The sequence below is a fragment of the Siphateles boraxobius genome, unplaced genomic scaffold (genome assembly GCF_051911475.1).
Source record: "Siphateles boraxobius isolate OS27281-9 unplaced genomic scaffold, OSU_SipBor_1 72, whole genome shotgun sequence".
Classification (NCBI taxonomy): Eukaryota; Metazoa; Chordata; class Actinopteri; order Cypriniformes; family Leuciscidae; genus Siphateles; species Siphateles boraxobius.
The window spans coordinates 2,245,318-2,317,406 of NW_027509200.1; the positions used below are offsets into that span (position 1 = coordinate 2,245,318).

General features: G+C 41.8%; 4 protein-coding genes across 5 annotated transcripts in view; 1 reads left to right on the forward strand and 3 right to left on the reverse strand.

The window, feature by feature from the left end:
- Window positions 1-16,567: 16,567 nt before the first annotated feature.
- LOC143724283 (uncharacterized) lies at window positions 16,568-31,538 on the reverse strand. 2 transcript variants are annotated; one of them, XM_077217258.1, is made up of 3 exons: window positions 31,458-31,538; window positions 30,604-30,729; window positions 16,568-17,650 (listed from the first exon to the last, which is right to left on the reverse strand). In XM_077217258.1, exons 1-3 carry the CDS (start codon window positions 31,513-31,515, stop codon window positions 16,659-16,661), a joined length of 1,176 nt encoding a protein of 391 aa, XP_077073373.1. In that variant the 5' UTR covers window positions 31,516-31,538; the 3' UTR covers window positions 16,568-16,658. The 2 variants fall into 2 exon arrangements, with proteins under 2 accessions (XP_077073373.1, XP_077073374.1); XM_077217259.1 differs by lacking the exon at window positions 31,458-31,538 and adding an exon at window positions 30,848-30,981.
- A 12,566-nt stretch (window positions 31,539-44,104) lies between these two features.
- LOC143724290 (E3 SUMO-protein ligase ZBED1-like) lies at window positions 44,105-45,457 on the forward strand. Its single transcript, XM_077217263.1, has 2 exons — window positions 44,105-44,803; window positions 44,968-45,457. The coding sequence occupies exons 1-2, from the start codon at window positions 44,197-44,199 to the stop codon at window positions 45,432-45,434; spliced, it is 1,074 nt and encodes a 357-aa protein (XP_077073378.1). The 5' UTR covers window positions 44,105-44,196; the 3' UTR covers window positions 45,435-45,457.
- A 6,996-nt stretch (window positions 45,458-52,453) lies between these two features.
- LOC143724327 (uncharacterized) lies at window positions 52,454-54,517 on the reverse strand. Its single transcript, XM_077217329.1, has 3 exons — window positions 54,127-54,517; window positions 53,162-54,002; window positions 52,454-52,458 (listed from the first exon to the last, which is right to left on the reverse strand). Exons 1-3 carry the CDS (start codon window positions 54,319-54,321, stop codon window positions 52,454-52,456), a joined length of 1,041 nt encoding a protein of 346 aa, XP_077073444.1. The 5' UTR covers window positions 54,322-54,517.
- A 14,045-nt stretch (window positions 54,518-68,562) lies between these two features.
- The window catches only part of igfbp1b (insulin-like growth factor binding protein 1b), an 11,376-nt gene continuing 7,849 nt past the window's right edge, over window positions 68,563-72,089 (reverse strand). Inside the window, exons 3-7 of the mRNA XM_077217261.1 lie at window positions 71,506-71,616; window positions 70,251-71,324; window positions 70,028-70,170; window positions 69,236-69,364; window positions 68,563-69,149 (exon numbers count right to left, since the gene is read on the reverse strand). Of these exons, the coding sequence (XP_077073376.1) occupies window positions 69,024-69,149; window positions 69,236-69,364; window positions 70,028-70,170; window positions 70,251-70,614 (762 nt within the window). The 5' untranslated portion in view covers window positions 70,615-71,324; window positions 71,506-71,616 and the 3' untranslated portion in view covers window positions 68,563-69,023. The remainder of the gene's footprint in view (window positions 69,150-69,235; window positions 69,365-70,027; window positions 70,171-70,250; window positions 71,325-71,505; window positions 71,617-72,089) is intronic.

The window sequence follows — 72,089 nt, forward strand, 5'->3', positions numbered from 1 at the left end:
ATATCTCTGGATACATGATATCGTCTACCAACCCAGCACGGGGGTTTATCGCACATATTTCACACGTATAGTGTGAGCAGTAAAGTCGCAGCACGATGATCAGACCGTATAGTGTGAGCACATACATCCTGAGCTTTGGCTTTATATCGCATGCGATCTACTCGTTCAGTGTGAGTAGATACCTTGCTGAAATCGCACAGACATCGCACAGTGTATGCCCGCCTTAACAGCCACCCTCACCAGCGATGGAAGACCATGGCTACGGCACGCAAAGTGTCACCCTGGTGAAGACGGAATGTCCATGGGGCAAACGAGATGACCAACACACCTGGAGGAAGATGCACCAACTAATGGTTTGAGTTTAGCAAAAGAATGTGTTTTTGTGATGATTTTGATGATTTTATTTGATTGAATCAAAATAGGGCTTAGATCAAATGATTTGATTGGTTAAGGATTCATTAGAAAATATTTCAGGTAAATTATAGGGATTATTATTGAAGAAACTTGATTAGGCTTTCCATTAAGGGTAAGAAAGGCCGATCATGGGAGAATATGTATGGTAATAAGCTAAAAGATGGTCCGTAATGGAAATATTAGAGTTAATTTTGAACAACTACATTGGTTAAAAGAATGGATAAAAAAATATAAAACCTTTTCTGGATAGATTTGATTAAATATGGTGTTAAATAGAGCTTACTAAGTAAAACCATTGGCTGAATCGAGTTAAAAGTTAAGAAAACATGGTTAGGAAAATGGAGGTGATGTATGGAAATGGGCGTGGACTGATGGTAAATGGATAAGATTGGTTAATCTTTGGGGGGTTGGGGGTACTGTACTACCAATTTCAGCGATAGGATTATCAATATTGTTATGTTTACCATGCATTATAATGTGTCTCCAGCTCAGTACAGAGACTGGTTAAAGCTGGGAGTCTGTTCAATTGGATGAACAAAATATGATGATGCAAGTAGTGGGAGCTACTGTGACATGTGTTAAATTGTATGGTTTCCTTTTCTTTTTCTTTCTTTCTATGAATGTTTTTGATATGAACAGAAGGTTAAAAAATGTGGTTATCCGCTATGTGATGACGTACAAGGAGAGGGGTCGAAATGAGGGATTTTATTCTACTTTTATTTCTTCGTATTTCTTAGCCTGTTGAAATGCCATGTGGGTTTCAAGATGTTAAATTGATGTGTTTCCTACTTAAACTATACACTATTTCTTGTTTATACTGAGGTGACTGAGGGTCCGACCTAGGTCGGGAGTGCAATAACAGTGCTTATTCATTCAGCCCGGCTGCAGATAAAGTCTTTACTTGCTTGCTAATACTTAAGGGACTATCCCCACAAAAACAGCCTAAGCTTTTTACTTTTCCAAATGTTATTTCACAAATGTTTAAGAGAGTGGTCAGTTATGTGAAAACCAGAGATGAAGAGTATAAGTGTGATGAAATGACTTAAAATTTGTTCTATTATTTTTATTATTATGATTACGTAATCTGAATGATAAAAAGGGGGGAATTGTTGTGGAAATTTTAATATTCATTGATCCCAAACAGGTATCATAAGAGAAAGAACCTATTCAATGTATAAAAGTATATGTGTGTACGTGCTTGTGCGTGACGTTTCAGGAACATATGGGACAGGACCTCTGACCTTAGGGACGGTCAGATTTGGCCAGTTTATTTCAGTACCAGTTTGTGTCTTTAAGTAGAAACTGAACAGCAGTAAGGACCTTATCTGAGTGGGTGAAAGGTACAGCGGGTGAGGAGGAACCTTGAAAACAGTATAAAGGCTGTCTCATATCTTCCTGTTGGGTGTCACTCTCTGGCACAGCGTAACTTCTGTGTACTAGACTGAACCTATTCTTGCAAGAATAAATACTTATCATTTTATTAATTTGACTCTGAGTGTCTCTTACGCAGTGATGATGTTTAACAGAATTTTTGCCACAACAGGGGGTTTGTCAGTCTCTCTAAAGTAACAAAAAGAGTGCGTGTGTTGTTTATATTGCTGTTTATAATATTCGAGAAGAAAGTCTGTCTAGCTTTGCTTAGTTCCTTATTGAAAGCATGGATGCTGTCTTTGTAGATGTTATAATGGACTACAAGTTTTGTCTTCCGCCACATGCGCTCTGCTTTTCTGCATTGTCTTTTCATATTTTGCACTGCTGTTGAGTTTCTGCAAGGTGCTTTTTGTCTGCCACTCTTCTTCCTGACTTTCACAGGAGCAATATCATCAATTACACTCTTAACTTTTGAGTTAAAAGAATCAAGGAGAAAATCAACAGAGTCAGCAGATATGCTTGGTGTTAAAGATATGGCCTTCATAAATAGTACACTAGTGTTCTCATTTAAGCATCTCTTCTTGACAGACACATATCTAGCTTCAATGGCAGGAGAGATCAATATATCAAAGAAAATACAAAAATGATCAGACAGTGCTACATCCTTAATAACAATTGATGAAATGTTTAGACCCTTACTGATAAGTAAATCTAGAGTGTGTCCAAGATTATGTGTGGGTCCATGTACATGCTGAGTCAGATCAAAAGTTTTTAAAACAGTTTTGATTTCTTTTGCCATATTGTTTTCTGCATTATCTATGTGAATGTTAAAATCCCCAGCAATGGCAAAGCAGTCAAACTCTGAGGAAATTGTTGATAACAGTTCTGTTAAGTTCTCAGCAAAAGCTGGAGAGTATTTTGGAGGCCTGTAAACAATGATAAGTAAAATGCGTGGAGCACCTTTTAACACAATACCCAGATATTCGAAAGACGGGTAATTCCCAAATGATATTTGCTTACATTGATAGACATCTTTATAAAGAGCAGCTAAACCTCCGCCTCTTCTGACAGCTCTGCAGACACTCATAAAAGTAAAGTTAGGAGGGGCTGTTTCACTGTTGCACTGCAACTTTCTTCTAGCCAAGTTTCATTTAGCAACATAAATCCAGGTTGTATGTGGTTATTAAGTCGTTGACTAAAAGTGATTTATTTTTAAGTGAACGGATGTTTAAAAGTGCTAACTTAACAGTCTTACTTTTTGTCCCCACAGCAATATTGGTATGTCGTGTAATAGGCACCAGATTAGATGGGTTTGCTGTACGGCTTTTGAAGGCCTTAGACTTTCTATCATGTAATCGAACAGCAATAGAAAAAGATACAGGCACACTGGGTTCCCGCTTGTTCTGTAAACATTTGAGAAAGTTATTGTTATCATAGCGGGGACCCGACACATATCACTGAGAGCTGGTATCAGTTGTTTTTGGTTCACCTCGAGCCCCTGGAGGAGGGTGTGGGCCCTGGCGCTGTGGCAGAGGCCGAAGGTCTTAGGTCTCGGACAGGTCGCAACCGCTGCCGTCTTATCAATTTGGGGACGCACCTGTCCGTGACCCAAGTGGAAGCCCAGATACCTTACTTCCACACGCCCAATCGCACACTTCTTCGGGTTGGCCGTGAGCCCAGCCCTTCTCAGCATCTTCAGGACAGCATGCAAATGCTGCATATGACGCTGCCAGTCGTTACTATAGATTATGATATCATCCAAGTAGGCAGCGGCATATGCAGCATGCGGCCGGAGAATCCTGTCCATCAGACGCTGAAAAGTTGCAGGAGCCCCGAACAAGCCGAAAGGAAGGGTGACAAATTGGTGTAATCCAAACAGCGTTGTGAAAGCTGTCTTTTCTTTGGACATGGGAGACAAGGGGATCTGCCAATATCCCTTTGTTAAGTCCAGTGTCGAAAAAAAAGGGAGCAGTACCCAGCCGATCAAGCAATTCGTCAACCCTCCGCATTGGATAAGCATCAAATTTAGACACCGCGTTCACCTTTCCATAGTCCACACAGAAACAGATCGAGCCGTCAGTTTTGGGAACTAAAACTATCGGGCTCGCCCAGTCACTGTTGGACTCTTCTATTACCCCCATATCCAGCATAGCTTCCAATTCGTCCTGAACTACTTTTTTCTTATGTTAAGGTAAACGATACGGGCGGCTGCGCACAACCACGCCCGGTTCTGTCTCAACGTGGTGCTGAATGAGGTTCGTTCAGCCAGGCAGGGGTGAGAACACATCAGCAAAATCAGATTGCAATTTCTTAATGTCAGTGAGCTGGGAGGGTGAGAGGTGCTCCCCACCAAGCGCCAGAGCAAGGGATTGTGGCCTTTGGTTCGCTTCCGGACCGAGATCCTTCTCTCCGCTCACCACCGTCGCCAGCATCACTGACTCTGTCTCAACCCACTTTTTGAGGAGGTTGAGGTGATAAATTTGATGTGCCCAGCCCCTATCTGTCCGAACTACCTCATAGTTGAGATCACCCACTCGCCGTGTGACCTCAAAGGGTCCTTGCCACTTTGCGAGCAATTTAGAGCTGGAGGTAGGGAGCAATACAAGCACTTTATCTCCCGGTGCAAATTGACGAAGTCTAGCCCCCCTGTTGTACAGCCGGCTCTGTCTGTCTTGAGCCTGTAACAAATTCTCCATTGATAGCCGCCCCAAAGTGTGGAGCTTTGTTCGCAGGTCCAAGACATACTGAATTTCGTTTTTACTAGCGGACGGTCCGTCCTCCCAAGTCTCTCTAAGGACGTCTAACACCCCGTGGGGCTGACGCCCATAGAGAAGCTCAAAGGGAGAAAACCCCGTGGAGGCTTGGGGGACCTCGCGTACGGCGAACAAGAGGGGTTTCTAGCCATTTATCCCAATTTTTGGCATCTTCGTGTACGAACTTTCGAATCATTGATTTCAACGTGCGATTAAACCGTTCAACAAGACCATCAGTTTGTGGGTGGTAGATGCTAGTGTGAATCGATTTAATGTCCAATAATTCGGAAAGTTCTCGAATAGTTTGTGACATAAACGCGGTGCCTTGGTGGGTGAGAATCTCTTTAGGGATTCCCACCCGGGAGATTAATGAAAACAGTGCGCTCGCAACGCTTTTGGCAGAAATATTGCGGAGCGGGACTGCTTCAGGGTACCGCGTTGCGTAATCCACCAGGACTAACGCAAAGCGGTGCCCACGTGCTGACCGTTCTAATGGCCCGATGATTTCCATACCGATTCGTTCGAAGGGGACCTGCATTAATGGGAGAGGGCACAATGGTGCTTTTGGATTGGCTGGTGGATTCACCAACTGACATTCACGACAAGACGCGCACCACTTGCGCACGTTCTCGTGAATGCCCGGCCAGAAAAACCGGGCCATGAGACGGTTTAGTGTCACCGTTTGTCCTAAATGCCCGGCCATTGGATTACAGTGAGCCGCCTGGAAAAGCATTTCCCGGCGGCTCTTAGGAACTAACAACTGAGTTGTATCTTCCTTTGACTGGGCATCTTGGGTCACCCGATACAACTTATTCTTTATAATAGTAAAATAGGGATAAGAGAGCGGTTGGTCTGGCTGGAGTAGCTGGCCGTCGATAGAGCGGACCTGATCAAAAGCGTGTTTCAGCGTTTCATCCTGGGACTGCTCCAGAGGAAAATCATCGCTCTCTGTGAGGATGGTTCTCTCCAGAGCGCTCCGTTCCTCTGCATCAGGACCCAGTGGTCCCGGCTCAGTTTCCCCCACCTGAACAACCGCTGTCCTTCCCTTATTTCCCTTTCCCCAAGAGGCATCCGTACACAAAGACACCAATAATTTACTAAAGGCAGGCCAATTAGTCCCCAGAATTACCGGATGCCGGAGGTGCGGGTTAACTGCCACCTCCACACTATGCTTTTCTCCCCTAATTTTGAATCTCCACAGGCATTATAGGATAACTCACCACCAACCCGTGCACACACTGTACCTTAACCATGCGGCTGTTATCCAATGCCCCATGTTGAATCAGGCTTTGATGAATGGAGGTTTGGTTGCAGCCTGAATCCACCAAAGCCTGATACGTTTTTATCAGGCTTTGGTGATAAAAGCCTGATAAAGGCTCAAAGGGGTGATACTCACTGGTATCTGGTACAGGCCAGCTTGATCGGGGGCAGCCTGTGGAGTGTCGGGGATCCGGATCAGCGTCCCCACCACCATCACCGGACACCGGTCAAAAAAATGTCCTGGATCCCCGAAGCGCCAACAGGCCGGCCCAGGCTTCCCCGCCGCCGCAGTGGCAGGAAGCGGGTCAAGTAATTGGCATGGAGAGAGCGGGCGGCAGGTGAGAGAAAGGAGTGTTTCATGGACGGAGCCGTCCCCGGGGTGGGGCCCTGGGCGCTGGAACGGGCTGCGTAGAGGGCCCCGTTCTCCGCCTTGGTGCCGGCCGGGGCATCACTCCCCCATGAGACCTGGGAAGGGGAATAGGTTTGGGGAGAGAAGGGGAAACAAAAGAAAAGGGAGAGAGAGAGACAGATGGCAGGGATTCGCCGACCCCTGGGCACGCCACCATGTGATCTTCCGCCAGTTGGATGGCCTGGTCCAGCGACGTCGGGCGGTGGCACTGGACCCACTGGGCAGTCCTCTTGGGCAGCTTCGCCACAAACTGCTCCAGTACCACCTTGTTGACAATGTCCTCGACGTCGCCTCCGTCGGCCATCAGCCATCTGCGGTAGGAGTCCCGGAGCTGTTGCGCCATGACGAAGGGTCGGCTGGACTCTTCCAGGCTCAGCGTCCTGAATCGCTGCCGATGTTGCTCTGGGGTCCGGCCGACCCGCTGAAGGATGGCGCGTCTCAGGTCTTCATAGACCAGGTGATTCTGGACTGGCAGTTGGTGTGCGGCTGTCTGTGACTCCCCAGACAGCAGGGGGATGAGCCGCATGGGCCAGTCTCCCGGTCGAGCCAACTCCAGAACAGCTCGCGGTCTTCTTGCTGGCCTCGGAGAATCAGCTGGAAGCGTTGGTCCTGCTCCTCCTTTACGGCCAGCAGGGCCTGGTGTTGCTCCCTGTGAAGACCCGCGAGAGATTGGATGAGCTCAGCAAATGGTGTTCCTAGCGGGGTCTGCATAGCGGCGGCAGTCTTCTTCCTCCCGGGTTTCGGCACCAGTGTAGTGAGGTTCAATGTGTGTGGAAGGAAGAAAGACAGGGTCGGCTTGACTGGGACTCGCACTTTATTGACTCGTAACAAGTGAAAGAAAATAAAAGTTGTGCCACATGCGCCTCCACCGTAGACTTGTGCTGTAGACCTGTGACAGGGGTCTACAGCAACGTTCATAGAACAACCTCTTCCCGCTGTGTCTCCAGCTCTCAGTCCGTGTGCAGCGTGCGAGTCCGGAGTCCTTCTCTCTCTCACCCGCTCTCTCATTCCTACTGGCTTATATGCGGTCTCTCCACGCTTATCACTGCAATCAGACACAGGTGTTCATCATCTGCACTTGACCTACTTACCGCACAGCTGACACTGGCTCCTCTCTCGTTACAGATTTCGCAAAACCACGCCCCCCTTGCCACAGCGCCTAATGAGAATTAAATATTCTTGTTGCAAATTGATAAATTATTGCTCCGCTGAAAATTATTTAAAACATCAATCACCAAATATGAAAATTAGAGATTGTAAGCTTTCAAATGATATACAGTTTGTCAATATTACTTTAGGTTTTTTTATAAGATATTATTGTTTTAAATATATAATGGCAAATGTACCACCTGTGGGACAGTGACAGTTAATTAAACAATATTTTTTTTAGTCTTCACTATGTTATGAATCAAATCGCTATATGAGTGCGCCTCATAAAATACAGCGCAAAAAACTGCTATATACTGTAAATCGTACTCAGTTACATACGTACCCTCGGTTCTCTCTAGAAGAGGGAACGAGTATTGCGTAAGCTAGCTTACGTTATGGGTAAAGTCATCTTTGCTCGAGATATTGAAGCCAAAAATTATCCTTAATTTTGCATTTATTGTCAACGCAGTGCAGCAGCCAGCAGACCTAGAGCAGGCCATATTGCGTGCTCATTGGCTGCAGTGCGGCAACTAGAGGATGCATACCCGACCCGAGCCCAACGGACCCGTCACTTGTTTTGGCCACAATTTAAATCTGGACATTAACAAAGCCTTGAAGATCCAAAGATTTGAATCTGGTGTCAGGGTACGCAGACACTTGATTCAAGGATTTTCTCGGAGTTGGAAAAGGGAAAGAGAGTAAAAAAATAAAAAAACAGGCAGACCTGTAACTCCCTGAGCATGCCCTCATCCATGACATGGTAACAAGGTGGGGATCAATTTATGAGATAATCTCCAGATTCCTGGAGCAACAACAGGCTTTCTGTGCAGTCCTGGCTAGTGACAGGAATACATGGCATCTCATGCCAAAAGATAATGACATGGCCACATTTGAGAATGTCAACCAGCTCCTTTAACCACTGTATGACCTCACTGATGCCCTGGCATCGGAGAAACGGGTCACACTGTCCTCCCTCACACTGGTACTGCAGCACATTGGTAGCGAAATTCTCTCTGAGCAAGCTAAAAACAATCTACTCATCAGACAGATGAAGCAAGTAATGAGAGAAGACTTGCAAGGGAGATACACAAATCAGGTGGAACAGGTGCTACAGATCTCCAGCTTTTTGGATGCCCGATTTCAGGGAAGCTTCTGTAAAATCCTGGATGACACAGTTGAGGGATGTGTGGAAGAAGCTGTGGATCTTGCAACAGCAGTTCCTTTTGATAGAGAACATCCTCAAGCAGAAAGGGAAGCAGCAGTAACACCACCATCACTAAAAAGAAAGAAAAAAGTCTGTCTGGTTTTCTACTGCGAATCACTTCATCTAGGCAGAACAAGGCAATCTCAGGAAATGAAAATGTCAGTGATAAGGTGCAGTCTGAAATGAAGATGTACAATTCTCGTCAAACCATCAGCATGGACACTGACCCACTTGCATGGTGGAAAATGCATGCTGACGAAATGCCTCAAATGTGGCCAGAAAGTATCTTTGTGTCCCTGCCACGAGTGTGCCTTCAGATAGGATGTTTAGTTCGACACATTCTCTTACCTCAGCAGTCAAGAATGAACCCTGAAAATCTCAACATGCTTACATTTCTTCACCATAACCTGATCTGGGAAAAAAAGCAAAGAAATGCATGCTGCTATGAAAATATTAATGTTTGTTTTGCTCTCCCATGTATGCTGTTCATGAGGAAGGACAGTTTGGTTTATTCTGGTCTAATCTAAAGAGAAATAACTTATTCCTCATTTTGTTCAAATGGGAGATGTGAAGTGCTATATTTTTTTCTTTCTTATTTTTTAAAAGGTATATATATTTTTTTTCATTAATTTTTTTTTAATAATGTTATAATAAACCATAAGTTCAACCAAAAAAACACAGTCTGGTTTCATTGATTTAAGGGTCATTGTAGCTGATTATAATAATGATCGTTTAATACCGTATACGTGAAATGTTCTGAGAATATTATCATCCCGTGAAAATCTCATACCCATACAACCCTAGTAATAAGTACACTTTAGTGCATTTTTTTTCCCACAAGGGTAGGCTTATAGAGATCTACGGTTAAAAATGGAGAAATTTGAATCCTCCTCACTAGATCTCGCAGAGAAATTATTACTTCTGTGGCGAATTCAAATGATTCCTTTACTGGATCTCTTGTGTAGTAACAGTGTTGCTTGATCAAGATCTGCTCGTGCTGCACTGATATTGGTCCAAACTGATAAAGCACAAATGAGAAGCGCACTTTCGTTCCGCTTTCATTAAATTTGTCATTTGATGTTGGGTAAAGGTGGTCGTGCCAGAGCAACTGCAAACTAAATTTTGGTCGCACCGGCAGGAAAAATGGACCAACAGTTTAATACGAATACGTGTATCGTTCCACCCCTAATATATATATATATATATATATATATATATACACCCTCACCTAAATGATTATTAGGAACACCATACTAATACTGTGTTTGACCCCCTTTCGCCTTCAGAACTGCCTTAATTCTACGTGGCATTGATTCAACAAGGTGCTGAAAGCATTCTTTAGAAATGTTGGCCCATATTGATAGGATAGCATCTTGCAGTTGATGGAGATTTGTGGGATGCACATCCAGGGCACCGTTTTCACACCATTCTTTGTAAACCTTAGAAATGGTTGTGCGTGAAAATCACAGTAACTGAGCAGATTGTGAAATACTCAGACCGGCCCGTCTGGCACCAACAACCATGCCACGCTCAAAATTGCTTAAATCACCTTTCTTTCCCATTCTGACATTCAGTTTGGAGTTCAGGAGATTGTCTTGACCAGGACCAAACCCCTAAATGCATTGAAGCAACTGCCATGTGATTGGTTGATTAGATAATTGCATTAATGAGAAATTGAACAGGTGTTCCTAATAATCCTTTAGGTGAGTGTATACATAGCTGACTCACCTGTTCCTCGACAGTTTTCAGCATCCCTCCACCACCCCATCTCCTCACTCGCCTGGTTACTATCCTAACCAGAGATAAAGGGGGAGTATTCTGGTTCAAAATACAGAGCTCGGAGCCCATGATTCTTGACTCTATCTGATAATTTTTTTAAGTGTGAACTTATGAACTACACATTTTAATTGCCGCGTGGGACAGCAGACGTTCATTAAACCACCTTCTAATTTCTTTTGTTGAACCAGGAAGATCTCAAGACAAACACAGTTGCAGGACTTTACATCAGAAATACACTACAGGTCCTTCTCAAAAAATGTGCATATTGTGATAAAGTTCATTATTTTCCATAATGTAATGATAAAAATTAAACTTTCATATATTTTAGATTCATTGCACACCAACTGAAATATTTCAGGTCTTTTATTGTTTTAATACTGATGATTTTGGCATACAGCTCATGAAAACCCAAAATCCCTATCTCAAAAAATTTGCATATTTCATCCAACCAATAAAAGAAGTGTTTTTAATACAAAAAAAGTCAACCTTCAAATAATTATGTTCAGTTATGCACTCAATACTTGGTCGGGAATCCTTTTGCAGAAATGACTGCTTCAATGCGGCGTGGCATGGAGGCAATCAGCCTGTGGCACTGCTGAGGTGTTATGGAGGCCCAGGATGCTTCGATAGCGGCCTTAAGCTCATCCAGAGTGTTGGGTCTTGCGTCTCTCAACTTTCTCTTCACAATATCCCACAGATTCTCTATGGGGTTCAGGTCAGGAGAGTTGGCAGGCCAATTGAGCACAGTAATACCATGGTCAGTAAACCATTTACCAGTGGTTTTGGCACTGTGAGCAGGTGCTGAAAAATGAAATCTTCATCTCCATAAAGCTTTTCAGCAGATGGAAGCATAAAGTGCCTCAAAATCTCCTGATAGCTAGCTGCATTGACCCTGCCCTTGATAAAACACAGTGGACCAACACCAGCAGCTGACATGACACCCCAGACCATCACTGACTGTGGGTACTTGACACTGGACTTCAGGCATTTTGGCATTTCCTTCTCTCCAGTCTTCCTCCAGACTCTGGCACCTTGATTTCCGAATGACATGCAAAATTTGCTTCCATCCGAAAAAAGTACTTTGGACCACTGAACAACAGTCCAGTGCTACTTCTCTGTAGCCCAGGTCAGGCGCTTCTGCCGCTGTTTCTGGTTCAAAAGTGGCTTGACCTGGGGAATGCGGCACCTCTAGCCCATTTCCTGCACACGCCTGTGCACGGTGGCTCTGGATGTTTCTACTCCAGACTCAGTCCACTGCTTCCGCAGGTCCCCCAAGGTCTGGAATCGGTCCTTCTCCACAATCTTCCTCAGGGTCCGGTCACCTCTTCTCGTTGTGCAGCGTTTTTTGCCACACTTTTTCCTTCCCACAGAGGTGCCTTGATACAGCACTCTGGGAACAGCCTATTTGTTCAGAAATTTCTTTCTGTGTCTTACCCTCTTGCTTGAGGGTGTCAATGATGGCCTTCTGGACAGCAGTCAGGTCGGCAGTCTAACCCATGATTGCGGTTTTGAGTAATGAAACAGGCTGGGAGTTTTTAAAAGCCTCAGGAATCTTTTGCAGGTGTTTAGAGTTAATTAGTTGATTCAGATGATTAGGTTAATAGCTCGTTTAGAGAACCTTATCATGATATGCTAATTTTTTGAGATAGGAGTTTTGGGTTTTTATGAGCTGTATGCCAACATCATCAGTATTAAAACAATAAAAGACCTGAAATATTTCAGTTGGTGTGCAATGAATCTAAAATATATGAAAGTTAAATTTTTGTCATTACATTATGTAAAATAATGAACTTTATCACAATATGCTAATTTTTTTAGAAGGACCTTTATATGAGCTGCATATTTGAATGCATTCACAGTTTCTTATTCTTTAGGCCATACCCATTTAACAGGAGAGGCCCAGTCTACATTTCTTTGTTGTAGAAGTTGATCAGTTGCCTCTCCTGTTCTTCAGCACATGATCTCAAATCCATTCACATTAAAAGAGGTTTCCAGTGTCTAATGCAGTCAGATAATTTCCTATCTGTAAAAGGAAATTGTTGGATTTCGATTTATTGGATCCGGATGGGTCTTCCAATCTGGTGAATAAAATTACATTTATTCCTAAATCATGCAAAATAAAAAGAGCTCCACATCAACAAATTCAAGATAACTACAAAACTACAAAATACAGACTTCTTCAGAATGTCAGCAATAGAACAGAATGTCAACAAACAGTCACATCACCCTCTTTTGCAAGAGAAGGAGAAACAACTTAATTGTCATAAACCATGAATGAAAACACAGTTGTGTTGTTAATTTCTTCATCCATTGGTCTACAATTTAGGAAAGGGGGGGGGGGGGGGTTGTTAAGGCTATGCATGGATAAATAATAGACATTACCTATGTTTCAATCAAAAGCTGAAAATTGTACTTTACTTGCGTATTGGGATTGTATCAGAGAGCCCCAATCATCTTTGAGTGTTAATAGAACGAGCCAATGCACATTGATTTGCATCTCGCGCTCCGCCCCGCAGTGTGGGTATAGCAACCCGATATCAGGGCAATTCGTATACGAATTTTACGAGGTGGCTAATTCGTACGAATTCATACGACCTCACTTGTACGAATTAGTAAGATTTTTGCTAATTCTTACTTATTTTACGAGTTGCCCAATTCGTATGAATTCGTACGAATGACCTACCCCTGACCCCGCCCCTAAACCTACCCATCAAGTGGGATTAGACAAATCGTACAAGTGAGGTCGTATGAATTCGTACAAATTAGCCACCTTTTAATCACTCGTACGAATTGGTCGTGAGATAGCGTTGGGTATAGATAGGAAGCGCATGCAAGCACCAGTTGTTTTTGGCTGAGAAGCCGAGCAGGAACACCGCATCAGCGGTGGTCCAGCAACGGTGAAGACGAGACGTATGTCTCTGTTCCCTCCTTCAGGGAACGAGGGTTGCATACGTAACCCAGATGTTCCCTTTCAGTCGGTCACGTTCTACATACGTCGACATGCGTATTGGGATCTCAAGTATAACACCACCAATTGCTGCCACCTTTCAGCACCCACTGTAAGCCTCCTGAGGGGCGGAAGATGGGACATACGGGGAGGAAGTCTTTGCTGCTGTTCCGCATGAACCATTCAGTCAGACTATTGGATGGCACTGGGAAAGCGAGCCCTTTTCCAGGGGAGAGGAACGCTGTGGAAGCCACATCCTGCCCGTAGGGAGGTATCGTGGGAGTTACACAAATGGACTGGACGGTTAGGGCTGTACGACATACGGAATGTCACTGAGGTGGCCCCGACCTATGAATGGGGGAGGCAATACCGTTTAGAGATGGCAGAGACACAGGCAGGGACCCGTACCATAGAAGAATACACATATGGGATCACCGTAGGGATCACAATATATTACACTCAGCCTAACACAAGTTCCACCAATGCATACGAGTGTTAGGCCTGGCATCCGACTGCCAGAGGGTGTGGAGGAACTCAAGAGGGTTCGTCTGGACGAGGAAAGCACCTGGAGTAGAAATGGTGCATGTATCCAGTCCATAGGAGGGGAATGGCGCAGCAAGCCCACACTTTGAACACCAGTGCAAAGAACCAAAGGCTATATAACCTTGCGAACGTGTTAGGTGACACCCAGCCCTAAAAATATCTGTCAGCGATGCACTTTTGTCCTTTTTTTTTTACCTAGGGGTGTGGGCTCGTCACCTGAGGGGGAATGCTATGTCTTGGGTTTTGTACGCCAAGACCAAGGCATCCAGTATAGGGATGCACCGATACCATTTTTTCTGAACCGATCCGATACCAAAAATTCTGAGTATCGACCGATACCGATCCGATACTAACGCAGTTTTTAGAATTTCTATAACTTTTGAACTGATAATCACTCTTTTGTGTGTTAAACACAATCTACTTAATACAGACAACTTAATTATAAAGAAAAACAACAAATCAAAAATTATATTATAAACTAAATTAGTGGATAATTCAGCAGTAATATTTAGTCTAGATAAATCACGAGTGCACAATAATTATATAAAATCTGAACATTTAGTGAAAAAAAACTATTTAGTGGGGAACAAATAAGAGACAATAAGTGTAGCACTAAATCTGGTAAAATGTTACAAATTGCTATTTGTATTGTTGTAAAATACATTCATGAAAAACAAGATCAATTATTTTATATATAGTCTACTATAAAATTAAGACATTTTTAAATGTATAGCACAGCTGTTTAGTGAGGCAGCAACATATGATAGATAGGACAGAACAAGAAAGGCTATTAATAATCTTTCATTATGCAAAAGTATTATGATATGATTATGAAAGACTCCAATACAGTGCGGCACAAAGCGATTATGCGCATCCCGAGCGCAGAATGATGCGCTTGAAGCAACACTGAGTCACAGCGCGCAACTCTTCGAGCCCGCATTGAAAAGTTCAAAGCACAAAGGAAAGACATATCGATGCGTAGTGTATTATACAGTATATATCTATGCAATATATAGTGGCCGCAACATCAGGCATTTTAGACCGCAACAATCACAAAAAAGGCCCGCGAATTCCTGGAGGGACTGCCTGAGGCTTTGCGTTCTGTCCACGTATAGGCGCAGAGTGCAAACGGGACAGAGAAAAGCCAGGTCTGGGTCTGCCTCCTCCGCGGGCAGCACTTTCAAGTTTTACTACCTGGTCCCGGAAGGGAGTGGTAGGAACCTTGGGCACATATTTAGGCACCTTCCAATGCAGCAATCAACATATAATCGGCAGGAGGAACTCCAAATGAATCGACTGGCCGGTTATGAGAGTGCCCAGCACGATCAACCGGAAGCTCCACGGCTTGCGGTGTTAGAAAGGAGTGAGGGGCCCACAGGGATTGGTTACCGGGCAGGGAAGCCCTCACTGTAATCCTCAGATCACCCTGGCTAGTTGTCGAAGTAGCTCTTTTCTAGTTTTGGCCAGAAGAGACACAAGATTGAGGCATATGTAAGGGGACTCCACCTCGTTGAAGGTATGAGTCTTGATTTTAACACAGAGATGGTCATGTTCCCGCAGTGAGAACATGAGTCATCCACAAAAGCTGCTTAAGCGTGCTGCATGCCCAGACACGTGCTGCAGCGATGGTGACCATCCAGAAACGCACGGGTAGATGACATCTTGAAAAAGAAACAGTCAAACTGCGTTCGCTCTTTCAGGCAGTAGCTCTCAGTGCTGAAGCATACAGGGGAAATGGCCGTGGCGAGCGACACTGGCAGTTATTAAAGAAGACACCCTTGAACCAACCGATGCTGTGAAAACAATAGTTGAGAGCTGTGAGCGCGCGACCACCGGTGCACATGCTGTAACACCAACATTGCTGTAGAGGCTTCTTCCTGAAGAACACTCGAAACACTCTTTGACTGTGTTTATGCCACTCTCAGAGACAGCATACAGAATGATCTAATCGGCTCCGAAGTGAAAGACAACTGGTGCTTGCATCCGCTTCCTATTTATACCTGAGCTGCAGGGTGGAGCGTGAGATGCAAATCTCGCACGCCAATATGCATTGGCTCGTTCTGTTTACACTCGAAGATTATTGGGGCTCTCTGACGCGATCCCAATACATCAGCACGTCAACGTATGTTGAACATGACCGACCAAAAGGAAAAGCAGTGTTTCCCTCCCATGTGTTCAAGAGAACAAAATCGTCACCTCCTGGCATATTGGCACAAAAAATTAGCAATAAAAATTCAAGTTTCTTCAATCTGCTCTTTTTCCCTCTATCATAAATGAGTTGCGTCTCAAAGTGTCAGATGAAACCAAATAAACTCTGTCATGTTCTCTTGTGTTTAGATGCTGGTGTTTGGGAAAAGCAACTGGGTGAGACGCTTCTGGAGGGAATTAAACCAAATCATTCTGATGACAGACTTTGACTCAGACGTTTCAGAACCATCAAACATTTGAGATGCTACAGTGGCATTGGTCTGCTGGTTAGTGCAGTTATCCAATCACAGTCTCAGCTAAACCAAAGTCACCAGGGGCCAGCTGTTCAAAAGTAATCTGACCAGATTTAGGCTATCGGATTGGATCAAATCTTAAAAATGAGTTGTTCTTTTCTAAAAGAGAATGCAAAACCATCTTATATTTTTTTCATCACCATGTTCCTATGTAGAATATATTTGGTAATCTGAAAAAGTGTGTATCTGGATCATGGTGATTCAATCCAATTTTGGATGGAAACAAATGCCACTACACACAGTTAACATGTTTAATGTATCTGTCCACAAAGATGTAGAAGCAAATGAACTTGAGTTCATAGAATTTCCCACTACTGATTTCTGCTCACTACGATAACTTTTGGCGACATTTCTTTCGATGAGACAGCAGAGCGCTGGATGTGGCAAAACTCCTTCCACACGGCGGGCAGCAGTGTGGCTTCTCTCCGGTATGAACTCTCTCGTGTATTTTCAGGTTCCCTGACTGACTGAAGCTCTTGGCACAATATGAACACTTGTAGGGTTTCTCTCCCGTATGGACCTTCCGATGCTCTTTCAGGTATTTGGCTCTAGAGAAGCTATTACCACACACCGAGCACATGTAAGCTTTCTCGCCGGAGTGTATTTTCTGGTGCTCTTTCAGGTAGCCCAGCTGCGAGAACATCTTTCCACAGAAAGAGCACAAGAAAAGCTTCTGGTGAATTTTCTGGTGTATCTTCAGGTGCTTGGCTGAAATGAAACTCTTCCCGCACTGGCCGCAGCCGAACGGTCTCTCTCCTGAGTGCGAGTGCTGGTGGTTTTTGAGGATGGTGGCCTGCGTGAAGCTCTTCCCACACTCGTGGCACGTGAACGGCTTCTCTCCGGAGTGAACGCGCATGTGGTTCTTGAAGTGTCCCTTGCGTATGAAGCTCTTGGCACACAGCCGGCAGGTGAAAGGCTTCTCTCCGGTGTGGATTCGGATGTGATTCTCCAGGCTCTCTTTGCGTGTGAAGCTCTTCCCGCAGTGAGGGCAGCTGAATGGCTTCTCTCCGCTGTGCGTTTGCAGGTGCCTCTTCAGATCTGCGTTTTTGAAGAAGCTACTGCCGCACTGCAGGCATCTGAAATCACGCTCTCCGGTGTGGATTTTGATGTGGCTTTTAAGGTTCACTTTGAGTGTGAAACACTTCCCACACTGAGGGCAGATGAATGGTGGTTTATTGGCTCCTGTTCTTTTCTGGTAGAAATCGCTTTCGGTCTGTGAGCGACTCAATGATTTTTCTCCTGTTATGATCTTCTGAGGTCTCTGATACTGATGATCCACTTCATTAAGTTCTTCACACTCCATCTTCACTTCCATCAGCTCTAAAATCAGTTCAGACAAATAAAAAACACAAGCGACTCACAGTTTCATGGCAGAAAGCAAGAGGTCAAACATCAGGGCTCCAGATGAACACATAAACTGATCCAGTGAAAATTACAATAGTCATATTATTATTGTACTGCACCAATACAATCAGTTCAATCAGTTTACTAGGGATGCTCCGAAAAATCATCAGCAGATCGTTTAAGCCGATAATCAAATTCTATGACTTGATTGATAGTCACTAAATTTCGCCGATCTCATGAACTGATTGCAATTTTTAATGACTTAAAACCGTAAAAAGTCGCCGCTAATGCACATGTAAACTGTATACAGATGAGGTTTTTGCTCCAGGTTAATTTACACATCTTTATTTAGAGCAGGTTGTCTCAATTCAAACGAGCCACACACAACATAACATGATGATAAGATCTTGAAAAAATCCTCATAGATTGACATTGACATGCTGCTTAGCTAAAGCTATAAGACTTCCGGGATCACGTCACGGCGTGGTGTTTTCCAACATCATTTAAAAGTTCAACCACTGTAAACTCGATCATGGGCACTGTTTTACAGCTGGAACGCCAGTTTTTCTCAGCAGTGTTGTAACATAAGAGCCTCCAAACATGATCAAACTTCACTTCAATCAAATGAGTCCATGTACTTAACGATACCTTTTTTTTTGTCGCTTGGGTCAGAGAGTGGGGACACAAAAACAACAAAAACATTTTGTCCATTGTTAATGTTAGTTTTTAATGATGCTATTATTATTAACTTTATTTTAATAGCCTATAAATTGGCACTTGTAGAAATTTACATAAGCCAAGATTTAAAAAGACCTTTCAAAGTATTGTTAGTTGCTAACTATTGTGTAGGATAGTGTTAATGGATACACAACCTTATTAAAGTTTTCCTGGTAGCCTACATTAAATATGCTTCCATGAAGAGACTACCTAAAAATATCGTGCACTTTCCCAACTAAACCTAAACTATCTTTTCCTCAGGGAATAGTAAGAAAATCCCTTTTTGCTCTAGGGCAATCCAGTGAAAGACGGTAAAGAGTGCAGCGAGTATCTGGGAAGGAGAGCTGTCAGGGCGCGAATGAAGCGCACAACGTCTCCATTAATTCGCGCATGACGTCATTTAATGTTTATATATTTTAAAGCACTGAATCGCGATCGAATCATGATTAATTAGATTATTAGCATTTTAAATTGATTATTGACCGAAATAAACGATTCACAATTAAAAATACATGCTTCAAGATTGATGCATATGCATCGTCAGGATTTGTAATTGATGCATCAAGAAAACGAGAGTATCGTTACACCCCAAGTTTTAAGCCATTACTTTAAAGTATGCCACTTAGACGTGAAATCATTAAAAATGCCTTCAGGGTTAATTGTTAAGGGGTTAACAGTGACGGGTTAAAAAAGCTTGAATGATCTGGATTGGTATTGGACAATCATTATGACAAGAAATCAGTAGTCGGTATCAGCTGCAATACTCCTTATCGGAGCATCCCTAATATTTACAGGTGTACCGTATATTGGCAGTAGAGGTGTAATGTTACACACATCCGTATCGAAAATTTTTGGTATAGGTTTTTCGGTTTGGTATGAACGTCCAAGTTGTCCTACACATACAACAAGCTTAAGAGCTATAGAGGTGTGACGAGATCTTGCGCTATTAAAACATGACAATATTTGTCATCTAGGGCTGTCACGATTACGAAATTTGGCTGACGATTAATTGTCTGAAAAATAATTGCAATTATGCTGATTAATTGTCTGTTTTAGGGCTTTTTCATAATTTTTTTTTATTACAGTTAACACCCTTTAAATATTAAAATGTATTTATTTCTGTAAATAACTATATATATATATATATATATACATATATATGTGTGTGTGTGTGTGTATGTATATACAGTAAATATATATATATATATATTTTTATTATTATTATTGCGCAATATTTTAAATATATTACGTATTATGTATTGCATTTGTTTCTGGACAGTTTTAAATTCCAGTAATTGTGTGTGATATCAATTCATAGTACTTGTGTTGTGTGATCTAACACATCGGTTCCCAACAGGGGGGTCGCGACCCACAAGGGGGCCTCAGTGAGCTCTATGGGGGGGTCGCATCATATTTTGAAAAGTTTGGAGCAATGAGCATTAAATAAAAGTCCTTAAATTTTTCCTGTTCAAAATTTATATAATGAGCGAGTTCATCATGAATCCATCAATCCGTGTTTTTGTCTTATCCTGAACCACTATGGTACACCTATAATAAGTGTTTACATTGGGACTATTTTACACTGGTTTGGATCGCTGCCGCTGCGGAGTAGCCCAGTACCTGCGTGACTCGTCATAGACGTACACAGAGAGAAGTAGTCTTTCCGGCTTCTTCCGAAAGACGCATTATTCTGTTAATAAACGCAAGTTTACTATTGCTCGCTAAAGCGCCTAAAACGTAAAGCCTCCCATTGATAAAGCCTCACAAATAACTTGCAAGTATTAAGGCCCCAGACAGCAGTCATTTAGTAATTGTTATGCGGGTAAGTGAGGACCCAAAAGCGTCCTAACAGAAACAGAATCTTTTAATGACAACACAGGGTAGTACACAGATCTTCTTCTTGAATGATAATGGAGAAAACAAACAACCCGCAGAGAGGGCGATAACAGGAACACAAAAGTCTTTCAGGTAACTTCAAAAGCTTTAGACAGCAGTAGAGAATAGCCGAGTAGCGGCGACAGGCTGCAGGTCTCTCAGAGAGGACGGGGGTCGAAGATAGACTGTGACTACCAGATCTCTCTTAGCATCAGATGAACTAGACAGAGTAAATAATAAGATGATTAGCTGAGAACAGATTGCACTTGCCAGGCGGATGCCAACAGGACAGGACAGGACTGGACAATGTAGAAACGAACGAGACAGTAGTTTGCTTCTAGCATGAGAAACTCAAATGAGAATCTGACAAAGAAAGCAGCAAGAACAGAGAGGGAAATAGAGACCTAATCAGAGGAGAAAGGGAACAGGTGGGAAGAGAGTGAACGAGGTAGTTAGAGGAGATAAGGAACAGCTGGGAGAGCAGAGAAAGAGAAAGTAACCTATGATGACCAGCAGAGGGGGACAGAGTAACAAGAACAGGAACCAGACACAACATGACAAGACATAACAGTACCCCCCACTCAACGAGCGCCCCCTGGCGCTTCCGAGGAGGGAACCTGGCGGGATGGCCAGCTAACTTGGCAGATGGAGCCCACTGAAGAACGGCCTGACGAGTAGGAACGGGAACGAAAAGAAGATTCTTAGGACAAGCGCGCGGCGACGGAGTGTGAGTGAGCGCTCGTTTTACCTGCCGCTCAATTCCCCAGACAGTCAACCCGACGACACGCCCCTTAGGGAGAATCCCCTCGGGGTCAGTGGAGACTTCTGAAGAATTGAAGAGACGAGATAAAGCATTAGGCTTGGTGTTCTTAGAGCCCGGACGATAAGAAATTACAAATTCGAAACGAGCGAAAAACAGAGCCCAACGAGCCTGACGTGCATTAAGTCGCTTGGCAGAACGAATGTACTCAAGGTTCCTATGGTCAGTCCAAACGACGAAAGGAACGGTTGCCCCCTCTAACCACTGTCGCCACTCACCTAGGGCTAAGCGGATGGCGAGCAATTCGCGGTTACCCACATCGTAGTTACGTTCTGACGGCGACAAGCGGTGGGAAAAATAAGCGCAAGGATGGACCTTGTTGTCTGAGAGCGATCGCTGAGAAAGAATGGCACCCACGCCCACCTCTGACGCGTCAACCTCAACAACGAACTGTCTAGAGATGTCAGGTGTAACAAGGATCGGTGCGGATGTAAAACAACTCTTGAGGAGATCAAAAGCCCCCTGGGCGGAAGCAGACCACGTAAAGCGCGTCTTGACAGAAGTAAGAGCTGTGGGGGAGCAGCCACCTGACTGAAATTACGGATGAATCGACGATAGAAATTCGCGAAGCCGAGAAAGCGCTGAAGCTCGACGCGTGACTTAGGAACGGGCCAATCAATGACAGCTTGGACCTTAGCGGGGTCCATCCTAACGCCTTCAGCGGAAATAACGGAACCAAGAAAGGTGACGGAGGAGGCATGGAAAGTGCACTTCTCAGCCTTCACATAAAGACAATTCTCTAAAAGGCGCTGGAGAACGCGTCGAACGTGCTGAACATGAATCTGGAGTGACGGTGAAAAAAATCAATATATCGTCAAGGTAAACGAAAACAAAGATGTTCAGCATGTCTCTCAGGACATCATTAATCAACGCCTGAAAGACAGCTGGAGCGTTTACGAGACCGAAAGGAAAAACCCGGTATTCAAAGTGCCCTAACGGAGTGTTAAACGCCGTCTTCCACTCGTCCCCTTCCCTAATGCGCACGAGATGGTAAGCGTTACGAAGGTCCAGCTTAGTAAAAAACCTGGCTCCCTGCAGGATCTCGAAGGCTGACGACATAAGAGGGAGCGGATAACGATTCTTAACTGTTATGTCATTCAGCCCCCGATAATCAATGCAGGGGCACAGGCCACCGTCCTTCTTCTGAACAAAAAAAAACCCCGCTCCGGCGGGAGAGGAGGAGGGAACTATTGCACCGGCATCGAGAGCTACAGATAAATAGTCCTCGAGAGCCTTGCGTTCAGGAGCCGAGAGCGAGTATAGTCTTCCCCGGGGCGGAGTGGTTCCCGGAAGAAGATCTATACAACAATCATACGAACGGTGTGGAGGGAGAGAAGTGGGCCCGGGACCGACTGAACACCGTGCGCAGATCGTGATATTCCTCCGGCACCCCCGTCAAATCACCAGGCTCCTCCTGTGAAGAAGAGATAGAAGAAACAGGAGGTACAGCAGACATTAAACATTCCACATGACAAGAGACATTCCAAGAGAGGATAGTATTCCTAGACCAATTAATAGAGGGATTATGACAAACTAGCCAGGGATGGCCCAAAACAACAGGTGAGAAAGGTGACTGAAAAATTGAAAAAGAAATGGTCTCGCCATGATTACCAGAGACAGTGAGGTTTAAAGGTAGCGTCTCTCGCTGAATCTTGGGGAGAGAACTACCGTCCAATGCGAATAAGGCCGTAGAATCCTCTAACTCCTGGAGAGGAATGTCATGTTCCCGAGCCCAGGTCTCGTCCATAAAACAGCCCTCCGCCCCAGAGTCTATCAACGCATTGCAGGTGGCAGACGAGCCGGTCCAGCAGAGATGGACCGAAAAGGTAGTGCAGGATCTTGAAGGAGAGACCAGAGTAGTCGCGCTCACCAGTAGCCCTCCTCTTACTGATGAGCTCTGGCTTTTACTGGACATGAGTTAACAAAATGTGCAGCAGAACCACAATAGAGACAGAGGCGGTTGGTGATTCTCCGTTCCTTCTCCTTAGCCGAGATGCGGACGCCTCCCAGCTGCATGGGCTCAGAACTCGAACTGGCGGAGGGAGATGGTAGTGATGCGGAGAGGGGAGCAGCGGAGAAAGCGAACTCCTTTCCTCGAACTCGACGGCGAAGGTCGAACCGTCGCTCGATGCGAATAGCGAGTTCAATCAAGGAATCAACCCTGGAAGGAACCTCCCGGGAGAGAACTTCATCTTTAACATCCACGCGGAGACCCTCCAGAAACCGGGCGAGTAAAGCCGGCTCGTTCCAGTCACAGGAGGCAGCAAGAGTGCGAAATTCTATGGAGTAATCTGTTATGGATCGATTACCTTGAGTTAGGGAAGACAAGACCCGGGAAGCTTCTTCACCGAAAACAGAACGATCAAATACCCGAACCATTTCCTCCTTAAAGTCCTGATACTGGTTAGTGCACTCAGCCTCCGCCTCCCAGATTGCCGTTCCCCACTCTCGAGCCCGTCCAGTAAGGAGAGATATCACGTAGGCGATACGAGCTCTGTTCTTGGAGTAAGTGTTGGGCTGGAGAGAAAAGACAACATCACATTGAGTGAGAAACGGGCGGCATTCTGTGGGCTCACCCGCGTAACACGGTGGGTTATTGATTCGGGGTTCAGGAGATTCGGAAGCCCTGGAAGCGACCGGTGGATCGAGGCGGAGATGATTAATCTGTCTTGTGAGATCGGAGTCTTGGGCGGCCAGGGTCTCAACGGCATGTCGAGCAGCAGACAATTCTTCCTCGTGTCTGCCAATCATCGCTCCCTGGATCTCGACGGCTAACTGGAAATGATCCGGAGTCGCTGGGTCCATCTTGGTCAGATTCTTCTGTTATGAGGGTAAGTGAGGACTCAAAAGCGTCTTAACAGAAACAGAATCTTTTAATGACAACACAGGGTAGTACACAGATCTTCTTCTTGAATGATAATGGAGAAAACAAACAACCCGCAGAGAGGGCGATAACAGGAACACAAAAGTCTTTCAGGTAACTTCAAAAGCTTTAGACAGCAGTAGAGAATAGCCGAGTAGCGGCGACAGGCTGCAGGTCTCTCAGAGAGGACGCGGGTCGAAGATAGACTGTGACTACCAGATCTCTCGTAGCATCAGATGAACTAGACAGAGTAAATAATAAGATGATTAGCTGAGAACAGATTGCACTTGCCAGGCAGATGCCAACAAGACAGGACAGGACAGGACTGGGCAATGTAGAAACGAACGAGACAGTAGTTTGCTTCTAGCATGAGAAACTCAAATGAGAATCTGACAAAGAAAGCAGCAAGAACAGAGAGGGAAATAGAGACCTAATCAGAGGAGAAAGGGAACAGGTGGGAAGAGAGTGAACGAGGTAGTTAGAGGAGATAAGGAACAGCTGGGAGAGCAGAGAAAGAGAAAGTAACCTATGATGACCAGCAGAGGGGGACAGAGTAACAAGAACAGGAACCAGACACAACATGACAAGACATAACAGTAATAGCCTATATTCTTTCTTTTCTTACCTACACACCAGTGGGAATATTTTTGGTTTTGCATTTCAAATAGGGCCAATATATAGGCTTCTCCTAGGCTTACGTTTTTAAATTACAAAGGGCCTACTGATATTTTTGTTATTGTATTTTCAATATTATAGGCTATTATTTGTGCATAAACATATCTGGTTATAGTAAACATACCGTTTGTTTTAAAACAACATATTTTGTCATCCTTGCTGCAAGCTTACAAGAGCGATAATATCATTAAATGTGAAGGGGGGCCCTAAAATATTTTATTGGGAAAAAGGGGGTCTCAGACAAAAAAAGGTTGGGAACCACTTATCTAACAGACAGGGTAAGAAAATCCACAGCCCTTTATCTACAGATCAAGTATAATATGGAATTATTGAATCATCTTGGAGAGTTTTACCATGCTAACTGTCATAACTGAATGCGTCGCACTGTTTTGAATGCTGAACGGAGAATGATTGACCGCAGAAGGAGAGGGAATGTTTCCGTGAACTTTAATTTAACAATGTGAAAATTATTTTCTCCCTTACATTAAGCTATGGAATGGCTTCAGATGACTTGCAAGAAAACTTAATTGGTGTTTGTCTGTTTCTTTTGGTCTATGACTCACCCTTGTGGCATTTAAAAAAAAGAGTTCAATAATCGTGGTTGTCTGACTCTGCATGAGTTTAGGTATAGGGGACCAGAACCAGTGGTTGTTCTGTAGGCAAACATCAGTGCATTGAATCTGATGCGAGCGGCTGTTGGGAACCAGTGCAAGTTTATGAGGAGAGGAGTCACGAGGAGTGACGTCTCTTCGGCTCGATAATGACACTTGCTGAAGCTTCTGGATCAGATGCAGAGGTTTGACAGTGCGGTTATTTAATTATCACGACAGGCCTATTCTCATTGAGGTGAAAAGCTGTCTCGTGATATCAGAATGACGGAGTTGAGTTTGTGGCTAAACCTTTTACTGTGCTTGTGTCTTTAACTGCATATGATAATTCATATTTAGAAAGTAGAACTGAAGTGACATTAATTATAAGCTGATTCGTTTAGGGCTGTCACAATTCCTCAATTAAATTTGAGTGCTCTATTTTAAAAGTCCTTGATTGCAGTTTACCCGTGTCGATTAACCAGCAAAATACCAAAAGTGGCGCATTTCACAGACGAGAATCCATGAACCCCATTATTAGAGCATTCACAAAGACTGTGATTCAATTAAATAAATGTATGCACTGTGGGTTTCAAAGTGAAGCGTGACAATTTAATTATTTCTCATTTTTTCCCAGTTTTTAATTTTTTCCAACTCTGTTATCAGCCTGTTAACTACACAAAACACCTCATCAACCCCCTAGCAACCACACAGGACACCCTAGCAACTCCTAATGCCATAGCAATCATTCATTCTCTACATATCCTGTGAGTTTTGTGGGGCTTACGTTAATCTGGGAACGTAACGTGTGCCATTTCACCAGATTTGTAACGTAAATCATTTATTAACCTACACCAACATCCTGATTTCAAAATAAAAGTTTAACCCCTTACCTTGAGTTTGCATGTTTTGATATCCACCTGTTTATGTTCAGGAAATTACAGCGGCTGTTGCATTTCTATCGTACACAAGACGCCAAATATTAAAGAATAAAGAATTTCTATTGTACAGAAGATGCAAAATGTTAAAGATTAAGTGGAGATTAAATGTTGTTTGGCCGAAAGCAACAATCATCAGACCGTTGGCGCCCTCTGCAGACATTTGTTATAATACATAATGGACATAAGATGATTGTTTATATTATGTATATTATAGTGATGGCCAGTATTTAAGCCACACAAGTTTTATCTATTCATATTTGCATTTGATCTATAAATAAAAGGACATTACTATGGTTTGGTTTAAGATCTTTATTTGTCAGTGCACAGGCTTAGTTATTTGGATTAAGTTTTAAACATTAAAACCAGCAAAAATTCCTCTTTGGCTAAAATGTGATTTATAAAAACATAGCTCAAATTGTTAGTTCATTTTGTAATTAAGATGACTTGAAATGTTTAGTACCTGATGTGTTGTGGTATGGACCAGCCTAGTGACAAAGAGATTCAAACAGGAAGTTGATCTGTTTTATGGGAAATCTAAAGGAAATGAAACTGTACCAACTTTGATGTATTAGAGGGGACATAGGAAAATGTGATGTCTTAATCAATGTGATGTTTGTTTAATATAATTCTTTTGCATTAACTAAAATGTATCCATGGCTCTAAATTTAGTTAAATGTATTGTCTTTATTCCAGGGTTTGTGATGTTATTGTTGTGAAAATTTGTATGGTTATGTTTCCCCTTCTTTGTTTTCATGGTGCTGGCCACCTCTTATAAATTCAGTGTACCTTTTGTCTAGAGAGAGTTATTACTTACTGTACCCTGGGAAAGGTGGTGTTGAATTTTGTCCTCTGTCAGTTTGAGAGGCTCAAGCCCAATTATGTCCTTTTTGAATACTGGATATGTGCCACAGCAGAAATAATTCAGTTGCACCATGAATTGTTATTACTAACTATCTATCACTGCAAGCTGCTTGATCTGTACTGCATAGTGCTAAAAGCACTGCATGTGCAACGCGAGCAGTTGCCAATGACAACAGATAAGTAACGCACATTGCCAATATGATCGCATAAGCCTAGCAAGAGCATTTTAATGAAAACGCCTAGATAAGCCAAGCATACGGATAGCATTAGCAACAGCATGGTGCCCATATCCTAATAGCTTTTAACAATGAGCATTAAAAAGGAACTTAGCTTAGCTTCGTGAAGACTTTCAGAGATGAATGGAGAGTGAATACATCGAGTCCTGTTTCAATTTGCAGAGAGTGAGCAGCAAGCAGTTAGGAGCAAACTGAATCTGCTTAAATAGGGCGCCCTGATTTGAGGGTAATCATTAGCAGCGAGGGGAGATGAACAGCTGATGCGCTGATGCAGCTCAGCTGAGCAGATCCCTGATGAGACCGTGTTGTTGGCCAATAGCGTTAGCAGCATCTTGACTACTTGGCCTGCCAGAACTGACCTTGACGCTCAATTTGTGATTTGCTAAGGCACATGGCAGATCCATCACATATATTATGTATTTTAACAGTGTTGTTCTATAAATCCATATGATTACTTGCTTTTTACACTTTATTTGAACCAATTATTATTGCCTCGTTGTTATGTATTTTATATGTATTTTAAGTCATTTTTAAGTTATTGTTCACCTTTGTCCATTTTTATTACCGCAAAATATTATCCAAGTTAAGATTACATGATTAATTGTCAAAATAATCAACCAATTACTCATTAACAAATCAATCATTAGTGACAGCCCTAGATGAATTAACCCTGAGGGCTCTTAGGTGTTTTCTGGGTCCTGGAGGTGTTCTGACATGCTCTGACATTTGTGCTTATTTCTGTTACTTGTGACATTTTCATGGCTGAAGTCTTATTACACTGTATTCAGCACAAACTCTGCTACTGTAATATGTCAGCAGCATGTATGTAAAAGTTAGTAGTTTTGAGATAATGACGTTTATGCGTGGTTTGTGAACAAACAAAATAAAAATTGTCAGACTTCAGTAACACTACACTAGAGAAAAATATATGCATTATCATGTTACTTCAAAAGATTCCATTCGTTATGAAATGAGATTGGAGTAAGAACATGAAGGCTAATATTTGCTGTGTTTTTGCTTTTCAAACGCAAAACGTGACTGACTCAAACTCCAGTACTTGCAGAGAACATTTACTGAAGCGATCGAGCCGCTCCAAACTATGAAACATTATTTTTACATTATACATATCTACGTTTGAGCAGATATCCACAAAAACAATATTTAACAGTAAACACAGGTCTAAACATTATAATATTCACCATATTAGAATAAACACTCATACTAGCCTACTTTTAGATCATGCTGGGTTTAATTATCGAACATAAAAACATTCTTGTGTCGTACATGTATATACATTTAGCATTAGGCTTCCTGTTTTTACTCCAATCTCATTTCATAACATTTTAGTCTGGCACCAGTTTAACTAGTAGCTACAATGTAAAGTTTATGCAACAATAACACGCTTACTATTATGTGTCTTACCTTTAAAAATAGTTCTCATAATGAAATCGAGTTCTTCTAATTGTTCTGAGGTAAATCCAAGGTAAACAGCACAGCACAAACAGTCTTCCAAACTCATGAAAAGCAGAGGAGTACTGAAGTTGCTGATTCTTTGTTTAGAGGTGATGAGGGCGTTAACAGCTCTGCGTTCCTTCACGTGGATCATTTGCATGTGAACAGCTCGTGAGTGTGTGGGTGTGGTCAAATTAGAACTGATGAGCTCAGGCTGGAGAAACTGTACATGTCGTTGCTTTCATACGGATTACTTAAACAGAGTATATTTGTTTTTGATATGATTTACATCGTTTAAAAATGGAGACTTCAAGCTTTGTAAAGACATAACTCTGATGTGTGGGTTGCAAGTATTCGCTGAGTTACAGATCATTTTCTGTTCATAATGAACTTCACACTGAGAGAGACGATAAACGCGCATCATGTTTATTTTCTTTAATTTACGAAAAACACAACATTTGGTTATTATTATTAGTGTAAACAAATAAAAGAAGACATTTAACAGTTTTGAATGATGTATGACACTTGCCTGTATGACAAAAATCGACTGAGTTATTTGAGTCTCTTTCAGGGCTGGACTGGGACTTAAAATCGGCCCGGGCATTTTGGCCCAGACTGGCCCACTACATCATAAACACAACTGATCTTTTCACGCCCCTGAATATGTATACTAACTCCTATTAAAACCACTAATGCCATGTAGCCTAATGAGTGAGTAGGAATGAGTAAGAGTTAATAGATGAAATAATTACTAATTGTAAATACAATCGAACTACTCCACAATGATGAATCCTAAAAGAAGCTATAAGCTGCATTGGCATAGCAATACCAGTGTTTGACAGGATTTTTGGTAAATCTGTGGTGGGTGGACCTCTGTCCCTTTAGGGGGGTTCGGGGAAGCCCCCTGTAAGAAAAAATTGTGCTTTTAATGTTAAATTCATCAATCTGGTGCACTTTGAGAGTTAAAAATTAAGAGCTCCAACCCATAATCAGTGTGCAAATTGAACAAAGAAAAACTCAAAACTCTTTTAGCTGTAATGTCTGTCTGCATTACACTACTACACAATAATAGTTATAATATTAATTCCATGACAGTAATAGCCATATATTGTAAAACAAATGCACTGAAAAATAAAAGGAACTTTTATAATTAGTTTTGTACTAATTTCCATGCTTGAAAGAGATATAAACACATGATCTTTTATTTTGGCGGAAAACATGGTTTACAAACACGTCTCATTACAATTCTAGTAAAATGCCGGGAAAAGTGCCCGGTATGCCCGATGGCCAGTCCAGCTCTGGTCTCTTTTGAGCCGACCCCAGGGGGTTAAAGGGGACATATGCAAATTGACTTTTATAAGGTGTTTGAACACAGTGTTAACTATTGCCTCATCTCATGAGCTAAGTGTATAGTCACAACCCTAATATTACAGTTTTTGTTAATATGTTGATATTAAAAAAAAAAAAAAAAAAATATATATATATATATATATATATATATATATATAATATTTTATTTACTTTTTTAACAATCTCTTTATTAAGGTTTCCAAATTGGCACAAAAATTAACACTTGTGTGCTTTATGTACAATGATGTCAAACATAAAAAATCTAATGTGTGAGTGACACTATACATTATTCCTGGGCTCATTTTATGATGACCATCTGCTTTAAATAAAGATATGCCGTTTGTTTAAGCATCAGAACGCAACAAGATGCAAAGAGGTAATTCTGAAAGAGGACACGAGATGCTAAAAAACATTGTATTTGAGGGTTTTTAAACACAAACACTCACTAAACATAGAGAGTGAAATAAATGTGATTGTTAATAATTGCAAGAAAAATGCTCCTGTGATTTTCATCTAACAGTCATTAATGAAGAGTGAAGAATGATCACCGACCTCTCTGTTCCTCAGTTTCTTCATCTTTCTCTCTGCATGTTTCTGCATCACTCGTGTCTTCACTCTCCTCTTTAATAAACTCCATCTTTACAATTGTGTCACTCGTTCTTCTTTTACACCTGGAAACTGTTGGAGCAGAAAGTCATTATTAGTATTTAGCGCTGAATTTATCATACGATGAATACCATGTCACTCATGAATATTAAAAGTTGTGTGATGTGAAAGGATATATACATAAACTCACAGCTGATTGTGTGAAATAACACTGAACTTTTTCTCTGATCGTGTTTCAGTGAAAACATTTAGAAAGCTGTTCAAATCACGGATGTCACTGTATTAAGACTTTCCGTGTTTCTATTATAACATGAAGTTACATATTCAGTATTGTTAGTTTTGTAATGGCACGTTTTTATGATTCATCTAAGTTAATACAAAAATATCCTATAAAAAATCATCTATTCATGTTTCTCTCTTGATTTCCAATGTGTCCTTGGAATTAATAATAACAAAGATTAAATTTACAGAACAAATACAATAAGTAAATTAATTTTAAATGATCGAATCGCCTGCAATCTTATTTCTGAACTCAGTGTTGTTTGTACTGCGCTCTCTCGTGTTCATGGACGACTTTATTTATGCTGCAAATAACCAATCCGATAACAGCCAGAACGGTTCAGTATTTGACACGTTCTGTATAACGTTATGACTCTATACTGGCGCCATAAACAGATATTTTAGCGGAGAAAACACGAGAATCAGACAAGACAAGCGCTCATTGGCTTTACCAGAGCTGTCTTAACTACTGCCAGATCATTAGCCGAATGTTTAAACTACAGTAAATCATACACAGTTACCGTTACTTTCGCCTTCCTCTCGCAGTCTATAATATGTGCATAGTCTGAGCTCATTCATCAATGGCCGTTGCTCCACTGGCGCGTGACACCCGGAAGTGCACGATCTGCTCACAGGCGCGCGCTTCTACTGTCAGGTTGATTTGAGCCCATCAGACAAACCCGTTTCGTTTAAGATTCAAAAGGTTTCATTTTTACATTAAAACAGTTAATCACAAGGAATAACTCTATAGTTTTATAGAAATAATTTTATTCTACATGAGTGCAGTCATATAGACAAATGACTAAAGTGACTGATGATAATAGCGATGTAAGAACTACACATACACTATCTGAAAAAAATATATGTTTATGCTTACGAGGCTGCATTTATTCATTCAAAAAGCAGCAAAAACAGTAAACATTATAAAATAATGGTTTTCTATTGTAATATATTGTATTTATTCCTGTGATGAAAGCTGAATTTTCAGCATCATTACTCCAGTCTTCAGTGTCACTTGTATGACAGCCCAGCCATAAATTATATCTGTACAGTTTTCCATGTGGAAATCGTGATGCTACATTCAAAAGTTTTAATTTATTTTTTTTAAATACTTTTATTCAGTAAGGATGCATTAATGTATTGATGGTGTAGGGATGACTCAAGCACAGAACTCATGGGCTTTTATTAATAATAAAAATAAAACAGAATACAAAACAAAAGGACGCGAGGGAAGGCTGCAAGGAAATAAAAGGAGGACGGAGGAATCGAATGAAAGCTTTTTTATACATTGGAATACTTGATCAGTCGAGTGTCGCTTCACAGCGTCATCAGCAGCGCTCAAAGGTTCTGCCCTTATGTTGTTGAAATTTGGTGAAGAAATTCATAATAAATAATAATAAAGCAAGATACCCTGTTGAAATATGTGTGATGTGTGGTTTTGACCGATGTGAAGGGGGAGGAGAATTGATACGTGCGTCACGTTTAGTCGATAAAACACTTCCGCATAGGATACACCCGTTTCTCATGACTCCTCTGGAAGCCTCCACACTCCTCGATCCTCGCGGTACAATTACAGGATTGAGATATCCCACAAAATCCTATATGTTATGTTCTGATCCTGTAGATTTGAGAAAATTAAAGAAAGCTTTGCAGCACTCTCTTGTTTCATCACTCATCCCTAAAATCCCTTCTAAATTCCATCCCCGTCCTAATTCATATATCTTATCACGTAAGATGTTCCTCTCAGAATCATATTTACTACACTTCATGATAACATGCTCAATATTTTCAGGAACATTACAAACCTCACATTTATCAGACACACATTTTGCCATTAAATACAGCGTTGATTTTAACCCAGTATGTCCAAACCTTAATCTTGAAAAAAACACTTAATCTCTTCTACATTTCCCTTTGAAACCCTTCACCTTAATTGATTTCTGTATGCTGTAATAGTGTCTCCCTTTAGTGTCTGTGTCCCACTTCTTCTGCCATACTTCACTCACTGCTTTTCTAATTAAAGGGATAGTTCACCCAAAAATTAAAGTTCTGTCACTAATTACTCTCCATTATGTTGTTCCAACCCCGTAAGACCTTTGTTCATCTTCGCAACACGAATTAAGATATTTTTGATTAAATCTGAGAGCTGGATCACTCCTCCATAGGCTTATTCAGGGATTGAAACTTGCCAGCCTCAAAAAGTTATTAAAGGTATCGTTAAAATAGTCCAAGTGACTACAGTGGCTCAATCTTGAGTTTATCAAGCGACGAGAATACTTTTTGTGCGCAAAAACAAACAAAAATAACCATTGATAACCAGAAACTGACCTCATGAGATTCAGTACCTTTTTACACTTTGTTTCAACCTGTTTAACATGATTCCTCCATACACATTTCTCATCAAACCACAATCCTAGATTATTGAACTCTTTCACTCGTTCCATATTTTGTCCATACAATTTAAGCTGTGCGTTATTAATCCTTCTCTTTCTGGTAAAGAACATATAGCATGACTTTGCGACTCACATCTTAAATCCCCAATCATATGACCATCTTTCAACTTTTAATTTTGCACTCTGTATACTATTAATCACATATATAATGTGTTTCCCTCTTTTCCATATAGCCCCATCATCTGCATAAAGTGATGACCCAATATCTCTACCAACATCTATAAAAATATAGTTTACCACGTTTATTTATTAAACAGAATAGGGTTTATAGCACTCCCTTGAGGAATACTATTTACAATATCAAAATACTCCGACACAGCATCTCCAACCTTTACACGGCATGTTCGGTTAGACAAGAAGTCTAAAACCCAGTTGTATATCCTTCCGCCAATACCCATTTCATGCATTTTTATCAATAGTCCTTCTCTCCACATTGAATCATAAGCTTTTTCAATATCAAAATATACTATAGCTGTCAGGATACTGACATTGAATTATCTCCTCCATTGTCATTGCCAAAGGAACATCATAAATAACACCTCTAAGCTTTGCTGTATTTCCAGGGATATGAGCGCTGATCCTTTCTCCATTAAGTGTTTCTGCAGTTGGTCGGTAGCAAAGACCAGCAGCCTCCCATTACTCAAATATTTGGCAAACTTGATCTTACCCATTTCTTTCTCAATTACTTTTGTTAGTTTTAGTTTCTTTTCTGAATGTTATCATCACTTTCCATTCAGTTTGTTCATCCTCCTTTCTCACATTTATCAATGTAGACTTCACTTTCTTGGACATGTCACCCACCTCCACATCATAGATTGAACATCCAGAAATATCGCACCTTGCTTTCCTCTTATTATTTACATCCTGCAATGGCATACTATCACTATCTCCATCCATACTCTTACTCATGATAATTACATTCACAGTACAGTAGTTGCTAATTCACCAAATACCAATGCTCGTTCTCAGTCGCACGCTCAAAACACCAAAACCGTAAGCAACACTCCTCCCCAGCACAGGACTGCAAACACAGGGAGAATAAATAGGGATAGCAACAAAGGAGGTAACGAGGGAGGACAGGTGGGGTAAATTAATCAATAATCAGGTAACAAGATGGGAGGGGTTAGACAATCGACAGGAGAGCACATGGCACAAGGAAACATACATGACAAGCCATGTGCTCACACCAAACATGACTAAAACACAAGCAAATGGCCAGTAAAACAAATCACAAGCCATGTGCTCACACAAAATGAGACATGAACACGCAGCGAGTGTTAAACAAAATTTGTGTGCTACACAGTACAAGACAAACGCTTCAGTGAAAACCAATTGAATATTTAATTACTACAATAGTAATTTCTCGGTAGAAATGACATCATAGGTGGAAATGTTTATCAAAAAAAGTAAATTTACACACAAACTGTCCTCCTTTTCAAACAGCCAATAGTGTTTAGTTTATCTCAGACTGCAGTCGTACTTGACAGCACCATGGAAACGAATCCGAGCGCTGGTGACACGTTGGATTCAATATTGACGTTAGGGTGTGAATAAATTCTAGCCATTTCATTCTGAAAACGGAATAAAACTTGAGCATTTGAGCAACTGAACACACATCACCAACTCATATTGCTCAACGTTAGTGATGTCCGGTTCGTGAACGGATCGTTCTTTTGAACCGGTTCTTTTTTTGTGCACCGGTTGAACCAGTTCACCAAATCGAACTGAATGGTTCAAAACATAGTCAGCGCTGATCCAGTTTTCTAAAGTTACTCGCCCTTCGGACAGTCCCTCCGACTCGAAATAAACAATATCCTGGAGTATATGTTACTCCAGTAACTCCGACAGTTAACGGATGGAACTGATGAGCACGAGCTGACACTGAGCATGCGTTTACTGGCGAACGTACAGTCAGGTACAGCCACGGTCGCTTCGGCCAGGTGGTGTTCTTAGCATAGGAGGCGGAGCTTTAGATTCTAGAGAGCATTTGATTGGACAGAAGATGTGATGAGAAGCTGAAGTCCGCGGTGAAGTCATACAAATCCATGATCCATTTTAGTGGAAGTGAGGGACTGTAGGTTTTGAATGCTTGTATCTCCTAAATGCAAATTTTGACATTGTTTTGGAGCACACCAGCTTATTTATAACATTCATCCTAACACATCATCCTAAAAAACATACATTTTGATTTCAGGGGGCCTTTAGGGTATGATTTAAGTGTAAAACTCCTCCCACACTGCGGGCATGTAAAAGGTTTCTCTCCGATGTGAGTTTTAGTGTGCTCCCTAAGGCTTGCTCTATGTCTGAAACTCTTCCCACATCGATCGCATATGTAAGGCTTCTCTCCAGTGTGGATTCTTGTATCTAAACCCCTTTCCACAGTGAGTGCATGTGAAAGGTCTTTCTCCAGTGTGAATCCTTGTGTGATCCTTCCGGCTTGTTTTAAATGTGAAAGTCTTTCCACCCTGATGACTTTTTGAGCTCCTATTCTATTTTTGTGACAAATTCTTTTTAGATTTCTTTTCAGATGTACTTCTTCACTCAGTTCTTCACTTTCCTCTTTCATCAGGTCTGAATGAAACAAATTAAATGGTTAAAAATCAAATTGAGGAAAATACAGGTGAAACAGGATCAAGTTAATAAAAGTGACCCCCAATTTAATTCCACAACACAACAGAGCTCAAGTGTTTTATGTGATATTTTATAGGCTAAACGCTAATTATCTCAGTTTAATGGCAATAAAACGTCTCAGGTTACGACTGTAACCTATGTTCCCTGAGAACAGGGAACGAGACAATACGTCAACGACGCTATGGGGAACGCCTCAGGCGTGACAGGTGTCTGAAATCACTATCAAATCACGTCAATCATATTGACCGGCGACAGCCCGTGAATCATAGCGTGAATGATTAACGTGCGACCTGGAAGTATAAAGGGGCGCCTTGCAAACATGACAAATCACCTTATCGTCTGAAGGGACTGTACGGTAGGCAAGCCCCGCGGCATGGCAGGGAGACGTATTGTCTCGTTCCCTGTTCTCAGGGAACATAGGTTACAGTCGTAACCTGAGACGTTCCCTTTCGAAGGGAACTCAACAATACGTCAACGACGCTATGGGGAACGATATACCAACGCCGCCATGCTAAGGGGAGTGCATGCCAAGTGGCAGTGACAACTGTCAGAACCAGCAACTTCAAATGAAACGCTAGAACCACTCACCCTCAGGTCACACTGGGCTGTCAGTGACAGCATTCCCTACGGTCATAGCCCAAGCTACAGCCTCACAGAAAAACCTTCATAAACATGGTTAAATGAAAGGTCTACCTGGGCCGGCTCCGGGCCTGGAACCTCAGCTTCCAATTAGAAGGGGTCCCTTCTAGGGAATGTGGCTAGGGAACCCAAGGGAACCCCAGCCAGTCACTATTCAGGGGAACGTACTCACCCCGAAATGCCACCAGGACGGCCTGACCTGGCGCCAGTACATAGACACTTAGTCTGGCCAAATCCTGTCTGTCTGAAGACAGAGCCTCTGGACAAATGCCTTAAGTAAGGCATCCAACCCGAGGGACTGCGAAGCTGGCAGTGAACCACTCGGCCCGGATCTCAGAGACGGGATATCCCGGAGAGTATGACTCAGCATAGTGCTTTCCGACCCTTGCTAGCGAGGGGAGTTTCTCTACTCGATCCACGGATCAACCCAGTGTCTGTGTTTCAAAACACTGAGGAGGCCTGTGAAGGCCTAAGGGCTGATCTAACTGGGAGGCCTCACGAGAGGCCTACGACCGTCTGACCAGACTCAGGAAGCCGCACGCTCAAAGAGACCCTCGTGAGGGGAGCACAAGGTCTGCCTGGTAGGCAAACCAGGCTGTAGGCAGAAAAGGTTCCGGGAGGGAACCTTTAGCAGAGAATGAACACTTTAGCGAGCCAGGGCGCAAGCTCGCCTTCAGCAGCTGCCTATTAAGGCTAGCTGAAACTGATAGCAAGAGACCACTAGCTTCATAAACCCAGCACCACTAGGGAGCGTTACAGGGAGGCCCGGAGAGGCCTACTACCTGATCCTTTAGGGAGGCACGTGAGGCCTACTACCTGATAACCACAGTACGTGGGAACTCACCTTCAGGGAGGCCTGGTGAGGCCTTCTACCCTACGACCACAGTATGTGGGGAGCTCACCTTCAGGGAGGCCTGGAGAAGCCTACTACCTGGTAACCACAAACTGTGGGAACTCACCTTCAGGGAGGCCTGGTGAGGCCTACTACCTGACCGTTCTCAATCAAGGAGGCCTGGAGGAGCCTACTACCTGATAACCCCAGTATGTGAGATGCTCACCTTCAGAGAGGCCAAGAGAGGCCTACTACCTGATAACCACAGTACGTGGGAACTCCTCCTTCAGGGAGGCCCGGTGAGGCCTGCTACCTTACAACCACAGTATGTGGGGAGCTCACCTTCAGGGAGGCCTGGTGAGGCCTACTACCTGGTCACCACTATCTGTGGGAACTCACCTTCAGGGAGGCCTGGTGAGGCCTACTACCTGACCGTTCTCATTCAAGGAGGCCTGGAGGAGCCTACTACCTGATAATCACAGCATGTGGGAACTCACCTTCAGGGAGGCCTGGTGAGGCCTACTACCTGACAGCCAAAATATTTGGGAGCCCACATCCAGGGAGGCCCAGAGCGGCCTACTACCTGACAGCCACAATATTTGGGAGCTCACATCCAGGGAGGCCCAGAGAGGCCTACTACCTGATAGCCAACGTAAGTGGGAATTCGCCTTCAGGGCGGCCGGGTGAGGCCTACTACCTGATAACCATCTTAAGTGGGAATTCACCTTCAGGGAGGCCTGAGTGGCCTACTACCTGATAACCACTGGTAGCTTTGAGCCCTGAGTCCGGGTGAAAGTATAAGGTGGCCTGCTAAGGCCAGCCAGCTGGGGACTCGCCTATCAGGGAGGCCTGGTCGGGCCTACTAGCTAATAGCAAGTCATATTCTGCCATAAAGTACACTGTTGGAAACCATACTACACAGCATAATTCACTAATGGGCTTCCAGTAGCGCTATAAGGTATGTCCCACAATGTTGGGACTCACCTCCGAGGAGGCCTGTTTAAGGCCTACTACCCATCAGTGAGTCAACTGCCCGAACCACCAAGGCCAACCACGTAAAGTGAGCTGGCCTACAGTGCCCTCTGGGGGGCTATCCAATCAAGGAGGCCTGCTGAGGCCTACTACCTAATGGCGCAGCCTTCGTTGGCAGAAAAACTGTTTACACAGCGCCTACAGCATCCTGGTGCCTAATCACATTGCCCATGGCAGTGTACTCCGCAAGAAAGCTAGCACCCTTAAAACAAGGGGAGTACAACATACGCCACTCTGCCTCAAAGGAGGCCCCAGTTAGTCAGGGGCCTACCATCTATGCATGGGCGTCAGCTCAGGGCAATGCTCTGGCTTCAGGGGAGCGTACTTCGACCAAAGAAGAAGTGAAGCTTACTTCATACTCGACCCGAGCCATAGTGGTGCGAGGTGGGATAAAACAGAACTGGGAGTGAAGTGCTCAGACCTACCCTGTATCACAGGGGAATACTCACACCTCACCCTGAGGTTACCAGGGTGCGGGCCTGCCAGCGGCTCTAGGGGTGACAGAAATGTATCTGTGCCCAACCTAGGGGAGTGGGGCTTGAATGAAAGCCAACCACCTACAACCTAGTGCTCGAGCAGTAGCTCAGCGAGGTGAGTGAAGCCTAAACTGGCGGCCTAAATCCGTAGGCCAGTTCTGCATGGCAGAGTCGGGCAGGAAACCCAGTCTTCTTCATGAAGCGAAAGACGGCCTAACCCTGCTCAATAAAGACATATATACCACGGAGGCCTGTTTGAGGCCTACCATGTCCTTACAAACCATCCTCAGCACCACGCTGCATTACTCTAGGCACCCCAGAATGCAGAGAAGGGGGCGGGCCTTGGCCTAATGACTCCCACGGGAGGAGGCTGTTTATACAGGGATGCAAGAAACCAACATTCACACAGTGAAGGGTCAGAGGAAGAAATGCTAAATTTTTTAGCAGATGCCTCTATTATCCCTGGCACAGCCTAGGCCAGCTACAGAGGCGGCCCTGGTGAGGGCCAGCCTGCAAGCATAGATCAATCTGAGGGCTCGGAGGAGCCGCAGCCTTACTAAAGAATATAGTCTGTATTATTCCATACAAAGGGCTGCAGAATCGCTCAGCCTAATGAAACCCAAACAGAGCTCAAGGGGCGAAATACTCAGGAAGAAGTCAACGGACCCGTGGGCCGGACATAAGATCTATCTGAAGCTCTAGCGTCAGTCAACACTCTAAGTAAAAAATTCTAAGAGAGAGACCAACTACTCTACCCTGAGGTGGCTAACAGCCCGAAGGCTAACATAGTTATCGTTCTGGCCACCTAACGGGGAACTTCAGGGCCCTAATGATCCAGGAAACTTCTCTTACCTTATTACCTTGACATGACCCCATAGCTCTATACAGGGAACGAGGTCTGTAGAGAGATACATCTCGGAATTTTAATTCACAAAAAAAAATTACTCTTAAAAGACCAGTCAGCTCACCTGCAGCGTGCGGAGTGAAGACTCGACAGATAGTTCTTTATGACCCTGGGGTCCACCACTTTACATGCCTGAAAGAGGCGTTTCTACTAGCCAAGCCTAGGCGGGCCATTGGAACATCGTTCTTATCATAGGCCCAGCCCCAGGCCTGATGTAATGAACGTCTGGGGAGTCAGAAGAGAGGAGAGGGCTGGATTTCTTTTTAATGAAGCCCTCCGGGGAGATTATCCATCAGCGACACTGTGTGCGCTTGTGCTGGATAACCTCCCTCAGATCCCTCTTCTTGCGGGAGTCACGCCTCTTCTGCGCCCTGTTCCTCCACGGAGGGGGCGCACGAGAGGCGACACTGGCTCTCTGGCCCTGTCTACGGTCCTCGGACCGTGAAGGGCCAGGCCCTCCCGCCTGCCTGGGTGTGGAACCGGATCTCAGCGGTATGCAGGATCCTGCAGCAGGTCGGCCTGATATGCCTGCAGCACCGCCATAGTGTGCAGGGAAGCACCAGCCTGAACCGCTGTCGTGTATGCTCTGCCATTCAAACGTGCTGTTGACTTTAGCGGTTTGGATGGCAGGGTTGGAGCTCTCAGTGTCGACGCCTGCCCAGACACGAGATAGTTCGCAAACGACTCGTCAAATGGGCGGCATCGACACATACCCATGCTCTGCGATCCCCTCAACATCAGCGAAATTAACCCGCTGATGTCGCTGAATACGGGCAGAGTATGGGCTCTTCCATGCCCTCTCGATCTCCGTGTGAAGATCACTAAGGAATGGAAGGCTCACCTGAGCTGGTGTGTATGGCAGGGGAGAAACCGATCGCCAAGCCTACCGCGAGCGGTCTCTCCTCTAGCGCGTCGCCATGGCAGCTACAGCCTGTTGGCGGCGCGCTCCACAACATCCACCAGGTCTGCATACACGGGGCAGGGTGGCTGAGAGGGTTCAGGATCTACCTGATTATAAACCTCCTCAGCCATCTCCTGCTCGTCCTGAAGAGCAGCAACTGCAGGAAACCATTGGTGCCTGCAGTTCGCCCTCGTCAGCCGTCGAATCATTTGAGAGGTTTACAGGACTCTCAAGATGATCGATGAGCTCTATCTGGAAGCCCATGATGCAAGTCGCCGCTCTGCCTCGGCACGAGCGGGACCACGCGGACCAGACGTTGAACCCCCTTCACTCGAGAAGAGGGCCAGACGAGAGCGGAGCGTTTTAAGAGAAAAACGCTCACAGTTCACACAGAGGATTCCCTCGAGAACCTCTCGTGCGCGCTCTTCTCCCAGGCAGGAAAAAACACACTCGTGTGCTGTACATTTCATTTTCTTACCGTTTCATTGAGTAGCGTTTTCAAACAGACAGTCCCTGAAGACGATGAGGTGATTTGTCATGTTTGCAAGGCGCCCCTTTATACTTCCAGGTCGCACGTTAATCATTCACGCTATGATTCACGGGCTGTCGCCGGTCAATATGATTGACGTGATTTGATAGTGATTTCAGACACCTGTCACGCCTGAGGCGTTCCCCATAGCGTCGCTGACGTATTGTTGAGTTCCCTTCGAAAGGGAACTGGGAGACAGTGTATGGAGGCTGGGTTTCCTGAAGTATTAGAGACCGGGGATGTTGTAAAAAGAGATGAGATGAAAAGTCATTAGTTAGAAAAATTTTGGACAGGGATGATTTCCCCATTACACCAATGACCATCCTCCTGAAGTGACAGTAGAAGTTTATTTGGGTGAATCCCATTAAATCAAAACCAGTAGCAACTTTTGCTGTTTCACTTGAAACAGGCCTCGCAACAGAAGTGACCTACACTTGCACTCAAAAAAGAGCCTTGTCCCCTCCGTCACACTGCACACACATCAGGGACGGAAATTAACAGTGGCGTGGAGCAAAAAGCCACCAAAAAAATATGCCCCCAAAATTGAAGATATGGGGCAAAATATTTCTTTATAAGCAATATTTATAAGCACTACAAAACAAGGAAGAGTGTTGTTTTCCCAAATATCAGCATGTTAGAAAATGAGTTTTTAATTTTATGCAACAGTTTTATTAACAGTTTAATATTAGGTGACTTAAATTTTAGACTCAATTAAGACTGAGAATATTGTGAATATTTCATATGCCAATAAAATTTATTCCAAAGAAAGCCACAGTAGCACCGCTGCGCTTCTCTGAGCAACACCATGATGTTGTGTAACTGAATGAATCCGTGTTTTTGAACTAATAGTCTAAAGAATGACTCACTCATAAAGACTGTGTAGCCCCCATCTTATGATAGCTCACTGGCGCCATCTATTGGGGATATTATCATAAAATCTCCCTTCACATAAAGGAAATTTTTTTAATGAAATTGAACACAACACAACATAACCTAACTTAATCAGAGAACCCATTATATACAGATTAACAGGTTGAACAAAACTCTGTTAATCTGTGAATAGCTTAATAAATAGTTCAGTAAGCATGACATTGTTCTGAAACTGTATATAATGAGGATTAGTCCAATTCTCTGTATTTTTCCTTTTTTTCTAATTTATATTTCCTTTTTTTAGTATCATTTTTTTTTTTTTTTTTTTACATAACATACTCTTTAGAGTATCTAGCGGGAGTTTTGATGTTGGATCTGGTTCTTGTGTTTCTTAGAACTGGGACTGTGGGTGGTAATGTAGCTTCTCTGTTTGTGATTTGCTGTGCTGTGCCCTCAGAAAACTCTCCTGTCCCCCACTAGTCTTCATTTACGCTGGGTTGGTCTGCTGGTAAGGTGACACTGAGCTGTTCAGGCACGGGACGAATGTCTTTTCTGTTGCGACGATATTTCTTGCCTTTCACTAGCAGGATGTAGGAAACGGTCACTAAACTGATCAATGCAGATGCCATGTACTGGTTGGGTTATTGGGGTGAAGAAGGACCTGTACTGTTTGTCCTTGAATTATGCTTGGCATGTCATGTGCTGTAGTGTCATAGCGTTGCTTCACTGCTGCTCACTTGGCTATTTTTTTTTGTGATAATGTCTTGCACTACTTTAGGATGAAGAAGCGACCTCTCCAGTAGGCAGGGTGGTGCGTGTTCTCCTTGACATGAGCCTTTGCATTGGAGAGCTGTTGAGGCCTTCTGTTGGGGTGTTTCTCCATGCCAGAACTGCTTTCCAGAGGTCTCCACCTTCCAAGGTGGACTTTTTAATCAGCGTTTTTGCTATTTTTACAGCTGACTCTGCTTTACCATTACTTTGGCTATGATATGGTGATGATGACATGGTTAGAGTCCCATTCCTCTGCGAATTGTTGAAAGTCCATGCCACTGAAGCATGGCGGTCCATTGTCTGTTAAAACCTCAAGGGGAATGGCATGTCTGCTGAACTGACTTTTGCAGCATTCAATGACTGTGGATGAGGTGTAATCTTACATTCTGTTTATCACCCAGTAATCAGAATAGTAATCCACCATAATTAGGAACATGGAGTCATTTGCAGTAAATAGGTCCATTCCTATCTTAGACCATGGGAGGTGAGGTATTTTGTGTGGAATCAATGTTTCTTTTTGCTGTTTCACATGGATAGTGTTGCATGTGTCACAACTGCTGACAAAGTCTGTGATGCCAGACCAGAAAACCGGTTGGAAAACAGCCTCAGGAGCCTTTCTCAGGCTAGCCTCAATTCCAGAGTGTCCAGTGTGGCTTTTTTCTAAAAAAATAAAATAAAATAAAAAACATCCCTTCAGGAATGAGAATCCTCTGTCCTTTGAATATTAGGCCACTGTTACTTGCAAGTTCCTCCTTGAAAGTCCAGAATGTCTGAATGATTTTCATTACTTTAAGGTTCTGCTAAAACATGTTAAACTTCCATCTAAAAAGGGGAGATGTAATGGCAGGTTATGGCCACGTGGGGGGGCTGGAGATGTTTAATGGGTGAGTGACAATACAGAGAGAAAAAGTTATCTGTTTTCATTCTGAGAGTTGTGTCTTTGAATACGGAGTATAGAGGAACAATACAGTTACCGGATACAGAATTGATTTGTTCATCTCTTTGGTTCGAGTCGTTCGGTAAGTTTCGTAATCTATTCTCAAAGTTGGGTTGGGAGCTGAGTCTATACTACAGAAGCTATGATGACTTTCACCTTGATATATTAGCGCGGATGTATACCTATAGCCGAATTGCACTGTAGGGGGCGAGAACGACTCTTCGAACATGTGTGTGTGTGTTTATGCCTACTGTGAAATTACCACATCAAACGTGACGTGCTAACATGGATGCAGCTATGAAGCCGCCGGGTTTGCTTCAGGGAAAATTTATTTTTAAGAAGCTTCCCAATGGAAACCTCGACAAGACTAAGGTTGTTTGCACCTTGTGCAATGCGGAATTAGTTTACTGTAGGAGTTCTTCCAGTCTCAAGTACCACCTAAACGTGAAGCATCCCTTAGCTAATGCGGTAGATGCCGGGCCAAGCACTGATGTAACGCAGGGGAAGAGTCGTCGTCGTCAAACTATTTTGTTTGAGTGCAACCAAGGCAAGCCCGTCAACACAGCTCTATCAGCCAAGCTAACTAATCTCCTCGCTCAGTGGATTGCCACCAGTTGCCGGACCATCAGCTTGGTTGAAGATGATGGGCTCGAGCTTGTTCTCCAGGCGGCCACAGGTGACCCATCTTACAAACTACCTGCGAGGCGAACTATCATGAGGAGAATACATGACCAGCACGCCGCAGAGAAAGTCGCAAAGGATGAGAAGATGGTAGAGGCGAGGTGTGTAGCACTGACTGGGGACCATTGGACATCTGTCAACAACGATAACTACCTCGGCGTTACTGTACACCTCATCGATGCCAGCTGGGAACTTCACTCCTTCGCTTTAGGTAGGCTACGTTATGTAATTTTAAATAACATAATTTAATTTAATTACTTAGCCTATTAATTACCACAACACCACGAATTACCACCACATTATGTTTGCTTCTTGATGATTGCTAGTTGTTTACTAGTGGTGAACTTATTCTGAGCTACTTTGTCTGTCCGTTAGGTGTGATGAAAACAGAGACGCCTCACTTTGCAGAAGCGTGTGCCAGGCATTTTCTCGACGTCGCTAATCAGTGGGGGATAGCTGACAAAATCAGCACTATTGGAACAGACAGCGCTCCTAATATGGTGGCAGCAGGGAAGATACTGCCATTCGAGCATTTGGCCTGTGTTGCGCATGTTGTACAGAGAGCTATTGTAATGTTACTTCGGGAAGGTGGTTTTGATGGTGCACTGGCCAAGTGCCGTAGACTGGTCGGACATTTCAAACACAGTCCGGCCAACTCAGACGAGCTGAATATCCAGCAAGCCTCCCTTGGACAAGTTCAGGAGCCGCTCGTGGAAGATGTTCCAACACGGTGGAATTCCACCCTTGAGATGATCATGCGCGTGATGCGCGACAGAGACGCACTGCACACAACGCTGTCTCAGCAGAAGCACAATCTGGCCCTCCCAACAAATGCTGAATGAGAAGTTGGCAAAGCTTGAGAAACTGCAGGTGTGGTCTACAAAGATAGCGTGTTCATGAATTGGCATACAAGTTAAACACATGCCCTTAAATGTGATTAAGAACTTTAAAAAGGTGTAATCTGAGTTAAATAAATCAGTCATTAATTATTTACTGCTCTGTTTCTGTGTGTGTGTGTGTGTGTGTGTGTGTGTGTGTGTGTGTGTGTGTGTGTGTGTGTGTGTGTTTGTGTGTGTGTGTGTGTGTGTGTGTGTGTGTGTATGTGTGTGTGTGTGTGTGTGTGTGTGTGTGTGTGTGTGTGTGTGTGTGTGTGTGTGTGTGTGTGTGTGTGTGTGTGTGTGTGTGTGTGTGTGTTTGTGTGTGTGTGTGTGTGTGTGTGTGTGTGTGTGTGTGTGTGTGTGTGTGTGTGTCTGTCTGTCTCTCTCTGTGTGATGAGCTCCTTGGTGGGGATAAGTATGTATCCTGCTCTGTGGTTCTACCTGCCCTGTGCCACCTCCAGCATGCGATGAAGATCTCAGATGATGATCCTGCCTATATTGAGCGATTCAAGGCTGCCTTCACCAAGGACCTCAACCAGCAGAGCAAGAAATTAAACCTGGAATGGCTTAAGGTATGTCAGACTGACCAGAAGATAACTGCATTGTTTGACCATTATAGACTGTTAAGCCAGTAGATCGGTCAATGAATAGATGAATGAGTCATGAAGAAATATGGAGGATGGATTTGGAAAGTGAAATTTTCATCAATCAATAATTATTATTTTTTTATTCTTCAAAGGTGGCGACTGCTCTAGATCCACGATTTAAGGACCTCAAGTGTGGGACAAGCTAAGTGAGTTGGTGAAGGGAGAAGAACCTGCTCTGCAGCCACTCGGGAGGAGAACCTTGAGCCACCCGAGAAGAAAACAGCCCTGCTACTGATGGGATCAGACTCAGATCAGAAGAGGAGACACCAGAACACAATACTGTGGAGAGGTACGAGGCAGAGCCCAGTGCCAGTCTAGATCAGTGTCCACTGAAGTGGTGGTCGGAGCACTCTGCTGTCTATGGTCAGATGGCCAACATTGCCTGTAAATACTTGGGGACTCCTGCCACAACTGTCCCATGCGAGATACTTTTTTCTTTAGCAGGCCATATTGTGCAGAAGAGGAGATCTAGTTTGTCACCAGAAAATGTGAACAAGCTGGTCTGCCTGAGTGACTGGTGGAAGAAGGAAAATAGAGCTTGGACTGATTGACATAAAGCTACTGACTGTAAAACAGTTCATCACGACCTCTTATCTAGGCCTACAGTTCAAAATGCATGTTTAACTGAATAAACAGTTAGTAAACACAAGTACGTCTGATTGAACATGATTTATTTTCATCACCAATTATCATAGTAGAACAGCTTTCTCAAGCAGTTTATGATGCATTTTGGAAACAGGAGATGAGTCTAATGCGCCACCTGGCTTGAGAAACCCGTTCTCAAAGACTTACTTTCAGTCATTATTTGGGTAGCACACATATTCTGAATGCCTTCGGCAAAATTCAAATGAGCCATTTTAATCTAGATTAATCTAGATTAATTCCAATATTACAGTGAGATTAATCTAGATTAAAAAAATGAATCTATGCCCACCTCTAATATATAGGCATCTTTATTAAAGGGATTTTCCCCATCATAGATAAAGTTTAAATCATTACCAACTCTTTAGTACCATATTGATATGGAGAACCATCATGACAGAAATTCTAAAAATTATAAATTGTAAGAAATAAAAAGCTATAATTTGAGACCGAAAACGCAGCATGTAACTGTTAAAAAAACTGACTACGCACTTGTTTGTAAGAAATTTTGGGAATTGTTAACTAATTTCTGTGTCCAGCGCTATCACATCACGTGACAAAAGAACAAAAGAAGAATCTGACCCGAAGACTCGAGAGGTGAACAAATAATTTCTCTTTCCGGTACCAACAGCATGGCCTCTATGGGACTGACGGGAAGAACGAAAGACTCGGACCCGAACCTGAAGATTCGAGAGATGAACTAATCATTTCAGTTTCCAGTACAGAAGTTATAGGATGTTGCGCATGCGCGGTCAACACAAAATGAACGAATCACTCTCTGAGACAACTCAGTAGTCCCGAGTCATATTAAAGATTAAAAAATCAAAGCTAAAGCCCTCGGTGCCACAATGACCACAGGCCCGACGGTGTGCCAATGGGGGTATTTTATAACTCAAAGCATATTTTCAGGAAAGTAATAAGATCAGTATCAATGGACATTATAATAAGCTATCTGCTATTGAAATCAGTGTGAATATATGCAATCACTCTCTATCACAAACAACGTTAACAAAGTGTGACAATGAGACCACAAAAAAAAATTGCCCTTTCGTCTGAGATGTATGTGAGATGTTAACCATACTTAATTAACTTATTAAATTAACAGATCCATAACTTATTCACTATAAATTAAACAAATGTGTTGATACTCAAACAAATACTAAATTTGATTGGAAAACGATATATAGTGCAGGAGACTTTAGCAGAGGATCTTGAACATCAAAAACATCAGTAGACCTGGGGCCTATACCATGAAGCCGGTTTAGGTGGCTAGCCAGCTATGTTTCAGTTTAGTTTGCAACAACCCTGGGTTTTAGGGACCATGAAAGTGGTTTGGCTTTTAGCAGTGTTCATCACCATAGTAACTTACGCTCCACGGCTAACCTGGTCCGGGGCAGGTTATGTTCCAGGTAAGAGGTTGCAAGCCGAACTTGGACCAATCAGCTGCGAGCAAAGTGACGCATGTCTGATGCGATAAACTCACTCCACCTGTTTCTACTCCAAATTAAAGGTCACTACATAGCAAATGATTTTTAAAGACAAAATCGTCTGGTTTTTAGTGATGCTTATTTATAATAATAAATTTGTATGATTTAGATATTATATATGTAATTATTATACCCTTAATCACAGATGTATAATTTTAGTTCATCAATTATTATTACGCAGTTTAAATGAATAAATATATAAAGGTAATATAAATACGCTTTAGCATCAATAGATGAAGCTATAAAATAACTACATGTGAGCTTAAATGTTCAATTCTCTCTATACCTTTATTAACTGTATAAAATAACTCCACAACTTTTACTTGCACTGATATACAGTAGCGAGACTTTTTCTTTTAGTTGTCCTCTTTCATAGACAGCTGTTTTCTTCTTGCTGTGTAAATTTGTTTAAATCCTTCCTATTTTAATACTTTTATTTAATAAGTGAATTGCGCTGGTTCTCTTGCGAGAAATTAATCTCAGTTTCACTCTTTCTCAGCGTGTGATTGGCTGTTCGCTACTGATGTCACACTTAAACTCCTAAACTCAGGATAAAGCCTGAGTTGACAGAGAAAGTTGATGATCAGCATCATGGTACCAACAAAGCCTGGTTGGATTGGTTTGGTTTTGTCAACTCTAAACTAATCCTGTAACCCTGAGTTTGTTCAACTACCATCATGGTACAGGCCCCAGAAGTAGTACTGTGCAGTATTGGACTATGTTAGGTCTACTTTTTTTTATAAGTGTACTTCTTGTCACTCCGTGCAGTACTGAGTAGCTGTTTGTCTTTCAAACAGCTACAGTAAAACTCTGATCAGGACTGCTCAAAGTTGAGAGTGATCAAGAGCTGTAACATAGAGGGGAGGAGTAAGATGAGAAGTTTCTAATGAACAAGAGTAATTGTATAGGGTGTTGTGAACATATTATGGCCATATTTGTCATTGTTTCCAGTAACACCATCCAAACAGTGATACCACACATAAATAACCTATAATCTATAAACTTTTCTAAATTCAATTATTACACAATTTTTATTATTGGTAAGAAAATCTATTTATGTATTCAGACCTATTCTATTCTATAGTATTCTATAGTATTAAAGGATGTAATTCTTTAGATTTGTTAAGCATGAGTTATTTTCTTTACACATGCACATTTTTCTTATTAAATATCTATTAAATATATCTCTCTCTTATTTCTTATTTAAAAAATGCATGTGTCTGTCTGTGTACCTTTAAAGGGGAAATGAAACATCAATGTTTTGGCACTGGTAGTAGCTACATATATTAGAAAAATCACCTTGCCTAAAAATTTTATTTTAAAAAGTTGTAAAAACCACAGATAGGACTTTTTTTTGTAATTTCTATCTATCTATCTATCTATCTATCTATCTATCTATCTATCTATCTATCTATCTATCTATCTATCTATATATCTATCTATCTATCTATCTATCTATCTATCTATCTTTCTATTTATCTATCTATCTATCTATCTTTCTATCTATCTATCTATCTAGCGAGTCGCCATTTTGGCAGTGTTGGGAAAGTTCACTTTCTACATGAACTAGTTCAAAGTTCAGTTCACAAATTTTAAAATGAACTAGTTCGGTTCATAGTTCATACTTAAAATTTTGAACTAGTTCATAGTTATTTTTTTTCCATATGTTGCTGCGAGCTATTATTTTTCAAAATGATTGCCAAAGTGACACACACACACACACAAACACACACGCGCACGCACACACGACTTGTTTACAGTTTTTTTTATTCGCTTTGGTACTATTTTCACAAGTAAGGTGTACATTTTCAAAACTCTTAGTACAAAAATCAAAACTGATCACACTTGTAACGCAGCTAGTCATTCTTTCAAAACCTGATATAATGCTTTTAGTCAGTTGCACATGTTTTAGTCCACATAATCATTGTTTCAAACACAAGATTATTGTAATATGTAATGAGAACATTTGGTTTAATCACCGAAACACAACAGTATGATCTTCTTTCAGTTTAGTACTTTTAACAATCAGTTCATCCAACAGCAAACAATGCAAGATACATGTTTCAAATCGGCCTTAGAAGTGCTAAAATTAATATGCTACAGTACTATAAAAGACAGATTACACAGTTTTCACATTAGGCAATACACTTACATTACCCAACATTTACATAATCTGTAATTTCCAAAATACCCATCCTATGTGTATATCAAGTGAAGGATCAATGAAGACATCCTCTACAATCATTTGAGCAAATTAGTTTTTATTTTTCAGATATACAGTAATTGTAATATAGGTATACTTTCTATAATGAAATGTAACGTAATGAGAACAAAACATAACATTTAGTGCACACATTACATTAATTTGGATCAAGCCTGTCTTGAGCATTTGGCCATAGATTCTCGTCCACATCACAATGAATGTTATCATTGTTCATGCACCTTGGGAAAAACCTTTTGGCGTGACGAATCCATGCTTGACATTGGTCTACACTGATGTCATCACATGCTTCATCCATGGCCTGAAGGAGGGTGGCACGCTCAAGGGGTCGGCGATCATAGACCTTCCACCTCCATGCTGAAAAAAATTCCTCAATAGGGTTGAGGAAAGGAGAGTATGGAGGCAGGTAGAGGGTCATGAATCGGGGATGGGCCTGAAACCATGCTTGAACTACCTCTGCATGGTGGAACCTGACATTGTCCCACACAATTACACAGGTGACCCTTTCACCTTGACAGGCCGGCTCAATTTCATTGAGAAAGATGTGCAGCATTATAGGAGCCAAGTAATGGCCTACGTCCTACGACACCATCTTCAGAGATAGCTGCGCACATGGAGATGTTTCCTCCACTTGGACTGTGGCCCGTTGGCCGATGATGTTCCGTCCACGGCGACGAGTTTTGGCCAGGTTAAAGCCCGCTTCATCAACAAAAATGTACTTGTGATGGTTGACATCAGCGTCAAGCACCATAACCCTCTAAAAAATATATTTTGGTTAGTTCTTTTTACAGTGTTGTTCCATATACATATGACATAAGTGATGCATCAAATAGTAACAGTAATACAATATATAGTGCTGTACCTGAACATACTCAGCCCTTAGTTGTTTCACCCGGTCATTGTTTCTCTCAAAAGGCACCAGGTAAATTTGTTTCATTGATACCTGGTGCCTCTTCAAAAGGCGGCCTCCTGTTGGTAGGCTGATGGATGCCACATTGGCAAAGGTGTCATTGTTCTCCTCAATTGCCTGCTTTATTTCTGACAGCCGTATATCATTCCTGGCCCTCACCATTTCCACCACTGCCAACTCTTGCTGATCGGTCAGCACACGGCCGCGGCCACCACTATGGGGTTTTCTGTCAATTCTAAGCATAGAACAGAGTATACTGTCAATAAATCATACTGTACCAATACTGTAACATGTCTGATGAATTTACATGCATTACAATTTACTGTAAATGTATTACTGTAGTATACGTCCTCCACACTTACCGGTTTTCTTGGCGAAAAGTTCGGATGATAGAATTGACAGTTGATCTTTTTAGATTTGGATCAACTAATCTGGCAGCCTCTGCCATAGTAAGGCCTCAGTTCACCACATGATCAACGATGATGGCCCGGACTTCATTAGAGACAACAGTTCTGCCTCCCTCTCTCTGATGACCAACCCTTTGACGGGCTCCATGCCCACCTCTCTCACCTCTCTGACCTCTCTGCCCACCTATCTCACCTCTCTGACCTCTTTGCCCACCTCTCTCACCTCTCTGACCTCTCTGCCCACCTCTCTCACCTCTCTGCCCACCTCTCTGACCTCTTTGCCCACCTCTCTCACCTCTCTGCCCACCTCTCTGACCTCTCTGCCCACCTCTCTGACCACCTCTCTGACGGATTCCTTGTCCACGAGCTCTTCCAATTCCTTGCGGTCTATCCTGCTCCATGTTGAAAGAAATTGCTAGTGTTTACACCCCCACTTTTATATACAGTAGTGACCAATTGTGGTTACCACGGTGTGAAATCAATTAGCAATAACGAGTATTCATCATGTGTGGTTACACGTAATTTATATGTTTGTACAAACACACATTTTATTTCTGTAGTTCTCAAAATCCATATAATGTATATTGCTGAAATGAAAATCTATAGGTGTACCAAATGATTCATTGATTAACCATTAAGATCAGTTGGATTTAATAATAGACAAATGTATTAAACTGAACAAAAAGAGATGCAAATCAAAAGTTTGATAATAAGAGCTTTATGACAGGCAGTTACTGTGAATGAAACAGTTATGTAGATGAAACACTTATTTTGTGTTGTGAAAAGGATACTTTGTGATTTTGTGAATTGTACTAACACAATTGAAAACATGATAAAATGTTTGAAAAAAGTGCACTTTTGATGATCTGTTGTGATATTAGCACTAAGAGTTTTGAAAATGTACACCTTACTTGTGAAAATAGTACCAAAGCGAATAAAAAAAACTGTAAATACATTTATGTTGTTAATAAATAACAATAAATTGTTGTTGTACCAGCAATATCTCCAAATTTAGTTTTTCAAAGTAGAAATCTCAAATGTCGTGATTTGCCAATGCAAGAGAGTACCGGCACCTTTTCCACCACTTCAAGCACTGGCCACAGCCCATATAGAACCACAGACAGCTATTATTGTATCGCTGGGGAAAGTTTGCACAGAAATGTAAGATTTTTTTTCCCATCCTCCCGACCTTGTCATAAAACTTGTTAAAATGATCATACGACGCCTCCTTGTTGCCTTTTGTTTTGATGACGCATGCGGCGGTGCGACACTCACAAAGTTTATGCAAAGCACAGCAAGTAAGAATCATAGATTTCACGATTGTAACATCACAGTCATTTCTTTTCATGAGGCAACGCCACCTTCCCTTCAGTCTACCAAAAGCGTTTTCAACCACTATCCGTGCTCGACATATTTTTTTGTTGTAGATCTGCTGTTCTACTGTCAGCCGTCCAGTGTCAGTGAATGGCTTTAGGAGCCAGTTCTGCAGGGGATAGGCAGAATCTCCCAGGATGTAGTAGGCAACATTCACCCCACCAATATTCCTGGTGTAAGCTGGAAAGTGGTTGCCACGGCTGGCCAACTCCCACAATGTGGACAGTCTTAAAACACGAGCATCATGCAAGCTGCCAGGCAGTCCTGCATACACGTTCCAGAACAGTCCTTTTCCATCTGCAACACCTTGGAGGACGATGGAGTGCAAACCTTTACGGTTGAAATAGTCACAGTGGTACTCCTGTGGTGCCAAAATGGGTATGTGTGACCCATCAATAGCACCAACACACTGCGGGAGCCCCCCTCTGTTCTCAATGTAGGCAGCCATTTCTTCAAACTTCTCCTGGTCTGGGTAACGGAATTGTTCGGGAACCAACAACGTTTCTGCAGCAGCAGTGAACTCTTGAACACACCGGCAAACAGTTGTTACGCTTACTCCGAAAAGATGGCCGACAGTTCTGTACTCTGAACCAGTCGCAAGCTTCCATAGAGCGATGGCCACTCTCTTCTTTAGAGGAACACACTTGCGGAAGCTTGTGTCTTGTCTCTCCATCACTGGACGCAGTTTGTTGTACAAATATATGAATGTTTCTTCCGACATTCTGAAGTTCTGAACCCACTGCGCGTTTGTGAAACCAGGAACAATAACATCCCACCACTCGGTAGCTCGGTTGAAAGCCCAAACAGACGGTCTGCCGCGGCGACTTTGCAAAGCGAAACAGATCTGAAACACATAAACCATGCACATTTTAGTACGTAATACTGGTAGCTATAAAGTTGATTAAATACTTTGCATATAGTATAGTATTTACACATATGCAAACGTTAGCTATGTTAGCATAACTTACCCTCTTGCGTCGGCTTTGAACAACCGGATTCGTCTCGTAGTCTGAACTCTGTAGTAATTCCCAAACTCTCCTGTTTTTTTCAGCAGTGTTTCGTTTTGCTGCCCTCAGCCTCTCATGAAACAACGTTTGTCTTCTTGATGTGAGAAACAGCCACATCCCGAGGATCAAAAACAGCATACACTCGATTTTCTCCATTGTCCTGTGTGTGTGGATAGCAGATGTGTGTCGCGTATAAGATTACATCACGGCAGTTTCCTGCGGCGTCGCTATGACGACCGGGTACTTTTTGTGGCGGTACTATCTGCAATGGAAAACGGAGCGAAAATTGAGCCGAGTCGAGGCGAGCCGAGGCGAGTCGAGCCGAGTCGAGCTGGTACTGGTAATGGAAAAGCGCCATATGTCTGCGTTAACATGTGCTGTGAATGAACGTCGCGTTGTACAGTATGGAGACGGAGGCGCCAGAACTGCAACTGATAGAATGCACTGTTTCACGATACACGCTATTTCTTCAAAAGAGGGTTGTGGAGACATTTTACTGCACTGCTCACGCTCAATTAAAGTGAAAGCACACTTTTGATGGACAAAATAAATATGATTTCACACAAAAAGTGCCCAAAATGCACAGAATAAACATGTCTAGTTTTAACAAGAACTTGAGTATGTCAGAAAAGAAAATGAACACTCAAAAATATAGAAGATTTACCCATTTAAACTGGTTTTTAATTATTCAGTTTGGGTGTAAGTACGGTGTATTATAAAAAATAAAAAATAAAAATAAAGTAGCTAGCCAGAAAATATGATATATATATATATATATATATATATATATATATATATATATATATATATATATATATATGTGACCAGTCACGGAAACTAGGGACACAAGTCGGTTCTGGGGCATTTTGAGTTATTCATAGATTCTGAGAGTGTAATATCCAAGCTTTCCAACGATGTGTAACATGTGGAAATCTGATAATATTTGGAGAAGTTGTGGCCATTTTAAAGTAGGCACTTAAAAAAGCTCAAAGAGGAGAAAACGAGCTAAAGATTGTGCAGTTCTCACCTGTCTCTGCTGCTGGGGGTGACAATAGGGCTCATTTACATCTCATTTAGATAAGCCATACCCCCTGTAAAGCTCCTCCATGTGCTTTACAGCTTTTTTTACACTTCGAATGAGTGCACTTCTGCCGCACTAGGCGAAAAACAATTGTGCTGCCCCTCTATTTGCAACGTACCAGCAACAACACACAAAGACCAATAATGCCATATAGCCTGCATATAACGCGAAACCAGCAACAACACATAAAGACCAATATGCCATATACATATAACGCAAAACCAGCAACAACACACAAAGACCAATATGCCATATAGCCTGCATATAACGCAAAACCAGCAACAACACACAAAGGCCAATATGCCATATACATACAGTATAACGCAAAACCAGCAACAACACACAAAGACCAATATGCCATATACATATAACGCAAAACCAACAACAACAAACAAAGACCAATAAGCCATAGGCCTACATATCTATAGCGCAAATAGTACGCAACGCTCGTGTGCCCAAAATGTCAACAATATTAAAGTTTATGTAGGAGGCAAATGCCTGCTGGCATTTTTCTTTAAGCAGTCATTTCTGCAATTTTCCAAATAATCACATTTCACCTCCTCAAATTACTGTTGCAAATCTCTTTACACCCCTTTCTTATGTGCGTATACACACACAAATGAAATGTCCGCAAGCACATTATATCATCAGCAGGTTCAGCATCTTAAATAACGACTAAAGAGCAAATGAAGCTTAACTTACATTTCAGAAACACGCACGGCAGGCCTTCATCGCAGCAGCAAAGGTATTAACTGCATCCTCTATTTCGATTCTCCGTCACATATGAAACAGCCAGCCACCGCTGTCAGCGAGCCGAGCCGCCGTATTGAAGCACTGAGGGCGAGCGCGCTGCGCCCATACCTCCGGTTCAGTTTCCCGAGCCCACGAAGTGCAGCGAAAACATTTTCGGTGTAACTGCCAGACGGTTCATCTCGTCTGCGACAATCTTTGCGGCATCCATCTTCATTGAATGTTGATATCAGAGAGAGCTGGCCAGAGCACAGCATAATAAGTAGCCATGTGGTTGACTTGGAGGGCGGGGGCAAAAGCGCCGGGTTATTCAGTATGGAAATACACACAGACAATGACACGCCACGCCCCTACTGCATGCTAGAATCTCCGAAAACAAGCCGATTTCAACCTCAAAATGTAAGCTTTTAAATATACCAATACTGCTATCTCAAACATGGAGAGGCTTCTTCGTGATTTCAATTAACAGATTCTCCAAAAAATTGAAAATCACCAATTTTGAAAAAAAACTCTTCTTTCTCATTTTGCTCGAAAGTTGTGCTGCCGACTTGTGTCCCTGGTTTCTGTGACGGGTCACATATATATATATATATATATATATATATAAACTTACTTTTAGTTAATGTAATACACAGATAGGTACATAGGCTAGTGTAGTGTAGGAACCATAAACTGACTACGCCACCTCCTTACTTAAGGCAGGAGGAGCCCTCTACAGGTCACAATATGGATTTGGACAACAGATGTAGTTTATAAAAATATAACAATTTTATTGTTCCAATAAAACCATCAAATGTTAAAACGTGTTGATAATAACAGTCACAAAAAAAATTAGAATTAGCTCTCCTCAAGACTGCAAGAGGGGCGGGCCTGCCCTTGTGGACCTCCTACCACCTGTAAGAGACAAGAGAAAACAGAAGAAACCCCACAGCATACACCGCAAATAAGTAGTAACCTTTAAGTCACTATTTCAGTGCCAACCTCAAGTACACACCACACAGCAGTGTCACACCACCCAAATCACACCGAAGGAGGCTTTAGTGTAGATGCCGGCCCGGCCCTGTACAAAAGTCTTTGAGCACTGGAACATACAAAAAGAGGAGAGCAGTACCAGGAAACAAAGAAAAACAATTTAAGATCAAAATCAATCTCAAATAACAACAACAATAAACACAATATAAATCTAAAATATACAAGAAACAGTGGCTGGTCTGCCCCTTTAACAATAAAGGACACATGCATGTTAGTACACATCAATGCAGCCCACAATATAAAACAATCAAACAAAACATAGCCTACTTTAGCGAAAGTACAGCTGCAACACAGTTACCCAATCTCAGCTCTCAATCCCCAAACCTGATTGATAAAGGGTACTATAAAACAAGAGAAGAGATTACTACATCAACTACATTTGTCTGTTAATTGCATCAAACTCACAAACGATCGGTCTTAGTGTATACTGCGTTTACCAGTATTCAGCATTCCAACACGGCCATCAGCCCATTGAAGGTACCGCAGCAATAAATGTTTGTCTGCCTCGCTTCCCAGACAGAGAATAAACCCTCTTAAATAATCAGCCTAAAAGAAAAACATAACAGAAAGATGGGATTGCGCCGTTAAGGTGCAATCATTCCACACAAACAAAACCTACCTATATGAAAGGGTACAGAGACTGCACGTTGAGCGCAACAAACACACGCCAGAACAATCACCACCTGTTGCTGTAAGAACCCTTTATGCGGTCCTAATGATAGAACTAACCACCTGCACCTGAAACTGATTGCTGGCCAGTCTCCTCCCACACTAGCACTACCCAAATCAAACCCTTTTTTTTATCCGCGGAGTCTGCTGTCTTGTAAACATACAGGTCCTTCTCAAAAAATTAGCATATTGTGATAAAGTTCATTATTTTCCATAATGTAATGATAAAAATTAAACTTTCATATATTTTAGATTCATTGCACACCAACTGAAATATTTCAGGTCTTTTATTGTTTTAATACTTGTTGTGGAAATTTTAATATTCATTGATCCCAAACAGGTATCATAAGAGAAAGAACCTATTCAATGTATAAAAGTATATGTGTGTACGTGCTTGTGCGTGACGTTTCAGGAACATATGGGACAGGACCTCTGACCTTAGGGACGGTCAGATTTTTTTTTTTGATTTATTTCAGTACCAGTTTGTGTCTTTAAGTAGAAACTGAACAGCAGTAAGGACCTTATCTGAGTGGGTGAAAGGTACAGCGGGTGAGGAGGAACCTTGAAAACAGTATAAAGGCTGTCTCATATCTTCCTGTTGTGTGTCACTCTCTTGCACAGCGTAACTTCTGTGTACTAGACTGAACCTATTCTTGCAAGAATAAATACTTATCATTTTATTAATTTGACTCTGAGTGTCTCTTACGCAGTGATGATGTTTAACAGAATTTTTGCCACAATAATTTTGGTGTCAGAAGTGGGATTCCTTGGAAGTGCCTTCTGGACCTGAGAGCGGACGGTGTTTGGCCACCTGGACTGAGCAGTTCCAGCTCTACCTCGTAAGCTTGAGAGAGAGAGGCCGACCGCTATCGGGTCCGGGAGGGGCTCCACTGGAATCAAAAGAAAGCGAACCCGTGGCAACCAACATATCTCTGGTAAGAGACGTCTAAAATATTTTCTTTTGGGGAAAAGTATTTTGTTTCGGGTATGAAATGTGAGCGAACCATATTGGCTGAGGGCTGTTTCTGTGGTACGTAATCTGAGATTAATTGAGATCTATATATAGATCAAGAGGTTTCAAACAGATACGAGAGGAAATTATCTGAGATTAATTGAGGTCTGTAACAGATCAAGAGATTTCAAACAGATAGGTAACCTGAAAATGAGTTGTTCCGCCACGGAGCAAATTGTTTTTAGGTACTGAGGCTAATTAGGGGGAACCAGAACAGTTTTTGGTAAACCTTAATTAGGAGGGCACTAATAGTGCAACCCGACCGATTTGGGTTAAAAGGAAAAATCGGGTCTGTTGGGGACGCCTAACAGATCAGGAAAACGCGCGTTGAAGAGAAATCCACAGAGAACAGAGAAGCAGCCAATATGGGGAAGTCTCAAGGTAAGCATGCAAATTTGATACACCGGTTTTTCAATCAAATGAGCAAATTATGGGGGAAAATTTATGTTTTAGATATTGAAAAAACTGAGAAAATACCATGATTTCCCCAGGGAGGGAACACTGAGCACAACTAGACTGAAAGTAGTGCGAGAATCAGTTGAACAGGGCAGTGAGAAACAAAAAAGGTAGTTATGGCTGTGTTCAACATGTGTAAGCAATGTGGACAAACAATGGATTGTTGTCTTAAAGGGGCAGCTAAAAAGAACTGTCGAGAGAAATAGGGTTTTACTTCTTCATCCAGTAAATGGATGCATGACATTAGATGTCTAGAGAACTTAAATTTATATGATAAGGATTGAAGTAGCAAGCAGCAATAAGGCTGTCTGTGTGATAATAGGGGATTGTTATCAAAACAAGGGAAAGATTGGAAATTCAAGTGTCACTATGACGGGTGAGAGACTTGATGGAAGAAGGAAGTGAAAAAAACGAAAAAAAAACAAGAAGGTTGGTGTGTGAGATATGTTTGTGTGGGGATTGTGCAAACAAGCATGTACTGGTTAGATAGAGAAACTGGCATGTAGAGAAAAGAAAGAATTAGCATGTAGAACAGAGGATGCAGAAGGAACTGGCATGTAGGGAAAGATGGAAGAAATATAGTAGAAAACTATATGTGATGAAAATAAAATGTCTGACAGAATTTATGGAAGTCAAATTAACTGTTTAAATGGTATGAAAAATGAGTTTCAGAATAAAAATAAGGCATTGAGTATGATTAACGGGGATTAATGTGATATAAAGATAAGGAATGTTTCATTAAGCAAAATGGGGAAAATTTATATATTTTAATGGTAAAATAATGATTGAAATTAGGTTTAGTTTTAGTTTGACAACCATTGTGTTTTGAACCTAGGGTCCAGCTATGCTGGGGGTACAGAAACAGGGTTTGCTTATTCACCTCGGTTTCCGGATGTTAGATAAAAGTACTTGTTCTGTAATTAGGGTTGTTGATGATAATACCAAATTAGTAAAATGTAAAGACAACTTTGACAAAAAATTCTGGAAATCAATAATGTATAATGGTGGATATTTGTTGATATTAAGTCATTGAAGCAAAAGATATTGTCTGTTTTATAAATGAAATTATGGGTCAGGATAATTTCCTTGGACAAGTATGACTAAAGTTAAACGAAAACTTTGTGAAAACAACTTAGAATATTTTGAGCATTTCGATGCAGCTTATTAAAATTAATGTGCGGCCAATGATAATGATGAAGATTATGATTTGGCTATTGTGATTAAATCCGCCACTGGTGGACTGTAAAAGAATACAGAGAACTGCTTAATCAGTGGCTCTGTTTACATTCCTGAATGGGACACACACTGCTTCAAGGGTGTGCAGTAAGTTGGAGCCGTTTGCAAGCTCACAGTGATCAAACTATAGTCAAGGACAGGTGTCTGATGCTGTAGTTGAGGCTGACACATGAACCCACTAGATGACAGAGAGTGTCTTGATTGTGGTCAGCAGGACAATTTAACACGTAACTGTAAATGCCCACCGAGAAGGTGTAAAAAAACAAAGTGTAATATAGTGACACATTTCTGGTAATAATGTGGGTTGGAAAGTAGATCAGTGTTTATATAACGATATTAAAGTTTTCGTCTGAGAAAGAGTAAGAGATAAAAACAAGGTCAAGAGATTGAAGTATTAAAGTGAATCCTTTTAAAGAAAAGATCTATAATAGTAATTTTTAAAAGTGAATTGATGAATACAGGTTGATGTAAAATTAATGACTCCAACAAATGTGAGTAGCAAAATATATCAAAGTAACTAACAGGATGATTGTGTTGTAATTAAACATTTAAAAAAGGATTTTAGAGTATATAGAGAGACTAATCTCACGGATGATTTACAATAACTGCAAAAGTATCACAAGCAGAGAGTGCTTGCCTCGTCAAAAAGTAAAACCTAATTGGAGATTGAGAAATGTGAAACGTTATTGAGAACTAGAATAATTATTTTTATGTAAGAACAAATAAGCAGAAGTAGTAGGCTACCGAATTAACAGTTGCTAAATGTAAAATGTGTTGAAAGGCATCTGATTAAACAAACAGCTTGAAAAGTTGACCATGAAAGAGCTAGAAGCTGATGCTTTGCTTTTAAAAGATAAGCTTGTGATTTGGCTGAAACAGTTCGCTTATCTGAATCTGGTGTGTGCTGTGGCTGAAAGTGCCAGGGCGACAGAGACTCAATCTGAATGGAAATTTGTAATGTCTAGATTCCCTGACGTGGGCAAAAGACAACTGTAAAACTATGTTTATTTGAAAACACATGTAATTTCTGGTAAAGATGCCTTAAGCTGGGCTAGAGTTAAAATATGGTAGATAAAGTCTGATGTTAAAAGTTTTATGAAAATGCAGTATACCAGTCCTGAATGCCTCAGAGTCTCTCTCTGATTCAATGTCAGCTAAAAGCTGTTATCTGAGCCTGTGTCATAAGTAAAGCACAGTGTTTAAGTTGAAAATCATAGACATGGAGAGGTTAAAAGAAATCATTGCCGTTCAGAGGGCAATTTGTATTTGTAAATGGATTTAAGTAAAACTGAATGACTTTAAAGAAGTCTTTAAAATAATAATACAGACCTTAAACGATAGAGGTGACATTTTGATTAGCGTATTTTAGGACCAGTAACAACTTTGTCTCATTTAGTCTCCACCATTCAGGACCGATGGCTCCGGCTACAGATGAAGTACACTGAATGTACGGTTGTGATCTAAATTCACTGAGTATAGTCTAAGTAGCTAGGTTGCTGCTTTTAAGATAATGGATTTAAGTGATTAAATACTGTTGTTATTAACCTGTCTCCCTGTGAACACTATTAGGCAATCGGAATGGCTCTGGTGACTCTTGAACGTGCCTTTCCAAAGCTCCAGAAAACAGCTGAGTTCTGTTGAAGAAAACTGATTGTATTGGGAATGAGCGGTCACCAGTGTGTACGTGTGTACGAGTGGCTACTCAATGACGGGATGATCTTCCTGGCCGGGGGACAGCCCAACGCAGGGGGTCACGAAACAGGTGTTATTTGTGAGAAAGGTATGAGAGTTGAGCGCTGATTACTGGAGGCCACCGGGGTCAGCAGAGCATTGAGAGGTGAGATGCGCTGTGAGGTTAAAATTAACTTTACGGCAGTCTGACCCAGAAATGTGAGTTCCTCTATACCACTCACCAGAAACCGCATTGATTGTATGGCTTGTTTTTCATTGTGACAAGTGTCTGCAACTATGCCAGGGGACGACACCCTGAAGAGAAGAAAATTAAAGATAAATGATTAACGGGAATGGACTTTCAAAAGCCAGCTGATTCCATGAGGTGATTGCCATTATTTGCTGCGGAGACAGTAACAAAACTTAATTATATGAGGGACATGATGTTGGTTGCCATATGGGCAAGTAAAATGTATAGAAGAGTTAATGTTGAGCTAATATGTCTATAACATAGTTTTAACTCCTGAAGGTCGTTAGGCATGGTGGTGGCTAAAGATGAAGACAGGCTTTTGTAGATTTGAGAAGAGTCTGGATAACAAAGGTGAATGGTAAAAGGTTAATGTAATGACTTTAATATTACATTTTGTCTAAATTACAGTCTTAGGAGGCTGTTGAAAAGATTATTTGTTTATAGTGAGAGAGACTGCTTGAGTGGAGGAAGGGATGGTAACTGTGTCTGTCTTTTTGTTATCGGCCTGCTAAAGAACAAAATAGTGATAATGAACCAAAACAACCCAGCTGACTTTGCTAAGATGAAATGAATAATGAACAGACATGCTTTGTAACTGGTTAAAAGACCATGTAAAATTAGGTAAAAGCTACAGTAAAATGTGAAGTTTAAAATCTTACTTAAAATTTAAATCTTTTTAGAGATGATATAATGAAAAGCGAACATTGAAGATGAACAGTTAAAATATGTGTCTAATATGAGTTATAGAGAGATGTCCATAATGGGTTGAGATAAACTAAAATGTTATAGATTTGAAGGCAATAACAAAGTGACATATTGGCTAAGTCAATATCAAATTATCCAGAGAGTCCTTCACATTTATGAATATTGTGAACAAAGGGGGAAAATGTTGTTTGACTGACATTGACCAAGTCTGTACAGTACGACCTGACCTGACAGAAACAATTGAAACAGAATTTTCAGAAACAATGTTTGTAGATGACTGGATTAAGAGACCAAACAACAGGCCTGAAAAGCAGGATACACTGTAAGACTGAGGGCCGTTGCCCTCCAAATACTCTGATAAGAAGATGTGTTTGTGGCTTTAAGTAATATTTTTGTTTCAGAGGCAGAGAAAGATGTCTTGAGGAATTTTGGCTTTGGGACAACGTTTGGGTTAGTGTTGATGGCAAACTTTATCCAAACACCATTATGTTAGATTGATGCACGAGATGATTCATGCATCAAAAGGGGGGATGGTAACAATTTTGATAACAATTGACAAAATTTGGTTTATTAAGGGACGGTATATGTTGGGAGGACAAGGGGCTTAATAGGGTAAAAGCCTGGCAAGAAGCCATTCTTCTCCCTAACAAAATTGCTGTCTGTAAGTGTGCCGCACACGCTGATAACAAAATTGCAGGACTGTTTCAACAGGAGACGCCAGGGCAGATGCAGCAGCGAAGGCCGTGGCAGCACAGCAGACAAAAGAAACTACGTGTACTTTACTATCTGAAAATAACCTCGAAATTTGTTTTTCGTTACAGAGCATGCAGACTTTGATGCAGGGCAGAATGTGCCTAATAAAATAATGGTTATGGATGAATTTGACTAACTATCCTGGCCTGGGTTATTAGTGTGGAAGAAAGAAACAAGGCCACACCTGCGCAGCCCATAACTTAAGATTTTCCTTTTGCAGAATGTCAGGAAGGATTGCAGAAAACAGAACTAATTCTGTTCCAAATGTATAAATATTGTGTTGTGGACATGAGCAAAGTGGGTTGAGTGTTTTTCAGGGTAAAAGGACCCCGAGTGCTATTAAGTGAGCAAGAAATTATCCGGAGATAATGTTTCAGGTTGTTGATTCCACAGATCACACCAAAGGGGACGAGCGGCAAGACAAGCGGTGACTAACAAAACCTTAAGGTCTTCATTCACAGGTCAAAGCAGGAGATGGTTCACTCCAGTAGGGGTACATCGTGATCTAAGGGGCAAATCTGGTAATGATCAGAAAATGGTTGGAGAGTGGGACACCTGGGTCGAAGCCTCTCACCTTAGACTACACCGACAGGCCTCAACAATCAAATAGGAGGACAACGGGAGGGGTCAAAGGCTCGTGCTAGTAGCAGCCTCCCTCACCAGCGATGGAAGACCATGGCTACGGCACGCAAAGTGTCACCCTGGTGAAGACGGAATGTCCATGGGGCAAACAAGATGACCAACACACCTGGAGGAAGATGCACCAACTAATGGTTTGACTTTAGCAAAAGAATGTGTTTTTGTGATGATTTTGATGATTTTATTTGATTGAATCAAAATAGGGCTTAGATCAAATGATTTGATTGGTTAAGGATTCATTAGAAAATATTTCAGGTAAATTATAGGGATTATTATTGAAGAAACTTGATTAGGCTTTCCATTAAGGGTAAGAAAGGCCGATCATGGGAGAATATGTATGGTAATAAGCTAAAAGATGGTCCGTAATGGAAATATTAGAGTTAATTTTGAACAACTACATTGGTTAAAAGAATGGATAAAAAAATATAAAACCTTTTCTGGATCGATTTTATTAAATATGGTGTTAAATAGAGCTTACTAAGTAAAACCATTGGCTGAATCGAGTTAAAAGTTAAGAAAACATGGTTAGGAAAATGGAGGTGATGTATGGAAATGGGCGTGGACTGATGGTAAATGGATAAGATTGGTTAATCTTTGGGGGGTTGGGGGTACTGTACTACCAATTTCAGCGACAGGATTATCAATATTGTTATGTTTACCATGCATTATAATGTGTCTCCAGCTCAGTACAGAGACTGGTTAAAGCTGGGAGTCTGTTCAATTGGATGAACAAAATATGATGATCCAAGTAGTGGGAGCTACTGTGACATGTGTTAAATTGTATGGTTTCCTTTTCTTTTTCTTTCTTTCTATGAATGTTTTTGATATGAACAGAAGGTTAAAAGCTGTGGTTATCCGCTATGTGATGACGTACAAGGAGAGGGGTCGAAATGAGGGATTTTATTCTACTTTTATTTCTTCGTATTTCTTAGCCTGTTGAAATGCCATGTGGGTTTCAAGATGTTAAATTGATGTGTTTCCTACTTAAACTATACACTATTTCTTGTTTATACTGAGGTGACTGAGGGTCCGACCTAGGTCGGGAGTGCAATAACAGTGCTTATTCATTCAGCCCGGCCGCAGATAAAGTCTTTACTTGCTTGCTAATACTTAAGGGACTATCCCCACAAAAACAGCCTAAGCTTTTTACTTTTCCAAATGTTATTTCACAAATGTTTAAGAGAGTGGTCAGTTATGTGAAAACCAGAGATGAAGAGTATAAGTGTGATGAAATGACTTAAAATTTGTTCTATTATTTTTATTATTATGATTGGGTAATCTGAATGATAAAAAGGGGGGAATTGTTGTGGAAATTTTAATATTCATTGATCACAAACAGGTATCATAAGAGAAAGAACCTATTCAATGTATAAAAGTATATGTGTGTACGTGCTTGTGCGTGACGTTTCAGGAACATATGGGACAGGACCTCTGACCTTAGGGACGGTCAGATTTGGCCAGTTTATTTCAGTACCAGTTTGTGTCTCTAAGTAGAAACTGAACAGCAGTAAGGACCTTATCTGAGTGGGTGAAAGGTACAGCGGGTGAGGAGGAACCTTGAAAACAGTATAAAGGCTGTCTCATATCTTCCTGTTGTGTGTCACTCTCTTGCACAGCGTAACTTCTGTGTACTAGACTGAACCTATTCTTGCAAGAATAAATACTTATCATTTTATTAATTTGACTCTGAGTGTCTCTTACGCAGTGATGATGTTTAACAGAATTTTTGCCACAACATACTGATGATTTTGGCATACAGCTCATGAAAACCCAAAATTCCTATCTCAAAAAATTAGCATATTATGAAAAGGGTCTCTAAACGAGCTATTAACCTAATCATCTGAATCAACTAATTAACTCTAAACACCTGCAAAAGATTCCTGAGGCTTTTAAAAACTCCCAGCCTGTTTCATTACTCATAACCGCAATCATGGGTAAGACTGCCGACCTGACTGCTGTCCAGAAGAGGTAACAAGGCGGACAAACGAAAGAGGTAACAAGGCGGGCAGGTGGGGGAAATTAACCAATAATGAGATAACAAGATGGGCGGGGTTAGACAATAGACAGGAGAGCACATGGCACAAGAAATAACAAGACAGTCATGTGCTCACAAAAGACCAGAATAAACACAAACACATGACAACGTGACAAGATGAGCAAGATACCATTTAGTGCAAATAGATTATCATTTTGTAGGTCTATTAAGTACCTGTTATACACTTTATTTACACTTGTAAAAAGTCTTCATTTTTATTTAAAATGAAATGCCTCTCTATAAGAATTGATACAATCAAGAATTGATTGTAGATTTTTATATTATATATTCTTGCCTTTTGATAATTTATTCTACTTTTTTTGTGAATCTGGGGGGATTGTCTGCATTTGTTACACGTTTTCCCAAGTACACAAAACTGCTGGATGAGTTTTGCGAGAGGCGGCTGCCGCGGGTCTCTCAAGGGAGATGGAACTGTAACTCCAGGTTGGTGGGAATGGTCCATGACTAAAGAGCTGAGCTGGTCAAGCTTTTACATCACATCCTCCATCACACGGAGGATTTTGACCGCGAAACGGTACATCGTGCATTAGGAAATTGTCACAATTGAAAAGCTTTGACTTCTGTTTTTTTTCTTTTCTTTTTGCTTTCATCAACTTTTTGACTTTGTCAGTGTTGCGTAACGTTATCTCAGTGTTCGGTACAACTATCTTGACTGAAACATGTCCTGTCATGTCAGTAATGATTCTAGCAGTAGTTGAAGGATACCTAAGAATTTGTTGTATGTTTATGTTTAGTGCAGTACGAAAATGTTTTATGTTTTACTTAGTGTTAGCACGTTAACTGTAACACCTGCGCACATAGTTTTTAATAACACAATAACCATAACGCGTTGTTCATTATAAACATGGGATTATGAATTATATTGAGAACTTCCCAACGTTAGCTGCTACATAGAATACATGCCGTAATGTACCCTGAGTGTAAACATTTGCCGCATTCAACGTGAAGCGTGCAAGCGATTTGCAAAGATTAATATGTATCGTAAAAGGTTAATAAAACGTTATACTCACTTCTTCAGGAGGTGCAGCAGGAACACGAATAGTTGTTACCGATTCCTTTTTCAGGAGCAGCTTTTTAGCAAAACCAACTTTATACTGACCCTTGTTTAAAAAGCAGTCTGGTGAGAAATGATTCGCGCAAACATGAACGCATTTACGTTTATCATGGGGAATATTCCCATCGTAAACAAAACTCAGCCACTGCGTCTTCAGCGGTTCAAATTAAGGAACATCAAAATGATTTCTGTGTTTGTTATTGCACCCAAGAACAGAACAACACAATCGCTTAGACGCCATTCTGCTCCAGTGTATTAACAATGACGGACTATGATGACAGCTCGCTCAGGGCGGGGCTTTGTTGAAACACTGCTGTCAATCAACAATCGGGGGAGGGACGTCATGCGCCCTGTGACGTCACACGGTGAAACGGCTCGATTTGAGAGAGGGGAATACATATAAGGAGATTAAAACAAAAACACTGGATGGATTTTTATCATTATACTGTATGATGGTTGTGGACAGGCACTGCCAACACACGTTGCAGAACAATCAACTTGTAAAAGTGCATGCACCATTATGTGACCCCTTTAAGAAATGGGCCAAAGAAAATTTTGACCTCAAAGAAGGTGGAGCCTCAGAGCCACACCCACCTATTGCATCATCACCACATACCAGTGATTGAAGGTGTTTAGCAGCTGGAGCGAACTTTCCTTAAAAGTTTACACCAGTAAACTCTTCTGAAACCAAGAAACTCCATATGAACTTAGTTTTGGCCTGATTTTGTTCAAAATTTTCGTCACACCAGTTTGTTCTTCGATTTCACCTGAAGTATATCGGGGTATGGCATATTTAATCAGATCATCGTAGCTTAAATTCAGAGTGGGAACATTTAGATTTTAAAGACTATTTGCAGGTAAATAAGTTTTGTCCTGCATCTCAATAATCAGTGTTATTCAGATTATATAGCAGCTGTTGCTCCATTCCAGTAATCACAATAAACAATATAGAAATAACATATACGCCAAAAGTGTTTTTACAGAACAGTCCTGTACAATCTGTACAACATTTTATTAAACGAAACTTTTGAGGATATTACATGTATATACAATAAAACAATAGTTTCAGAATAAATACAGCAGCACATTAAATATTCAGGGAGTCCATAAAGACGTTGTGTCTAATGTGAGGTAGACATCTGTTTTAAATACATAGTGAAATTAAATAAAACAATTAAAATTTAGCTTACATAATATAAACAGTTTTACAGGCTAAAACTGTTTACAGACTATATGTTTACAGAGTCCTAACAAGATAATCCTGGATAAATGCTGTGCAAACATGGTTTTAAACCACATAATAAAGACTGAGGCAGAATTACAGACTTGCCCTATGACCAACTTATAATACTAGTTAATATAAAACTAGTTAATAAATATTAAAACCATGTAATAGCCATATACATGAGAATAAATAGGTGTTGATATGGTATGGAAGGAAATATAAGTTAAGGGTATGGTCCTCTAGTAGTGCGTGTACGCCGAGTGAAGGCTTCAGTGCATTAGCTCCTGATGACACTGGGAATCAGCCGATAAATCATCAGTGCTTGGGATTCTCTTTCCACTCCAGGACGACACACACCAACAGCGTGGAGGCTGGCCAACGAGAGATGTCTCACACTGATAGAGAGAAGATAAAAAGAGCATTTTAGGGCTAGTGTGCATCTATAGGGTCAGATTTCATTAGGATAGAGAGGAAAAGCCACCTGTTTGGCCTTATAGAATCCATGCTTATCACAGTTGGGGAGGTAAAAGCTTGTGAACTTCTCGCCTAATGTCTGGTGTGATTGTGCGATGACGTCCAGAGAAGCGTGAAGCTCAGTGTGACAGGGACCCTAGACCAGCGAAAGAAGCATCACAGAAACATTCAAGAGTAAACGGGATGCTTCATCCAAAAACACAAGCTTGGGAACGACAAACCAAATCAGGGCTAAATGTAAGATATGAGTATTTAAATTGCATGTGAAATTTCCACTCAATTGGATTACAAAGTTAACAGAAACTAATAAAATTAATTTGATGCATATTTGTCAGTCATACATCAAACCGGTAAGATTCCTGGTAACCAGGTTTATATATGTATCATTAATAAATCAAATTTATTTCAATCTCATACATTTTAAAGGACTAAACATGGCTTGGTCCACAGCTAGCCATATTTAAACCATGTTCATACCTTTTAACTGAATACATTTGTTTAGTCAATGAAGAGAATTATCTGATTCTATGCCATTTGAATAAATGCATTTTGAAAATATGATTACTTAAATGAAATGGATAAGAATTTGCATCTTTAAATAATTTCTGTATGACTGACAAATATGTATCAGATTGTATTAGTTGGTTAATGTTTAAACTGTGTAATTGATGGAAACTATATATACAATTCAAAAGACAAAAATCTTAGAGTGATGATGAATTTTGGTTGAAAAGTTCCCTCAAACACAAAGCAAACTACTACAGCCAGTAAAATGGCTTGTAAATGTAAGGCTCAGTACCTGTTGGATCAGTTTCTTTTGGATGGCGTTGACTTTGGCCTTGATGTTCTCCTGTGCCTCGGCCGCGTCCTGCGGGTCCAGCGGCCTGTTGAGTCCAAGCAAGTAATGCAGCGAGCCCTGATCAGACGTGATGTCCGTGTCCTCTAGAAAAGCAATTTAGACAAACATGAGTCATTTCTCTCCATTGAAAAATGACCTGGCCTCTTTCACTGATCAAACGTACCTTCCGTCTGGTCGTACTCGGCGCAGACGGCTTGCCCGCGGGTCAAAGCGTGGAGCGGCCGCGGGTCGCCGGGCCTCGGGACGCAACGCAAGCCGGTGCTGCAGGGAGCTGTGTAGACGCCACAGGAGTCTCCTTTCTTCAGTGCGCAGGACGAGCAGCATCCACAGCCCGGCTCTCGCAGGACCTCGGGACAGTCCGAGGACACGGCGGGACAGGTGGCGAGCTGCTCCGGTGAGCATGGAGCGCAGCGGATGGGTTCAGGCCCGACCACGGGGGAAAGAGTCGCCGGATGGACGAGGACGCTCACCAACATTACAAACACACACGGACCTCTCATAGCAGAACAACAAGCTGCGTGTCGCATTGAAACTAATACCTGCTGCTGTGTGTGTCAGATCTGGGTCTCTGTGGATGTGCGCCGTGTTTTTATGCATTGACATGACCTCAGAGTGGTTAATCATTGACACACTCGTCATCTGTATTAATGTTGCTGGGGTGTTTTCAGCGCATAGGTTTACTCCGGTTGCGTAGATGTCAATATTTACTTTAGAACGAAGTGTGCTAAACCAATTCCTCCGCAATATGGATTGACACAATTTGTGCCCCACTACACCAATTACATGCTCATTATGCTGTCGTTTAATATAAATTATTCATATAACAGATTCAATCCACTACTTTGCCCATCACACAATAACACTTATGTGAGCATATCTTAAAGATGTGTTTTTGACCACCACACTTTGAGTTAGGTCACAAAAACAAGGTCATGAGGCCGTTGCACAACAGGACGGGTTACTGTGAGGTCTTCAGCAATCATAACATGTTTGTCATGAGGTGTCGCACAGTAATTAACAGATCCTAGTGTAGTATTAGTCCAACTTGGACACATCACAAGATCTCTTGCTGGAGGTCAACCAATAGGTCAACCTAGTTTGAAGACAACAGACACTACAGGTTTAAAAAATGGCTTGAACATTTTAGTTTATTGAAGGTATATTCCAGTAAGCCTTAGATGACGAGCACATGAGTTGTTTGTCAGGTTGATGTTCTTCACTGTAGGCTCATGGGTGCCTATACGCACAAAAACACCATGAGCAAATCATTTACATCCCACCCACACACACACACATTTCACCCATAGATTGTGCAAGAACAAAAACAGTGGACCGGAGAAGGAAAATTAAACTTCAACCTTCCTCTTTGCTAACTAGCATGAAAAATAACCCAAAGAATGACAAATACAAATGATGACCTCTATTCCTCCATTGTACAGCACGGCGTGTCTTTATTCGACAGTGAGCTCATGTGTCGTGGCCTCGTCGATGTCACGCATCAAATTCACCAGCCACTGCGGCAGATTCACCTGCAGAAACATCAGTTTGAGCACATCTTTCTTCATCTGGAAACTATGTACTTGTTTATTCATGCTCAACAGAATCTGCAATATTCCCAAAATAGAATTTATTCTTACACTTATTAATTGGCTGAATTCAGATATCTTAGTTTACATCTCTCTGAAATACTTAATTGTGATCCCACAATCTCATGGCAATTTGCTAATATTTTTTGTTGTGCCTAAATTAGGGCTGATGTGTAGGGGTGCATGTCCAGCACAACTTCAGTGTCATGCCAACTTCAAGGAGAATGTAGTGCAAAATTACTAAATGACTAACTATGGCAATTTTAATCGTGCCATTTCACAAGGGTGGAAAACAAAATCTCATATTTTAAACTAGGAAGTTAGCTTTAAGGTATGTTTTTTGTATATGTGTAATTATCAAGGACATTTTGATTGACCATGACCTCTTGAACCTAGACAGCTCAGTGTTGTGTTGA

What these genes read in the sequence shown, in the direction of transcription:
- LOC143724290 (XM_077217263.1), top strand. Translation starts at nt 44,197, where the DNA reads ATGGATGCAGCTATGAAGCCGCCGGGTTTGCTTCAGGGAAAATTTATT. An exon ending in ACTTCACTCCTTCGCTTTAG is followed by an intron (nt 44,804 to 44,967) that starts GTAGGCTACGTT and finishes TCTGTCCGTTAG; the next exon opens with GTGTGATGAAAACAGAGACG.
- LOC143724327 (XM_077217329.1), bottom strand. Translation starts at nt 54,321, where the DNA reads ATGGAGAAAATCGAGTGTATGCTGTTTTTGATCCTCGGGATGTGGCTG. An exon ending in TTCAAAGCCGACGCAAGAGG is followed by an intron (nt 54,003 to 54,126) that starts GTAAGTTATGCT and finishes TATGTGTTTCAG; the next exon opens with ATCTGTTTCGCTTTGCAAAG.
- LOC143724283 (XM_077217258.1), bottom strand. Translation starts at nt 31,515, where the DNA reads ATGAATGAGCTCAGACTATGCACATATTATAGACTGCGAGAGGAAGGC. An exon ending in AGAGGAAGGCGAAAGTAACG is followed by an intron (nt 30,730 to 31,457) that starts GTAACTGTGTAT and finishes CTGCTCCAACAG; the next exon opens with TTTCCAGGTGTAAAAGAAGA. An exon ending in AGAAACTGAGGAACAGAGAG is followed by an intron (nt 17,651 to 30,603) that starts GTCGGTGATCAT and finishes AACTGATTTTAG; the next exon opens with AGCTGATGGAAGTGAAGATG.